General features: G+C 36.2%; 3 protein-coding genes and 1 pseudogene across 3 annotated transcripts; 1 reads left to right on the plus strand and 3 right to left on the minus strand.

Moving 5' to 3' along the window:
- Nucleotides 1-6,772: 6,772 nt before the first annotated feature.
- LOC115231699 lies at nt 6,773-8,038 on the minus strand (annotated as a pseudogene).
- A 4,391-nt stretch (nt 8,039-12,429) lies between these two features.
- LOC115231700 (major centromere autoantigen B-like) lies at nt 12,430-12,903 on the minus strand. The gene has a single exon (XM_029801664.1). The coding sequence runs from the start codon at nt 12,901-12,903 to the stop codon at nt 12,430-12,432; it is 474 nt and encodes a 157-aa protein (XP_029657524.1).
- Nucleotides 12,904-19,407: 6,504 nt separating this feature from the next.
- Nucleotides 19,408-20,679, minus strand: LOC115231701. The gene has a single exon (XM_029801666.1). The coding sequence runs from the start codon at nt 20,677-20,679 to the stop codon at nt 19,408-19,410; it is 1,272 nt and encodes a 423-aa protein (XP_029657526.1).
- An 8,183-nt stretch (nt 20,680-28,862) lies between these two features.
- Nucleotides 28,863-45,499, plus strand: LOC118761948 (chromodomain-helicase-DNA-binding protein 4-like). The gene is made up of 2 exons (XM_036500143.1): nt 28,863-29,216; nt 45,132-45,499. The coding sequence occupies exons 1-2, from the start codon at nt 29,023-29,025 to the stop codon at nt 45,376-45,378; spliced, it is 441 nt and encodes a 146-aa protein (XP_036356036.1). The 5' UTR covers nt 28,863-29,022; the 3' UTR covers nt 45,379-45,499.
- The last annotated feature ends 26,590 nt before the right edge of the window (nt 45,500-72,089 follow it).

A 72,089-nucleotide genomic window follows, 5' to 3' on the forward strand; every position in this document is an offset into this window, starting at 1 on the left:
TGACTCATCCGCGACCTGCTCTCCTCCGCACAGGTCGTCCTAGACAACCACTGCGTCTGTGTTGGCTCCAAATCACTGTGGTCTCAGCATCAGAACAGCCTCAAAAGAACTGCCAGATTTATCGAAAGGGTTTTACTTGCGCTTAACTGCAGAAAGCTGTTAAAGATTCAAAAAGTTTGTGCAGTTGCCCAAGGAAGATTGGGGTAGATTCTTGTTCTTAGTTTAGGACATTATTTTGAGGACACGTGTTATTTGTATATATGTCGGGAGATGTTGTGTGATGGAAAAGGAGAGTTTTCTTATTGGGCTTATTTCTGGCAAGTGAGTTGTGGACCTGTGGGAGTATGGCTGCAGTTATCCCTCAGTTTGAAGAACAAACTCGAAAACACCCTCAATGACTCATTGGAAGTTTTCAAACTTAAACAGGCAATGATTTGGGTTTATTTCAAGCAAAAGAAGGAAATTCCTCGCTTTGTTTATTCATTCGACTCCTGCGAGTGAGGTTGTCCTCAGAATGTTCCAACTGCGATGCACGGCAGGACCGATAGGTTTGCGGTGTGTCGAAGTAAGTCTACCAGTCTATGTAAGGTCGATGTGAATGTGGCTCATCTCAACCCACGACTGTGTTTACTGTTGAGTATTCCCTTCAAGTCTGAGAGAGACATGAAGGAATTGTCTACTTATGAATTGGGGGTCAGTCTGTCGAGGAGGAAGCGGACATTGCTCATCTGAGAAATATCATGCAGTCCGAGGATTTGCTGTCTCCGTTATTGACGAGGGGTCTGAACCAGACGACTATTTCTGGAATATGTGGAGAATACGTTTGCGTATGACAGATTTGACATTTATTTAAGGATACGTACTTTTGGGAGGGTTGAGACTATTTCGTGGCTTTAATAAGAACAAGTGTTTCACAGTGGTAGAGAAATGTACTGATTTCAGTCAGGTTTGCAATGATGATTTGTCGGATAAACATTGAATGATTGTGGATGACAGGATGAACGAATTTGGCTTCCCAATAATGTGAACAATAAGAACGCACGTCTGTTACTCAACTCTGCATTAGTATTCTATTTGGGTCATTTTAGGTGTACATAAAACACTTGGCACGTGTGGAGGCGACCATGCCTCGAAAATTGACGATTCAGATACATCAAAGGAGCCAGGTCTTTTTAAGCGTTGTTTCCATGGGTGGAGGGGATAGTGAGAATGCATAATAAAGAATGACTATATTTATACTAATATGGTTATTGTGCATGAAGAGGGAGTTATGTTTTGTTAGTAATTCCCCAAATCTAACACCCTGCAGCGATATTGGATTGTTTTTGCTGTCGGACAAATGTCGAACAGCGGTTATCGTGGTCTTCACATACTACCGATGTCAAAGACTTGTGTACTGTTGCAGGTGTTGCACGTTCTTTGACAAATCATAATCCCTGCAATCCTATTTGTTGCACAAAGTCCATATTTTGCATTTGGTCGCATTTATTCGACAATATCTTTGTTTTGCCAATTCAACACTCTTCATATGAGTCACAGAAGTTTACGAGGAATGTGAAAGTCTTGGCATTCCAGAAGGAGAATAAATTGTCGAAAATGAACAAATAATTGGGCCTCTCCCCTCCCACCACTTTGTGTTGTCCGCAAAAGACAAACTCACTGGACCTGCAGGGGGGGAGGGGGAGCAGCTGGAGAGGACTGCCCCCTTCCTCCACTGGGGAGAAGGACAACCCGAAGTGAATGTCGTGTCTCACCGTCGCGAAACTCCACGTAACCACCCCTGCATTCTCCGGCACAAAAAACCGAATCTGCCATCATTCAGTATTTTACCGTCACACAATTTCCGGCCATTATTGTCACCTCCTTCCTTCCCTCCGACTTGATAAAGTCCTTCACGTCCTCCGCGACCTGCTCTCCTGCTCTCTTTTGTTAACTCAATCAGAGAAATCAATGGAACCCAAAAGCTTTTCATTAATTTTGTAACGAGAATTCTTTGGCTTAGAATTTAATTCTTTTAATTTTTTTTTTTTTTTTTTTTGATTTTTTTTTTTTAATGAAAACCAACCAATAACTACAAGTTAAGCCGACGCCGACGACGCCGACGCGAATATAAAAAACAACCCATATCCAAACAATCAAACTGGCTTAAATGATGATCAGCCAAATTTGAAATGCACTTGACCATTTTACTGAGGAATGGGTATCGAGATTGATGCAAAAATGTATTGGAATTCATAATAAGGATCATAAGTCGACGTGCCCGAGTCAGTGCGACGTTGACCTTCTAAAAACCGATAGAAAACCAACTGAATCTAAGCACGATTATTTTTTTACATAAACTGGGATCATTAGATCTGACAAATAAAACAATGATGACTTTTTTCTCCCTTGCTTGAAAAGAATCGACGCTGTTAATCTCAATATTTTTGAAATCCGAAAGCTTCTTTTAATTTCTTTAACTTGAGCATTGTAGAAAGAAATGACTCCGATATCTTTTTGGTTAACGCCTGCATCGATCAGTTTGTGAGCCCACTTTGCTGCGAGCTTCGCATCCTCTTTATAAAATATATTGAATTAAAAAAACCCAAATTTAAATTTGACTTTTGATTAATATTCTTTTCATGGACTGAAGTACCTGTGTCCACAAGGATGAGAGCAGATGAGGTCAATATAGTACGTCTGATCTCACTGAGATGGCTAGTGAAGTCTATGTATTTTTTGGGTACCAGAGGAGATGTGACTCGTGAGGAATTAGTTTCCCTTTATAGAATTCATCAGAAGAGAATGACATTATCTTTAAGTTCATTCTGTACTGAATGGTTAACATTTTAACACACTCGGGATATAGTTCAGCCACTCTTTCCATTATAGATATTCCAAAGCCCACCTGTTCTGCTCTACAAAAATGTACTTAACATTACTGTTGGGAGAGGACTGTTGGTGGCAATTGATTGAAATCACCAGCCATTATACACTTTCTGGCCAGAGGGAGTCCCACCCAGCAGATAGCTTCCAATACCTAATTATTGGTTAAAATAAAAAGACTTGACTACACTCGTCGATTATGAACAAGTCAAATTTATATAAATGTTCGTCGTTATCGTCTATAATTTTTTTTACTTTTCCCACGCCTGCCAAAGTAGTGAAAACGACGTGAGAAGACATGATTCTTCGTTTACTTTCTTCTTTAATGATAGCCTCCAACTCCTTCAACTCATCCTCAATATCGGAAGATCGCTTTTTTATTTTTTATCAGAAAATTACATTATTAAAAATAAAATCTTCTAAATATTCAATTTGAAAATAACGGTCACTATCCATCAGTCGACGAGAGAGCGAATTTGAAAGACCGACTTCTAACATTTTTTCTTCTTTGCCAATTCGAACAAACTCTCTATCCGGAATTTGGAGTGCACTGAATCGTCCAACAAGGTTGTCGACAGCAACATTCGAAGGTGCAGTCACGATAATCTAAAAATATTAAAAAATTCAAACGCGATTATTTTCGTCGATTAATGATTGCTGAATTATTTCAAGTATTACCGCAGACTTCCCAGTCCCCGGAGGGCCCTGGATTATTCCAAGTCTTGGCTAAGAGAGGACAAAGTTTACGACTTTTTTTAACAGAATTCAAATTTTTATTGAAATTTGTAAAATCTAAATTAATTATTTCTCTCAAAAGTTGATTAATAAATTATTCAACAATGTTGATTAACTAACAAAATTTAATTTTTTCTCAGCAAAACAAACTTTTTATGTAATACATTTCCTTTTTTGAAATAGAAAAAAACATTTTCGATAGAATACATGAATTATATAATAAGTCTTCTAAAGCTCGAATATATAACTTTGTTGATGAATAACCTTTTCATTAACTCATAAACTGCAAAATTTGGTATTTCAGTCAAATTATATGATATTTTGGGATTGATATATGTAATTGGCTCGGAACTGGTAAGGAAAATTGAATTAGGATTTCTGATTTCCCACAAAACAGTTTTCCCTTTAAACGTATTTTCTGAATGTGAATCAACTTTGATCGAGTCGCCTACATCATGTTTTAAAAAACCTTTTTTAACTTGATCTCTGAGAGTCTTGGTCAAGAATTTTGAGCTGAGGACACATCGTCGTCGACAGAATTGACGGAATCGTTGACAAGACCATATTTTGTGAAGTGTTTGACTTCACAATTACACTCACTCGATAAAGCGTCATATGAAATAAACTTGGCGTCCAAATTTGAGATTTTTTGTCTTAAATAGTCTTCATAACTGGTTTGGTCGTCGTCTTGAGGAAATAGGCATTTTAGAACTATGGTGGCTGGCCGGTTAAGTCCGCTGCCGAGAGAAGGAGTGTCTTCTTCGTTGAAATATATTTGTACATAGTTTTTGCCAATTTCAGCTAAGACTTTGATATAAAAAGATACAATTATTGAATATTTCACTTAAAGTTGTATTTGTTATTCCTGGAAAGTATATTGAGCCAAATTCATTGTAAAGTTTTAAGTTTGAAAAAAGTGGCATTTAACAAATGTACTTTGTTCAACAAACAGTGAAATCACAATAATGAAAAACGCGTCTTTTATATTCAAATTTTTAAATAAAATAATTACTTTTTATATAATACTTAATATTTAAATAATAATGTAGATATTTCAACAGGAAAAATGCAGCAACTTATTACTACACTTTCAGTACATATCAAACCTGCAAATAAAGAGAGGATGTATCTAAATCCAAAGAGAAACTTATTTGGTACTTTTCTATTTCATGAATCACGAAAATAGGCACTAAATTAATTAATGAAAATTTAACGGTGTAATAAGAGAGTACTTTATTTTTAGGTACGTGGCTCGAAGGCACGACAGTGTCCTTAGAATCTTGTATTCGTTTTATTTATATGTGGAGCTTCGACAGACACATCATTTTATGGTGTCGGCGTCAACTGGAATGGAGTGGCCAAACGATATGTAATTGGTCTCACTCGCCGCAAGAGGTATGTGCTGCATATTTAGCAAATCGTCCGAACAAACTGATTGGTATTATATTACATTATTAGATTGCATAGGTGGAATTGAAAATGTCGTAGAAGTTGACGAAAGAATGTTTTCGAAAAGAAAAAATAATGCGGGACTGAAAGATTTGACCTTGCTTAAACATTTAAATAACGATTATTTATTAACATTGAATGAATGAATAAATTTTTTATTAAAACGGAAAAGCCGAAAAAAGAGAGAGAAAATTAATGAGACAACGTATGCTTCTTCTCCGTTTTTTCCCTTTTTTGTTATTTAATTCGAGATTCGAGAGGAAAAGGCTCTCTCAATAACACTTCCAACCATTTATTAACATTAAAATAGAAATATCCTACAAATTTGTCTTTTTAGTTGAACTGGATTTTTTATAGATAAAGCAATACATTTGAATAATTAAATGAGCAATTTTTTAATTTTTTTGATAGATATTCTTTAATGACTCATTTTATTCGGCATATTTTTTTAAGAATTAAATAAGTCAATTTTTAGTACAAAAATATAAGTTCGTTCAAATTTTAAAGTGAGTTATGCTTAATTTGTAATTTTATCTGGTCCTCAGTAGATAATAAGAATATTTTTAATATTCATTATAATAAAAAATTAACATTATGATAATTTACAATTAAAGACTTTAATCCTGAAATAGATTAAACTTTTGTCTTGTCAGTTCTATTAAATTATCAAATAAAATAGTAACTAGTGATTGGTTCTCTGGGTCACTCAAAGGTATAGGTTATATTTTATTTCATTCCGCGCAATTCTTATATCACGTCGACCTGATCGGCGGGGTTATCATACTTAATAGAAACGACGTTATTTTTCATTTCAATTGGAATTATACTAATGAATTATTATCCTCAGGATAATTCTTTTTTACATTTTTTTGAAAACCAAAATGTAACAAGATTTCCAGATAACATGACATTTCAACCTATGTACCAGATTCCCCACAATGATTTGTTTTTAAACCACTACCAGATGAATTCATACGATTTCATAATGCAGAATTATCGATTGACCGAGAACGCTTATTCAGATTACAATCAGCCTCCCATCCAATATGAAATTGCTCCTCGGCAAATTCCTGTGACTTTGTACAAGCCTGATGTCAGCGACTTGGGTCTTGCCATTTCCAATGATTACTGGGAAGACAACGTGCCTCATCTAATTACTGAACAGGCAACGGTAAATGGCAACACGCTTCAACGAAAGTCTTGGGTAGAATTAGGAAACTATTTCAAGACTAAAAGAATGAACTTTGGTTACTCCCAGTCCGATATGGCCATTATAATGGAGAGAGGCGGGTTCCCCGTGAGTCAAACGACTATATCCAGATTTGAGTTGGGTAAACTCTCAATTACTTTAATGGAAAATCTGAAAGATTCTTTTTTGATTGTTCTAGAATCTCTGAAAAAAAACCCAATTTCCAAGTCCCACTTGAAGTCGCTCCCGAAACCCAGAAAGAAACGAATATTTTTTGATAAAAAAATCAAAGAATACCTCGAAAATATTTTTTCAGTCACCGTTTATCCAAACAAAGAAGAAATCGGGAAGATTGTAGCGAAGACTGACTTGCCAGAATCTGTAGTCCGAGTCTGGTTTGTAAACAGAAGACGGAAAAAACGTCAAACTATTTCTTCCGATGATCTATGAAATTTTCAATAAATACGAGCTTTTTTATCCTGCTATTTTAATGTCCTGACATGTTACGAATATGAAGTTGATTGTCATTGATTGTTAATGTAAGATATTTGGGGAGTTGGACTTGGATTGATCTATTGTATCGATTTTAAATATAATTTGTCGGGCAACATAATTATCATAAACATTGCCCATTATCATAAGAGAATTCTGACATCATATAATGAAGTAATCAGAACTAGGATTGTTCGCAACTGGCACAATTGAATTATGAATAAAAACTTAACAAAAAAATGCTATAAGAGATAGTCAATTTCTGCTATTTTTCTTTTTAATGGATTTGACTAATTTTGTAGAATCGACTAGTTTAGTATCCAAATGAGGCAAAGGAACGACATCGTCCTTTGGCGACTCGAACATTTGAGCTCTTCTCTTTTCTTTCTCCACTTTGTTAAAAGTCTGTCTCTCTCTAACAATTTCCTGCTTCTTCTTTCGTCGAGCGGATTCGCTCATAAAATACTCCCCGCTAATAAGTTGCTCGTCAATCTACAAATAGGGAATATAAAACAGACCTTCGATAGTGGCTGTGGGGGAGGAAAAGGAGTGTAGGGTTTCTTTTCCTTCCTCGCCTTCTTTTTCCTTTTCTTCCCACCAGAACATGTCTTGAAATTTGGAAGAAATCGTTCCCAAGACTCATTGGCCAATTTCTCGTCCTTTTCCAGTTCCTTCCTAATCATAAGACTTTGCCATCTTTTTTGGCCAGGAACTACCCTGATGTTATAGATTGGATGAATGTTGTTCATACAATCCACCACAATCTTCTCAGCCTCCACAACTCCCTTCTCGGAACCGACCAGAGCCACAGTATTGCCTTGAACAGCCACATAACAGCCTGTCAGCAACTCAATCGCCAGAAAATATATTTTTGAACAAACTTTCAACGTCGATCCTTCAGAACCCATCAGTCGTTTTCTCCGCTTTTTAAATCGATCTTTGTTACGAACTAGGGAACCTATTTTGACCACACAGCTCACGACGTCGTCAGACAGTGTCCGCAAGGCCTACAAATCAAGACAGGGAAGAACATGTTGGAGTTGCACACTCCTGGCAATGTTTTTGATCACGTCCCTAGCCTTGCTGATCACGTAGGGGTCCCACGTGTTGTCGGTCGTTTTGACTTTCATACTTTCCTCCATTAAATCCAATTCGCAGCCTATTCCCTTGTCATATAATTAGTGCGAATACATATTAGCCGAGTTTGGACTCTAGTGATGGCCAACATTCTCTTATGTATTTTTCACGATATCGAGGAAATAAAATTGCAAACGAACTCTCATATAAAAATTTATTTGGATTGTCTTTTTTTTAAAATTTACACTGTTAAAATTTGGTTTCTCCACTGTCCCGTACATAACCAACGATATGTAATCAACGTGGGATGAATCCCCACACGTGTTTGACACAGTTACCAGCCAGTCTCCCGCTGGTTTTTCTTTTCAGAATGTAACCGACAAAAATGCCCATTCGTCAAATTTAGTTCCAACGTCAGCTTTCCGCGGAAACAGAATTATGGACTCCGTTTGTGATGGGGATTTGACCACCACTTGGAGACATCCACGTCGTCTACTCTCCATTGTCATCACAAATTGCACATTCTCCAAATAAACAACGTGGTTTTTACTCCCCACACACCCGTCTGTGTGTATTGTGAGTGTTAGCGTATCATTCAAACTAAAATAACTTTAAAAGGCAACTCAGAATTCAATTGAAGATGCTCTCTGCATTCATGCATGTCCCCAATTCGTGGCCATTTGAGTGCCAGTTGGACAAATCGGGAAGTACTGAGTTCCCCATACCCATATTTGTGACTGTCTACTCAAATGACTGCAAAAATGACATTTTCGACAAACAGCATTGACAACCCACTCTCCGTCGAAAATAAAGTCAGTAAGTGTTGACCGAATTGCAATGTGTTGCACGTCCCTCCAACTCAAATCAGGCCTCACTTGAAGCCCCAGAGCCAGAATCCCCGCAGTCATGGGGGCGGATGCAGACGTGCCAGAAAACCTGTCAGTACATTTATTCCCCAAATCAGTAGTAGACTAACGGAATAAACACTCTCATTACAATTCCCTCATTCATGTCCCCGGGAAAGGTAGAAACCAAAATAGCTGAGCACATTTCGAGTTAGTACGATTTTTTACCGTGGATGTTAACACTTCCCACAGCAAGGGTGAATATCTGGTTGACATAGCACTCACATGAACAGGAATCCCCAGCAGGACCCCCATTTCCTGATGCCCATACAAATTATGGAGCCTTTCCCGTCTCGTCCATTCTTAATGGCAGAATGGAATGCTTTCATTGTGAGGTGACCAGGCCCGTCCAACGTCTGTCCGTCATCCGTGGGTCCCCAACTGCTGGAATATATCGAAATATAATTATTTGCGAAGGATATTCCACCTGCCTCCACTGAATCCTTCACAATAGAAGACAAAACTCAAATTCCTGAAAAATACACAGAAAATAACCTCCAATTTTACTACCAAATGCAATTCCTACTCCACAATGTTTTCTAGTCCCCACCACAACACCAGCACAGCGTGTCCCAGGACTAAATAACAACAAAAATGCCCGACTTGTTATAAGTTATCATTGGAAATGGCTCAGGATCCGAATCGTCATCCACGAAGTCGTAGCTTGCCTTTGAATCCTAATAAAATAACTTTAAATACACAAAAACGTAGTTTGGGAATAAATCGTTCGTTCTTTTCGTTTAAGAAGTCGTTGCCTGTGAGTTAACTTGTCTTTTTTGAGCCGATTTACACTTTCTAGACTCAAACAAGGCATAATTCTCAGCATCCCCACATTCTTTATTCAACACTCCCGGATTAAACACCCCACCACAACACAAAACGAAATATTCCCTAAAATAACCATTAGTGGAAGGCGTTGTCAAAATCTGCGTTGGCGCAGTTGGGAATGTGCTTAGACTCCGTTGTGTTAATGTGCACGAATTTCTAATGTAAGTGAGTTTCCAAAGAATTCAACAACCACGAAATTTGACGTATTTCTGGACAATATAAGTGGATGAGACTCGAGATTCCAAATTTACACCAAAATTATTCAACATTAATCATTAACAACTCAGTCCTTAGTATGAGGAGATTTCAATTTCTTATCGGGATTCAATTCGGCTTCTAAAGCTAGTAGAGCACCTTGTTGTATTTCTAATGCGTATTTTCATCTCCACCTTGGTACACACTTTAGTCGGATTTTAAGTTTCAGAAATTTTCTTGGAATAAATGGAATATTCTTATTGGGAAGCGAACGCTCAATTTTAAACAACGGAAATGTTATGGGCCGCTTCGGAGTGAATAGTTGTTTGACGTACAGATGTTTGGCTGAAAAGATAGAGTTTAATTTATCGAAAAAAACGATAAAGAACTGTACATTTGTTAAAAAACTCGTCCAGATTCCTGTTGTCTTGAATTCCCCTAATTTTCCATTTATTCCTTTTCTGGCATTTTATAAGGAATTTGATGAAATTTAAGTTTCCTAAACCAGCGGTTCTTAACTGAGAATGTTTGTTCTATAAAGGCTCATCTAGTTATATGTGATTCAATTGCAGTTGGTTTTGAGAGTGGGAAGATTCTGATAATTTCAAATTTGGGAGAAAACTTGAAATATTCTCGTTCTGAATTGTTCTGGCATTTTCGAGGCAAAGTTTCGATTGATTTTTTCGCCGAATGGTTAGAAATTTTTTTAAAATTAGCTGGTTTTACATAAATACTTAAATATTGCAAATTTTGTTTGAAAATTATGATTTAAAGGGTTTTTTATGATATCGAGTGGAGGTGAATGTGTGATGGTAAAGTGGAGAGTCGATGAATGTACAAATGATTTTGTCCCTCGGTTGTCCTCTCCAATTAGACAAATATCAATTGCACCTGATTCGCACAACATATGCCTTCTCCATTCCGACAATAGTTTATTTTAATTAATATTATAGCGATCACTATTCTTGACAGCAATAAAATTGTCAAACATTCCATAAATCAGTTTTTTTGTCAGTGGTATACAGGCGGGAAGGAAGACTACAAAAATTGGGATTATCCTGCCGGATTAGTGCGAGGATTTAATGGAAATTCTTTCATGACAAATGGGCGTATTGGACATGTTCAATTTCTGTCTTTGGATGATTGTAAGCCATTATTTCAGGTTAAATATTGTCTGTTATTAATTAGGTTGATGTTGTGAGACAGAATTATGTGCCCGCTACTGATGATGAACTCGTTTCTGATTTTCCAGACATCACTGCGGCCGTTCTTGTAGAGATAAATGAAGATGACCAGTGACTGATCACTTCTGAGTTATCACACATAGCTAAGGAGTGTCGACTGAAATTCTGGAAATGCAAAAAATCCAGAACAGAGTTATATTTTTATTAGTAAAAATAGGTTTGATTTGGACTTTTTTGTTGACGAATCTACACCAATTGCACAATTATTGAACATAAATGAGAGAAGAATTTGTGCTCGTTTATTAACCTGTGTTAAAATATGGCAACTCGATTCTGGTATTTACACTTTTTAATTCTGGTATTTATACTTTAAAATAATTGGTTTTGTTACAAAGAACTTGAAATTGAGTTTCCCATTCTAAATATCGCGGTGTCTGCAGACTTTTCTATATTTCTAACTCTGTTTGTCAAACCTATATTGCAACAGAATTTTGTTGTGGGATACTTAAAATTTTTCTATTCTTCCTCATATTAACTGTCTTTTAAAATATAATAGAATAAAGTATACAGTCTTCCCTTTATTGCTCGCCATTTTTGGGACCAAGCCAAAATTGGCGACTAAGAGAATTTGGCGAGTAAGAGAAATAATCAATATCCTATTTTCTATCAACAAAAAATTTCTATAATTTTTAACTATCTAAACATTTAAATAAATAGCCGAAACATTTATTTAAAAAACCAAAATTTTAAGTAAAGTAATCATTTATAGTTTTTTTGTATGATCTTTTCTCTATATTTTTTTGCATTTTTAATAAACTTTCTAGCATATTCACATCAAAATTATCGTCATGTGAAAAATATTTTTTGAGGTCCGAAATACATTTTATCGCATCTCGATGTGTAATACAGTTGTTTCTTTCACAATCTTCAGTAATTGAACTGTCTAAAATTGCATTTTCATCGTTATTTTCATAGTTATTGTTTTGAACAAATTCATGAAGTTCGTCATTTTCAGAGTACGTAAAGTCTATAAACTCCTCCTCTTTTATGGGATCTGTGATCATTAATTTTTCTATAATTTGTTCGAAATTTTTTATTTTATGGTCTCCCATAATAGGTTCTTCAATTCTGTTTTCCCATTTGGCGTGCTGAAAACATTTTGATATTGTATCCACTGACACATCTTTCCAGGCTAGATAAGAAAATAAGACTGCATCTTTCAGGGTTAATTTTTTATAGCATTCAATAGTTGCGTCACCGTAGTTTATTTGTTCAATTATATGTTTAAATTTAAATTTGTTGAAATGAGATTTGAATGATCTAATGATTCCTTGATCCATCGGTTGAAGCACAGTAGTCGTGTTTTTTGGTAAATATAAAACTTCTATCATACTTAATTCGATTGTTATTCTATGCGAAGGACAATGGTCTACAACCAAAAGTATTTTTTTTTGTTTTTGTTTGAGAGTCTTGTTCCAATTATACAACCATTCGTTAAATATTTCCATGTTCATCCAAAGTCTTCGATTTGGTCTTTGAACTCATCCGCAGTATATCCCAATTCACCATGAAAAATTCTTAGTTTTACATTGTGCCTTTTTTTGAACTTTTCAAGCCATCCTTTACTGGCTTTAAATTCGAAGAGACCGTTTAACGCAGCAATTTCAGTTGCTTTCGACAAAATTATCTCATCATTGAGGCAAACTCCAATAGATTCCATGTAATCTATCCAGGCAATGATTTCAGAATCAATTGCTGAATATCTAAGTTTCGAAAAACGAGAACTTCTCCCATAAATTGGATTAATTCCAAGAATCTTCTGTTTGTTCAATTTAAGATCGTTAATTGCACGTCTCGAAATTGATTTTTTGAAACGCGACGAAAAAATTTCTGAAACACGCCTTAGACTTAGAGAAGAATTATCAGTAAGATAATTTATAATTTCTCTTTTTTGATCATAAGATAATCTTGAGCACTTCCTCATGTTACAAAAAAAAACACGCGGTATAAATATTTGAAAAAATTATTTTTTTAATAATAAATTTTAATTTTTTAATACTAAAACGTGGCGAGTAAGAGAATTTGGCGAGCAATGGAATTTCCTTAGTAAAAATGGCATTTTTTCCAAAAAAGTGGCGAGTTATAGAAATGGCGAGCAATAGAATTGGCGAGCAATAGAGGGTAAACTGTATTTATGTTATTATTGTTTAGTAGACAAGTTGAATTTTGCGGTGAGAGATGTCGAAGATTACTTGTTTGTGTTACTGAGGATTTGTCATATATCACAGTTTTTTACTCTATTTTTGAAAACAATGTCAAGTGTGTGGCTACAAACAGCAAATTGGACCACTGCCATGTTTCTTTCAAACGGAAATGGTTGTGACTAATGCTTTATTGTTAGTTGAATTGTTTGATGGGCTTACAAAGACAAGGTTGATTGTAGCTGGGAATATAAATATTCATGTTGCTGCTTTGTTTATAACAGAAAAATATGATTGGTTGTTATCGACAAGAAACAAAAATTGAAAGTTATTCATAAAAGAAATTCTTCTGTGAATTCCGCTTCAGCTGGGAGTCATGGATTGTTCCTAGAGAACAGTGTTTTGGGTCCTCTTTCTAGTTATCTCAAAAGCGAACAAGATTATAAACCTGTAATCAAGAAAAAGATTGTGTCTTTACATGATCAGACTCATTTTTCGGAATATGTATGGATTTTACTATTAGTTTAGATGATGACCTTTGCTTCTCACATGTTGCCTCCTGTCGATGTTATTTGTGACCATTATTTGACTTCTTTGTTAAAATCGACCGGCAATTAGTCTATAAATAATTAATTTTTGTATTTGATTTTAAACTACAAATTACTTTACAATAATACAAAGATCTACGTAATTTTAGTGTTGCTTATTTTTTGAAATTGAGTATGTTAAGAAAACATTTTATAATTATTATTATAGTCCCACCTGTGCAACACCCAAAACAATGTTAGTAACGAGTCTCCTTCATTTTCCTCGTTTAAGCGCTGTGAGTCGCAGCCTGTCCAAGTCACTACCAGTCTTGAGACAGGATTTGTTCAGAACGACAGGTAACGTAGTTCGTAGGCGTCCCCGGAACTGTGGTTTGTCGCATTAGAAGTAATCATCCATCACCGTATTTACTGGTGCGGAGTGGCTCATTCGCTGCAAGAATCAGCAATGTCAATGGAAAGTGGCCTTTAGAACACTTTCTGTATAACGACTCCTGGGATATTCTATAGGGTCACTGCATTTTGAACAGTTTTCTCAATTGTCCTCTGTAGAAACTGTTAAGACGTGTCAGTTCCGTATCTGTGCAACCCCGAGTGGAGGAGTTATACATTAACACGGGTCTCACAAAGGCATTGTAAAGCCTTGTCCGGATTTGAACATTCGCTGATCCATATGATAGCTATTCCTTTCAGAGTTTGTGCATTGCTGCAGATGCCAGCATTTTTCTCTTTGCAATATCCTTTATGTTTAAAAGATTTATTCCAATAAATTAAATCCGTTAAATAAAGTGAAAAAGTTGTAGAAATCCGTGATAATTATTTTTTAAGTTCCCCAACCATTTTGTGGTCAACAATCTTGTTCCAGTTTATCAACGACTTTGTAATGGGCAACTGCCTTCGAATATCACGAAATGTTGTCTCGTAAATTAAAATTATCATTTATTTCATCCTGAAACTTTAGCCATTTTAATATTGCTGACAATTAAGGCCACCAACGAACAAATATCGACCATTTCTTGAGGGAATAAACGAATGGATTACGTCATATTGGATTCTTTAAAAAAGTGGCTTTCGATATATAATTTCAAATTGATATTCCCTTCCGAACTACCCTCAACTAAAAAAATTGTCCCGTGGGTAAAAATCGTCGACATACTCGTAATTCCTCCAACTCATTAGTTATTTGCCCAACTAGACCCTTTTTAGAACCAGCGATATTCTTTGCCCCGTCAATCGTAACATATTTCTTCCATTCAACGTTATAGTCACTTATAGTTTGTTCCAATTTATCAAAAATATTTTTTCCAGTAGTTGTTCCATGAATAGAACAAACAGATGCCAGTTCTTCAGTTATGAAAATACTCTCATCAACTCAACGAATAAAAATAAAAAGTTTCGATGTTCCCGAAATGTCAACTGACTCATCCAATGCAACAGACAACACAACTTGTAAAGTGGGCTTCAGTGATTCAACTTTATTCTCACGTAGCTTTCCAGTGTACTTGGAATATATCGGAAAATGATTCGTCTCATAATGACGTCGAATGTTATACTTCTTCATAACAGAGAGATGTTCGTGGCATATTGAACAATAAGCTTTCTGCTTTAATTCATCTTTCACAAAAAAATATTTCATTTTTCATAATTTATTGAATACACGACATTCGTGGTCAACCTTTCTTTTCATATTAGGCATAGAAACAAACAAAAATTTAATGTTAATGCTAAGTTTTTTTCGAATTAAATCTTGAAAAATAGTTTAATTTTGTAATTAAAGTTTTTATTTGAGTTAATTATTGTCGTAAGTTATAGCGTCCGGGCCAGTTCTAAGTGTCCGGAGTGATAAATCGGATTTATCACTCCAAATCATTATGATTTTGGGAATAAATTTTATTTGTGTCGCCTAATTTTGGTTAAATAACGTCCTATACGGGGATACGGATGAAATTATTGGTAAAATGTACCCGCATGTTTTTCTGGTAGGCAAAAAAATTGAAATTTTATTTTTGTTGAATTAGATAGAAAATGGGTCGAATTGGGGATAAAATGTCTATATTTTAAAGTTCGCGTTAGAGAATAAAACATCACAAAGCATCTATAATGCAATTGAGAGTTTATTCCAGACTGTCGGTCCTCCAATTTATTTTCATTCGGACAATGGAAAGGAATTCCGCAACAAAGAAGTTTCAAAACTTTTTGATGATTGGAAAATAACTCCGATATATGGAAGACCAAGGCACCCACAATCTCAAGGACAAATAGAAAGATATAACCAAACTCTCAAACGTTGGTGGGGGAAGACTTTGTTCGCAACAGAATATATAAGGTGGAGAGAAATTCTACAGAAGGTGGTGTATAAATACAACATAACTTGTCATCGCGGAACTGGAAAGTCACCATTTTGGTTAGTCTCTTTTTATTTACCCAGTCTATTTTACGGAATAACGGGTTTTAATATTTTGCCATGTGGAGGCGAAGAAGAAGAGATTAACTCAGAATCGGAAGAAACGGAATTATCCTTAGAAGTAAAAACTCATAATTAAAAGTATAAAAGAAAAGTTACAGAAGACGCAAATAAAAATTTTCGAAAAAAAGATATCACAATTGGAGATAATGTTACAATTAAAATTGATTTCGATAAAAATATAAAAACAAGAAAATATCCACTCACTAGTTTTTTTAGCAAGGAACAATTTCTAGTAGTGGAAGAAGTTTCTCTGCATTCCGTTCTCGTTGAGAATTGCACATCTGGTGAAAGGAAGACAATTCCAAAGTCAATGATTAAAAAAATTAACTTTTAAAAAATTACATTTTCATTTTATATTCAATCAATTTGTAATGTTTTTTAAAAAATGTTTCATAATATAAGTGAACTTTTGCTTTGTTTTATTCGACATAGGAGACGTTGCTTCTATACTGGAAGAAGGTCATCTCGTCTAAACCCTTTTCGTCACATAAATAAGGACCGGAAGAGTTTGCACAGAATCATATGTAGCGGTTAAATACAGACTCTGTTGAAAATTGAATTTATATTATACGAGACTGTTTGGGACAATGTTTGTAAATTTTATTATCTATTTTTATGTTTAGTTTCGGTTTTCGATTTAGTCAATATCTATATTTTATAGTCTTTTTAGCAATCAACAAATAGTTATAAAACTAAAGGATTTGAATTGAATTAATTGAGGTTAATTGTGAAAAAAAATTCGCATAGAGTAATCTTACATTTTTATGTTCGTTACTATGACGCTCAATCACCTGATTGATGAAAATTTCTTTGTTTAATTTCCGCGTTCTTGTTAACTGAGTTACTTTTTTCAAATTTTAATAATTTATTTGCCCAACTAGACCCTTTTTAGAACCAGCGATATTCTTTGCCCCGTCAATCGTAACATATTTCTTCCATTCAACGTTATAGTCACTTATAGTTTGTTCCAATTTATCAAAAATATTTTTTCCAGTAGTTGTTCCATGAATAGAACAAACAGATGCCAGTTCTTCAGTTATGAAAATACTCTCATCAACTCAACGAATAAAAATAAAAAGTTTCGATGTTCCCGAAATGTCAACTGACTCATCCAATGCAACAGACAACACAACTTGTAAAGTGGGCTTCAGTGATTCAACTTTATTCTCACGTAGCTTTCCAGTGTACTTGGAATATATCGGAAAATGATTCGTCTCATAGTGACGTCGAATGTTATACTCCTTCATAACAGAGAGATGTTCGTGGCATATTGAACAATAAGCTTTCTGCTTTAATTCATCTTTCACAAAAAATATTTCATTTTTCATAATTTATTGAATACACGACATTCGCGGTCAACCTTTCTTTTCATATTAGGCATAGAAACAAACAAAAATTTAATGTTAATGCTAAGTTTTTTTCGAATTAAATCTTGAAAAATAGTTTAATTTTGTAATTAAAGTTTTTATTTGAGTTAATTATTGTCGTAAGTTATAGCGTCCGGGCCAGTTCTAAGTGTCCGGAGTGATAAATCGGATTTATCACTCCAAATCATTATGATTTTGGGAATAAATTTTATTTGTGTCGCCTAATTTTGGTTAAATAACGTCCTATACGGGGATACGGATGAAATTATTGGTAAAATGTACCCGCATGTTTTTCTGGTAGGCAAAAAAATTGAAATTTTATTTTTGTTGAATTAGATAGAAAATGGGTCGAATTGGGGATAAAATGTCTATATTTTAAAGTTCGCGTTAGAGAATAAAACATCACAAAGCATCTATAATGCAATTGAGAGTTTATTCCAGACTGTCGGTCCTCCAATTTATTTTCATTCGGACAATGGAAAGGAATTCCGCAACAAAGAAGTTTCAAAACTTTTTGATGATTGGAAAATAACTCCGATATATGGAAGACCAAGGCACCCACAATCTCAAGGACAAATAGAAAGATATAACCAAACTCTCAAACGTTGGTGGGGGAAGACTTTGTTCGCAACAGAATATATAAGGTGGAGAGAAATTCTACAGAAGGTGGTGTATAAATACAACATAACTTGTCATCGCGGAACTGGAAAGTCACCATTTTGGTTAGTCTCTTTTTATTTACCCAGTCTATTTTACGGAATAACGGGTTTTAATATTTTGCCATGTGGAGGCGAAGAAGAAGAGATTAACTCAGAATCGGAAGAAACGGAATTATCCTTAGAAGTAAAAACTCATAATTAAAAGTATAAAAGAAAAGTTACAGAAGACGCAAATAAAAATTTTCGAAAAAAAGATATCACAATTGGAGATAATGTTACAATTAAAATTGATTTCGATAAAAATATAAAAACAAGAAAATATCCACTCACTAGTTTTTTTAGCAAGGAACAATTTCTAGTAGTGGAAGAAGTTTCTCTGCATTCCGTTCTCGTTGAGAATTGCACATCTGGTGAAAGGAAGACAATTCCAAAGTCAATGATTAAAAAAATTAACTTTTAAAAAATTACATTTTCATTTTATATTCAATCAATTTGTAATGTTTTTTAAAAAATGTTTCATAATATAAGTGAACTTTTGCTTTGTTTTATTCGACATAGGAGACGTTGCTTCTATACTGGAAGAAGGTCATCTCGTCTAAACCCTTTTCGTCACATAAATAAGGACCGGAAGAGTTTGCACAGAATCATATGTAGCGGTTAAATACAGACTCTGTTGAAAATTGAATTTATATTATACGAGACTGTTTGGGACAATGTTTGTAAATTTTATTATCTATTTTTATGTTTAGTTTCGGTTTTCGATTTAGTCAATATCTATATTTTATAGTCTTTTTAGCAATCAACAAATAGTTATAAAACTAAAGGATTTGAATTGAATTAATTGAGGTTAATTGTGAAAAAAAATTCGCATAGAGTAATCTTACATTTTTATGTTCGTTACTATGACGCTCAATCACCTGATTGATGAAAATTTCTTTGTTTAATTTCCGCGTTCTTGTTAACTGAGTTACTTTTTTCAAATTTTAATAATTTAAAAAATTATTGAATTAACAAAAGTAATCATTAAGAATTTCAGATCTTAAACAAAGAATTTAGATGATTTGGAGTGATAAATCCGATTTCAATTTAAACGGATATTTGTTTTCTAGTATGATTTTTATGATATTTTTCAGACGACTCAATTATACGGTGTTGATCTGCCAGAGTCCTCACAGCAGCACGGATTCCACCTTCCAAAAGTTTTCGACGGATCGCACTTCGTAGTCTTTGAGTGTCAGAGATAGGCTTCTCATTTTGGGATTTGTAGGTAGGCTTTTCTGAGTCTGCGAATAGGTTCCTTGAGAAGAATGTGCGGATGTTCTCCTTTACTAATGACGTAAGTGATTTCTCTTCTTTCAACACGACTATTTTCCACGACCGACTGGACTGAGTGTGCTTTCAATTTCTTGCATTTCTTTATTCCGTACTGACGACAGACGTGTAGATGTATGCATCTGACAATTTCATTGTGTCTTCGCATGTATGACCCGTGAAGCATTCTGCTACATCGAGTAGCTAGGTGATCCACGGTTTTTCTTGCCGAGCCGCAATGGTTACAATTAGGCTTTGCCTCTCCGAAAAACAAATTGCGATCCTGGGCCAAGCAATATAGTGCCTCGGCCTTTGGGCCATTGTTCCCATTGGCTAGCCATACATTGGACTCCACGATATCAGCACTCGGTTCCTGAATGCATTTAAACAGCGTTGAATGTATCATCTTAGATTTAATGGTGTCCATTAGTCTTTTCTTCTGGCACTCCTTAATAAGGTTTACATCCAATTTTGATTGGTCTTCCAGATTGTACTTGAGAGCGAGAAATCTTGCAATCGTGGTCATATGTGTTTTCTTTTCTCTCAAGACCCGCAAGATTCCTGCTCTTCTGAGGCACAACGAGGCTTTTCTTTCAAGGTCGGAGAGAAATTGGAGCAGGATGCATTCGCACTTATTGGAAATTGAGATTAAGCCTCTTCCAAAACCATTTCTGCCGAGATATAATCTTTCTTTATTAGCGGGCTTCAGATGGATTCGTAAAGTAGTTAGAATGCGACGAATTACCAGATCAATGGCATCAAACTCACTCGGTTCAATGTCGATCAATCCGATATAGTAGTTGTAGAGAGAGAGTGCATATTCGTTTATCGCTTTAAAGAGGTTTACTGCACTTAACTTTGTTTTTGCAAGACTCTCGATTCTCTCTTTCACGTTTCGAGCAATTGTTTTCATTACCTCGATTTTCTTGACATCACTTCCTCTATCCTCCAAGACTCCCAGGTATCGATACCCAGCACACCCATCCAGACATTTTGTATCTTTCACATAGTCCAGGTTAGTCGCAGACTTTTCCGAGTTCCTCTTGAGGCCAACGGCATCAAAATATTCATCGACATCTTCCATCATTTTTAGAACGGTGTCTTCTTTCTCAGCAATTATTTTCAGGTCGTCAATAAACAACAAATGGTTTGTTGAATATGAAACCGTGAACGGGTCATTTTGACCTATACGCACCTTCGGGAACTTCATATTCAAGCTCCTACTTAACGGATCCATTACCAGAGTGAAGAGTTGTGGAGAGAGTGAGTTGATGAATATGTGAATAATGTTCTTCATAGATATGTCTTTGATGAATATGTGAAATTAATTTACTTGATGAATATGTGAATAATGTTCTTCATAGATATGTCTATTGCTAATGGCTTGCAAAAAACATATGCCCTTCAAAAAGATTGTTTTTGGTTTCAAAATCAATAATTAACAAATTATTCAAGAATGATTATATTTAAATATCAGTTCTAGCATCCGAATATTTATATCGATTTCCGTCTCGATTTTCTTTACAGGCTGGGCCATATTTGTGATCAGGAAGAAACAAAGAACATATTCGCTGAAACTTAGTTTATAAAAATACTTTTTTTCAATAAAAAAATCTTGGATGATCCTATATGCGGCATATATTGGAATACATATCACTGGGGATAGCAACACTCCCCACCCTAAAAAGCGCGCAAACGTTGGAGGAACGACTCCATTAATCGTAAAATCTTCAAATGTATATATTGAAAAAACAAAAATCGTCTTAAAGTGACAATACATTCATACGATTAATCCAATAGGACACGTAAAAGACCAACTAAATACCCAATAGTAATTCGGCTTGAATCCCATCATCATTTGATAGTCTTTATTAAAGTTTTTAATTCCATAAATCCAAAAAACTGATACCACCTCAAAAATAGCGATTACTATGAGCGATAGGCCGCAACTGGTGTCAATCAGCAGGATTACCCAATAAATTTCCCCCAAAATAATAACTAGAAAAATAAAACTTGTGTTGTCTGTGGAATACTAAGTACAAAACCAATAATGGAACAAGTCAAAGTTGTAATTGTTATCCATTTTTTCAAAAAAGAAAAACAATCAAAAAGGATTGAAATAGCCGTGTCAAACATGCCAAACTACAATGCATCACAAAGCAAATACCTGACTGTCTAGTCCCACCATTATGATCATAAGAAACGTCAAGGATGACCAGAATTGGGCTCCAGGCAATAATGACAGCACTTCAGGGTATACAATAAATATCAGACCAGCACCTGAGGTAGTGAGTGGATTAATAAAACCGTCGAGAATGACTTTGTCGACGCTGATTCCAGTCTGATAACTCAGGTGTCCGACAACGGCGAAAACTGCAAAGCCAGCATAAAAACTCGTGCAGCAATTAACTAGAGCGCATATTATGGCATCTTTGTTAAAGTTGTAGTGGAAATTATTGTATGAAGAATAAAACATCAACGAACCAAATCCAATACCCAAAGAAGCAAATATCTGAAATGCCGCTCCAATCCAAACCTATATATACAGAAATGAGACAATACGGATCCTTTCTTGAGTTCATTCCAAGTCGGACTTATATAATATATAATCCCCTTATATGCATTTTTTAGCATAGCTCCTCGAACTAAAAGAATAGTTAACAACAAATAAGGGAGAGTAGCCGTGAGATAGACCGCCTTTTTATTAATGAATAATACCTTTCCGCTACTTTTTATTCCTCTAATAAAACAGACAAAAACCAAAGCCCACTCGACAAAATTAGCTCCTAGGAGGCTATAAACGACATGGCCAGTGTTTCCAATGCTGTCACTTTTGTCTAATATTTTATACCTTCGTTAAAAAATCAAAATCATACATCCAAAATTCTTCAGCAGCGGAGACCGGCCTAAATGTACTGCAATTAAAATGAGTCCAAAGATTGTTTAAAATTTGCTCAGAAAATGCGTTATTGTCCAGTAGGAATTGCTTGGTGGATTCATTGTCGCATATTAAGTTTTTATTTATTGATTCTAGAATATTCATAAAAAGATACTTAGGGTCAACAGTCCAGGAATGTCCACAGTTGAGTTTGTAAGTCTATTCACGCAATTTTCTGTATTCCAAGGATTGTTACATTCCTTCCAAGGCAAATTGGTTTTCAAAGAATAATAAAAGTATAGAATCGCATATGAAATGACTGTATTGGAGTACGATGAAACATTAAATGAAATCACACACATCCCATATCCGATTCCTCTCATTATTGAGACCATCGCAAATGAATTTACTGGACGACTTGAACTGAATTGTCCAATAGCAAATTCCATGTTCAATAACGGAATCCCAATTATAAATAGAAATATAAAATACGGTACAAGAAAGCCACCTAATTATTAAGCAAAATAGAGACAACCTCCTCCGTTAGAGTAGGCCTTGTAAGGAAACCGCCAAATGTTCCCAAGGCCGACTGCATATCCAATGACGGACAAAACAAATTCAATTTGATTTGACCATTTCTCGTTCATGAATAAGAATTGGATGAATATTTATAAAATCAAAATTCTATGTAATTTAGGTTAGCAATAATTTATTGTTACTAATCAAACTAAAATAAAAAACTAATAATATTAATAAAATACATCAATCAGGAAGGAAAAATATGGCAATATTGTTTTAAAAAAATAAACTGCTTCACTCTATTTTAAATTTCGAAGAGTCCCGGGAATCAAGACTGAAATTAGTAGAATAAAACAAAAAATTTGACTTTTATAACAAATAAGAGTCAATGAGTATTATCATTGATAATTGACCAAAAATAAAAAAACAAGTGATAAAACAGCTTTTATCTAAATATTATTAACTGGAAAAAATAGTTTTGTTGTCACCGACAAATTAAAGCAGCTTTTTACCTGTAAACTAAAAAATATTTCATGTATTTAAGTGATGATTTACAAAAATATGATTTAACTGAAGTTTCTTTTCACTGTAGCCTTAGTTTAACTGCTTTTTTTCTCTATTTTTTCTTCAAAAACGGAGACTGTCAATATATTATGTTGTGGATTGAGTAAACATCACTAAACTAAGTAAAACTAAATATGCGTTCTGTTTAAAGGTTTTGTTGATCAAGAAAACAAATAAAATAAATTTATTCGTTAAAATATATATAACTGTTCATGTTTATATTTCTCATGAAGACATTTTTCGTTTAAACGAATCCAAAGCAGATATCATCAGGACAATTAATTGAATTTTGTTCCATTTTTTCTCCACAAAATGAACAATTTGTTTCCTGATAGTTCGTTTCGATTTCTTCAATATTTTTTTCTAAAAATTTCGACAAATCGAGAAAAACATTGTCTTCTAATTTCTTTTTTCTAATCTGAAATATTTTTTCGTAGCGAGTGTGCAGCCATTCACGGTAACTCGAAATTGACTCCCACAAATAATCAATTCTTTTACTTTCACGTTCTGGGAAAAAATAACTAAATTAATTTTCCATTATAAATTTTACCTGCAAATAATTCTACGAAAACGTAAAAAATATGATTCGGCAATGCAGGAAAGAATAATCACAAAAAACACAAGTAAATTTGTTTAATGATGATTATTGGTGTTTGCACAGGATTGGAAATGCACTCAGTGTTCTCAAAAGAGAAAGATTCACTTTCAAGAATTTTGACAAGCTATAAATGTTTATAACATAAAAATACGCCAAGTAAATTTCCGATGTACTTTTTTACACCCTCGTGGTTAATTTTGACATCCTCAGATTTCAGGTTGGATGCCGTAGTTGTTTTTATTCCTCCAACAAAAATCTCTCTAAATTCCATAATGATGTAGTAGAGTAAATAGTCGGCCAGAATCATCACATTGACTGGAATGATCCACAAGAATGTTATTTTTATGATATTTGTGAACAATGTGGTTTTTTCGAATGAAGTCATTTTTGCTGCCTTCACGTCAATGTATTTTTCTTTTTCAGCACTTTTCAGCGGCAATATTTGTCTTCCTTTTTTCTAATAGATAAACCCAATAAATATACATTTTTAAACACGATAGCATCTTTTTTCCTGAATTTCTGAGTAATATAATTGTTGTCAAATTGTATATCAGTCAAGGAACCAACGTAGTACTCGAGGGCTTCTTTATACATTGTCACAAAAATGAAGGACATAAACACTTAAACAAATCAAAGGAAGGCAATAGAAGAGCTTTTGAATATCCCAAACATTCTCCGAATTTTAGTGCCAAGTTTATTCCACGTGAACCTTGCTAGTGGTTCTTGTGTTCGAATGATAGTGATCTGTACATTTGTAAAAATAAAATGTACTTTGACGGTTGTGCGATCTCTAAGTTCTTTTCCGATTGTTTCTTCTATGTAGTCGTTAGGAAAATGACTTTCGTCAAACAGTTTGTTGTCGAAAGATTGCTCACGCTCACACAACCTTCCGGAATTGCTCATGCAAAGGTCCAAGTCAAATGCTCCGATTCCTCCAAAAAAATGCAAATATCGAGCACCATAAATGCTCGACATTTTTTTGACACAATGCTCCTCCGCTTTCCTGATATAATTAAGGATAATTACAGTTGGATGTCTCGACACAATTTTTCTGCTTTTGACATAAGATTTGAGAGCATGACTGGTTTTGAAAAGTCTGTTTTCTTTTTTGTCTTTTTTTCAGCTTCCATTTCACTCTAAAAAATATTTCAGAAACAATCCAACTTTTGTTTTAATGTACATCACGTCTTTAAATCCAAACAAGTCAAGGGCTCCTTCTTTTTCTTCTCTGTGCATGCTCACTGTCGATCTGTGGAATCGAGAAAACATATCCATCATCGATTGCACTTTCTTCCCACTCGAAGCCTTTATTGCATCAACCTAAAATTAAAAAATAGAGAAAACAAGGCAGGTAGTAGCCGAGGTCACTTCCTGTGCGTTGTTGTATATATATCCATTGAATTTGCAAGAAAAAGTGTAATAATGAAACTAAATAATAAAAGTCGTCCCTGATGGCCGCTGATCTTGATCAGTGAGAGCATAAAAATACATCTGGCACGGACACTGAAAGCAAATCTCATCATCGATATGGACGCAATCACGATTTTGATAATAAAATTAAAAAACTTGGATTTAAATTAAATGGACATACTTGTTGTCCTTTGACATTAGAAATTACAAATTTGTGGACACATAATGTGTAGACGAATCCTCCAATCACCCCCAGGAGACATTTTAGTCCCCAGAGATTGGATGACGTGAACATCATTATTTTTATAATTTGAAAAATTGTCGAAAAAAGTTGAAACGAGCAATCTTTGAGTTTATTTACGCGTTCCATTGTGTTGGTATTATTTTGATGCTTTTATGTCAGGGTCCGAAGGTGTGCCTGTGCCTTAAATGTGTCATCTTAATAATAAAATGGTATGGTGTGTGTCTGTCTGTCTGTCTGTCTGTGTGTCTGTCTGTGTGTCTGTCTGTCTGTCTGTCTGTGTGTGCACACCAACTTCAAATTGGCAATACGATGTCCTCGACTTACATGATGAGGTCCTTAAAACCTTCCCCCCAAAAAAATAAAAAAAAAATTTTCTGCATTTTGGTTAAAATGAACAACTACAATGTCCTCGACTTACATGATGAAGTCCTTAAAACCTTCCCCCCCAAAAAAATTAAAAAAAAATTTTCTGCATTTTGGTTAAAATGAACAACTACAATGTCCTCGACTTACATGATGAAGTCCTTAAAACCTTCCCCCCCAAAAAAAATTAAAAAAAAATTTTCTGCATTTTGGTTAAAATGAACAACTACAATGTCCTCGACTTACATGATGAAGTCCTTGAAACCTTCCCTCCCAAAAAAAATTAAAAAAAAAATTTCTGCATTTTGGTTAAAATGAACAACTACAATGTCCTCGACTTACATGATGAAGTCCTTAAAACCTTCCCCCCCAAAAAAAATTAAAAAAAAATTTTCTGCATTTTGGTTAAAATGAACAACTACAATGTCCTCGACTTACATGATGAAGTCCTTAAAACCTTCCCCCCCAAAAAAATTAAAAAAAAATTTTCTGCATTTTGGTTAAAATGAACAACTACAATGTCCTCGACTTACATGATGAAGTCCTTAAAACCTTCCCCCCCAAAAAAATTAAAAAAAAATTTTCTGCATTTTGGTTAAAATGAACAACTACAATGTCCTCGACTTACATGATGAAGTCCTTAAAACCTTCCCTCCCAAAAAAAATTAAAAAAAAATTTTCTGCATTTTGGTTAAAATGAACAACTACAATGTCCTCGACTTACATGATGAAGTCCTTAAAACCTTCCCCCCAAAAAATCAAAAAATTATTTTCTGCATTTTGATTAAAATGAACAACGCGAATGTCCTCGACATTCATGATGAGGTCCATTAAAACCTTCAAGGCAAAAATCTCACGTATTAAGAATATCCTTGATGAAAACGACAGCGAGAATATTAACAATGATGAACTCCCAATTATTCGCGATAAAGAAATTCAATTCATCCTATGTTTTTCTCTTTAAAATTAAATGCATATATCATTATCGACCATGAATCAAAATTAAAGCTATTATCATATTTGACTTTGACAGAATGTGCAATCACAGATTGCACGACTTTGAATAGAGTGTGCAATTAACAGATTTTGAAAAACCACTTTGATAGTTGAAACCACATTAGCACAACCATTAACACAATTTACCACCAATTGACGCACGACCTTGAATAGAGTGTGCAATTAACAGATTTTGAAAAACACTTTGATAGTTGAAACCACATTAGCACAACCATTAACACAATTTACCACCAATTGACAGCGCAATCAGAAGAATTTGCGTAAAAATATTAACTGGGTTATTTTTAGAGAGTGAGTGCTTTTCACATGGACAGCTGTATGTGGGATGCTCGAGGGTAGGCAGAAGAGAAAATTTATTCATATATGCCAAGGAAGGACGGACGACAAACATCGTTTATCAACAGGCGATAGAATAGGGTTACATTAAACCAGGTAGTTTTATACATCTACATAAACTTATAGTTGTTTGATGAAACAGGCCCTCCGCAGGAGCTAGGTCGCGGTGAGCGAAGCGAGCTGCCGAGCTAGTTCAGTTGATAAAAATTGTACTAATTTTGGACAGATGAGAAAATAGTCGTTTTCCATAGGTTATTTAGAAGAATCATTATTAGATAATGTATTCAATATTTATTTAAATAAAAAATGTTTTTTATAAAAATATTGAAATTGACTATTATTAAAATTACATAAATAAAATTTGAAGAGACTGTTGTTAGCTGGTGACAAATGTCGACCTATGAGGTACTTAGTTGATATCCGAGTATTAGTCATTTGCCGCCGATTTTTGTTCAGAAAACGATTTAACCTTCCACAATATAGATTTCTCGACATTTGAATCTAATTTAACTCATAAAGATTTTGCATAGAAACTAAAACCAATTCTTCGCTCAAAGTATCGCAATTTAGGAAGAAAAATGGGAAAATCTGTGACATTTGTATGTAAGGTGGGGAAATTATGCTGTGTGACTCCTGTCCTCGCTCTTATCACCTGATTTGCATTCTTCCTGACATGAACAATCCTCCAGAAGGGGTTTGGAATTGTCCGACATGTGTATATCCACTTCCCGACCACGTATAGGTAGAGAGAGGTCTCCAAGTAAGGACAGAGGCCAAGAAAGACCCCTCCGTTAAGAAATTGAACGAGCCGGTCTGTCGGAAGTGTCGTTCCTCTGCAAACGTGCTTGTCACGTGCAAATCCTGTGGATATATTTTCCACCCAGGCTGTGTCGGGATACCCCCTGAAGAGATAGACGAGGCGGTGGGTCATTGGGTTTGCAAAAAGTGCAGAGTTTGGCTGTGTTGTAGAAATGTGGTAGGTTGAGCCTCTGCCAGGGAAAGTCGAGAAAATTATGAATTGGCGGTCTGAGGGAGACCAGGCGGATTCCCCACGGTCATATTTCGTCAAATGGCTGGACTGTTCGTACTGGAATTGTTCGTGGGTGAGTTGTACGCAGATGGAGGTCTGCCACCCTTCCTTGCTTCGGTCGTATTTGAAGAGAGCCGACATGTCGGTTTTCCCTGCGAATTATCGATATTCGTCAAAGAAGGAATGTTCTCGGTGGGAAGAACTCACAACGAATGGAGTCCGACCAGAGTGGCTGACAATTCAGCGTTTGATATCTCAGTTCTGATTATTTTCTAATCTGTAGTCACAATTCGTTGTATTTGGTCAAATGGCGAGACCTTCAGTATGATCAATGCACGTGGGAAAAGTCTGATTCCGAAATAACGGACATGGAAGAACACATTGAGAAATATCACAAGCACATGTAATGTCCATTGAGGTTATTTTAGTGAGTCAATGTTCGACAATTCGCAGGATAATAGCAATATTCACGTTATTGTTGAGTCTAATGTTTAGAAAGAGAATTCGACGAGATTGCATCCATATCAGACTGAGGGAGTCAACTGGCTGACCCATTCGTGGAAGAATAACATAAATACAATTTTGGCTGACGAAATGGGGTTGGGCAAGACCATTCAGAGCATAATGTTTCTCTCCAAACTGTTCACCGAAGAGAAAGTGACTGGTCCATTCCTGCTGACAGTACCTTTGAGTACACTCATCAACTGGGAAAGGGAGTTTGAGATATGGGCACCACAACTATACGTGGTCACCTACATCGGGGATAAAAAGAGTCGGGCAATCATCAGGTAGTCTCCTCTCCCGATTGTAGTGAATATGAATTCGAGTGTGTGGACAGTGACAAAGTGAGGTCAAGAAAGAAGCCCCACCACCGACAGAGGCAAAGACGTGTCACCAAATTCCACGTGTTATTGACCTCATATGAGCTGATATGTATTGACAAGAAGATTCTGTCGACATATGCCTGGAAAGTGCTTATTGTGGACGAGGCACACAGACTTAAGAATAGTTCTTCCAAGGTTCCCATTCTTCTTATTCTTAGTTCTTCCGAATATTAACTCACTACTTGTTCGGTTACAGGCTAAAGTTCACGGACAAGTGGAGATCTACGGACTGAACTACCGTCAACGGAAGGCGTTTTACAACAACGTGATGAGATACGGGTTGCCGAATACAAGACAGTTGGCAGTCTGGAAGTATTCCTTTATATAGCAGAACACACCGTGACTTGAGTTGTAAATCTCTGAAGAAGTTGGAGAAGTACTCGGAACTGTTTTGCAAGCACGTGGGTGACACTGAGGCGGACAGTCCGATTGAGGGAGTCAATAACAAGCAAGTGTTGATGAAGATTGCCATAATGAGTATTATCCGGAACAAGGTGATGGAGTACGGACATGTCAACGGGTTCTCCATTGACGAGTACAATCCGAATGAGCAGACTGAGGGGGTCGACGACTGAGACTTTAATATATGTGACAGAGGATTCACTGATTTGCACTCCATGTGGAATTCGGAGGAGAAACTTGTCTCGAAGGGTAAGAGAGACTCGATTTGGAATAGAAAACACGACTTTTGGCAGGCATTTCTTAGTATTTCTATTGCTGACTGTCAAGTTATGTGTACGGGCGGACATAAACAACGACAAACACTTCCAGATAATCAACAGTCCATTCAGTGACTATGTAAACAAACCTAATTATCTCGAAATCAAGAACGTCCTGGTTGGTGGAGTGAAGGAGTGGGTGTCTATGTGTGGCATATCCTCCCAACCTCCCTCCTTTTATTATTAGACGAGACCCGTCCCCCAAACTTGCCAAGATGGGTCGGCAGTATTTGAATTGGCGGGCAACATCAGCAAAGGATAGGAGGCAGTCAAGTTCAGCGAGGAGTGCCACCAGTCGAATGAGGGAGAGAGCATTGAGTTGAGAGAGAGGAGAATGTCGTACTCACTGTCACATATCGTCCAGCACTCCAATGACAACCACCCTTAGGGGACTTGTAGTGTGCCCCCTTCTCTGTCGCAAATTTCAGTTCGAACCCATCCAAATGTATTTCCTCGTTCTCGTCCGTGAAGGGGAGGTTGAGTAGGAATCCCACCTGCCGTGAGGAGGACTGACTCACGTGGGGGAGATACACCACTTTCCACTCGCCAATGCAGGAAGGAAGCTCCGACAACTCTTTCATGGCCACATGACGAAAGACAGTTGTGAATGGTCATTCTTCACTGCCATTAAGCAGAGGAGTACATTCGTCCAGTGCACTCGAATAGTTCGGACGGATGAGGAACTGGTTATTCGATTCTGCCTGATCAATGTCCAGCACACGTTCAAAGATTTCCCACAGTTTATTCAGGCCTGTTCTCTCTTCAGCACTCCACAATGTCATCACACACTGACAGTTTAGAAGGCAGTTGCTGACAAATATTTTTTATTGTTGCTGAAGCTTTTAAGGTCTACGTGATCCTACGAATGACTTCAGACATGATGATCTATATCAGAACATTTTTATTTAAACGCCAAGACCACGATAAGAGTCAAACAAAAGTCACGTGATCCCGATGCAGTCGACGAGGGACCTCATCTTCGCTGGGTGATCTTTCCACGAGCCCACACAAGATCCCACCGGGCGGCAGGCCGTTTTTGACGGAGCCGGATTAAAGTGTTTGAAATTGAATCGGGTTCTTAAAACTGTAAACTGAAATCGATCAATAAGAGAAATGTGGAAAATCATTCGGCACGCGGCAAAGAGCAATTAAACTGCATCTGCAGAATATATTCAAAATAATTGAATAATCTGATAAAGTTCTATGCGAAAATATCACATAAGGAGGAGAGGAAATCTGACACAGCACCCTAAAACACAAGAAACGGTCAGCACCTTTTTTTCGATGAGAGGTGTAGGATACTTTGATAAACCCAAATGTGATACCGTCATTATGGACACAGCCATTTATAAAGAAACGACTCTGCATTTTTCATACCGGTTTATGGTTTTTGGAAGAATAAAAGAATTTTTACCGTAAAGGTCTTTTCAATATAGGTTTAAAGAGAAGTCCGCGTCTACATGCTTAAAAACATTCACGGATTTCATTCTTACTGAATTTGCAAGCAAACCGAAACACTTAAAAAGTTTTCTTTATTCTGTCGGCGTAAACAAAGCCTTTAACTTTGTCTCAAGGAGAATTCTATCAAAGAAGATATTTCCAGAGAGACTCAAATTATGGATCTCACATCTTAAGTGGAAAAATGAAAGGGTGTGACTTGGAGGGATAAAGTCTACGTATCATCTCCTGCCCAACAGAGTACCTCAGGGATCCTCTTTATCCTTGGCCCTTTTCAACTTCTTCCTGGAAGATCTTCCGCCCCCTACCGACAATAATGATTTCATCCTATCTTATGCGGATGACATCGTATTGGCCTCACGGGATCTCCACAAGTGAAGAGTACTTCCGCACCTTTTTGCATTAAGAAATTGTGGCGATTGATCCAGGGGCGGTTTACAGTAAAGAAAACACAGTAATACAGTCCTGTTTTTTCCCATCTCCCCAATCGATCCCAGTAGGTTCAACTATGAAGGAGATTCCGAGGACTTCTAAAAGCTCTCCTGATAGACAAACTATTTTTGACCAAGGCAAAAGATGGCGATTAACTGAATTTAACGAGTAACTGAATAATCAATAAAAATTTTATGCACAAAATTTAAAAATAATTAAACTAAATAAGTAAGGGGGCTAAACCAATAAAGATGAAGAACATGGTTTTATGCTTTATAACATAATGATGGAACTGAAAAATTTATAAAATCTGATTAAAAAGTTGTTTTAATCCAATAGTACAAAACTGAATTATTGTATTTAGAACTATAGTGATCTAAAAACAGATGTTTAGCATAAATTCCAGTCTTTTTGACGAATTAAATTTAAAAAATCCACCTAACTCCATTTGCGAGAATAAATTTTTCTTTGATCTTATTTCTTAAAACCATACTACAATTTCATACTCTACCGTCTTTGATGTTGTAGTTATAATTCTACGTCGCGATTAAAGTGATATTTATGAATATACCAACGTGTTAAATTGATAAAAATGTTTCGAATAGTAGCTTTGAATTTTCTAATTTCGTCTTAGAATCATATAAGTATGACAACTGTGATGACCATGCCATATCTTGGAGGGGTTGTTCTTGCCGCAGATAGCAGAGTAACCCAAGATGCGAATACTCCCAACGAAAGCTATAATAAATTGTTGGGCGTGCACCACGCCATGCAGCACTTAACGACGTTATTCAGAGGGGGCTCACGGCCGCTGGAATTCCATCAATCCTTGAACCCGTTGGGCTTGCGAGGGAAGACGGAAAAAGACCCGACGGTCTATCGACTTTCCCGTTTGAGTTCGGCAAGTCTCTGATATGGGATGCGACGTGTTCAGACACTTTCTCGGAGCTTAATCTTCATTCTTCAGCTGTCGAGGCTGGCTCAGTCTCTCGCAAAACCGAGAAGATGAAGATCGGAAAGTACAAGAAGCTCTCTGAACGATATCTGTTCACTCCTATCGCCGTCGAGACTTTCGGCGTCATCGGCGAAAAGTCTCTCTCCTTTTTAAAAAAGCTTGGCCGCATGATCTCCCATAAACGGGGAGACCCAGGCGACTCGGAATTTCAGTGGATATTCGCACAATATTTTTGTATAATTATTGGCAGTTTTTTCAAACAATTCTGCAGGATTTTCGGGAGATGTGAAGCTAATACACGAATTAATGTATTATCAATATAAAATACACCCAGTGTTATTGACATCTGGAGTACATTAAAAATATGAGAGACAAATCAATCAAGGTTGTGTGCTTCCTCGACAACAAGCATTTTTAGTGATTTTCGTGGATCACGATATAGCCAGAAAGTAGAGACGCCAAAAAAAGACAAATCAAAGACTTAATTTTTCTGGATGTCTGCTATTGATTGATTTTAGTTTTATTTGATTCTTTTTTGATTCCTCGTTATTTTTAATAGATTTCTTGTTAATAGATAAATCAGAATAAAGATGGAGTAAAAAAATCAAGAAGTTTGACATTTTTTTAGTGAGGACAGAAGGAATGTGAATATTCTTCATGTCGATCAAGTTATTGTTTACTGAAATGTGCGACGAGACACCTGATTTGGCATTGGAAATTGATTTGATGTCCCCTTGGTAAATTCATTTGGGTCTTTCGTTGTTTCTGCGTTGAATCATTTATTGGATTGAGAAAAACTAAAAATCAATGTTTTAAAAAGAGAGAAGAAATATTTTTTTAACTGGTGGTTATGGAGGTTTGTTTTCAGCTTGTTATTAGTTTAAGTGTGGAACAACAATACTTTACTTTCAGGAATGCGCTATCTCTGGCACACAATTGTCTGGAGTTCGCCTCTTGGAAGAGCACAAGTACTGGAAGGAATTCAAATAGTAAGAAAGTATTTTTTAACTATTTAGTCTTGTCTATAACGAAAAAGGGCTGTGTCTTTAAGGGTTAGAATTGAGAGAGTTGACAGAATTAAGAGATTATTCAAAATTGAGTTGAAAATTGAGTCTTGAAAACAAAAAACTCTAGAAACCGAAACCTTTGATGAAAGGGTGTCAAACGAATTTTGTGCTTCTTTTTAAATAAATATTTTTCCTTTCTTTCGTTACAGTTGAAAGTTAGCGGCAAGATGAAACATATTTGCGGTGAATGGTGATCAAAAAACACTCATTTCTTTTTCAAGTTCACTGAAAATTTCAAAAAGTGTCTCAAATTGTCAAATCAGCATTGTCTTAATATCAGCATTCGATGTGGGGGAAATTACACTTTTTAAGCACGAAAAATATTTAATGTTTCGGACTGTCAATCTTGTTTGCCGTAGTGGATTGAATATTTCATTTGGTGTAATTGTGTGTATTATAGGTAACAAATCAAGCAATGCCTTGGGGAAGCTTTTCTAACGAGCCTGCCACAATGAAGGCATCTGCCACGGTCTTCACCTCTGAATACAGATTTTGGAAAAGTCTGGTCTACCTTGTCAATTGTATTCTATATTTAGCATTTTCAAAGAAATTTGATCCACATAGGAAAGAAACTTTCGAATTTTTGTATTAAAAGGCATCCTTGAGTTTTCATCGAATTATCTTAATGGGTAAGTTCCCACTACACTAATTATGTGTGATAAAAATTTAGCAGCTAATAAGAGTCATTAAAGACTCAGATTAATCTTTTCATGTATACATTCCATTTGATGTTTGCTCAACTCTTCACATTAAACTAGAAAAATGATGACAATTAAATAGTAAATAAATATCCTGCTTTTAAGATGAACAACAAAGCCGTTTAATTCAAAAAATCATATTACAGAAGCTTAAACCACTACGTGCTATGACTACATCAATGTGAAGGTTTTATATATAATTATCGGAATAAATGGTTTCGGGCAAATGTAAGTTTATCACCTTCCCAGGAATATTTGCCAAATTCTGATGATTCAAGAATCTGGCAGCATGCACAATTGAATACTCCACTCATCTGTCCAGTAAATATTCATCCAGTAAGGTGACTCACTGGGGCCTCTTCTTGTTGCTTTTGCCGTTGATAATGTTGCCAGGAATGTATCATCCGAATTCAACGTTTAGTACTAGATGACTCCACCATAGGCGGTATATCTGAATCCGTCCTTAAGAACTTGAAAATCTTAATCCCTTCATTGGACGCCATTATCTCGAAATCAATTCTTATAAATCTTAAATCATAAACATCAATTACGATTCACACCACTTTTCCGATATTCTTCGTTCCTTCAACACACTTTAAGCCCATTTTTTTGTCTCAGACCGTGCGAACTGGCACATTTTTGTTGGCATCAAACAGTAATCAACTTAGTTTTAATTGTTATGATGCACTCGACGCGGCAGCCCCCTTTGGAGGATTCAAATAGTCGAAAGGGAGTTGGGTTCTTATGGTCTTCCAAACTACACTGAAGTAAAGACGGTTATCAGTCCGTGTCATTCCTAGGTTGTCATTAGGACACCCAATCAAGCCAATTAACTTATTCAACACGTTAATCATTCACTAATCGGTCATTTTACTATTCTTTAAAGTTTGCGATTTATTTATTGTAAAAATATGCTGTTTTTAAAGATGTGAACAGATTTCAAAAAGCGGGCAGCAATTTGAATGGCTCCTTTTCTATGGAGGATAGATCATTCTATGTTCTGATATAGATCATCATATCTGAAGTCATTCGGGAGTGGCTAACCCTGTATATGTTTGTCCAATCTGCGCGGGAACAATGACCTGATTTCATTCGTTCGAGAACATTCTAGAATAAATGGAATGATAATACAATTGGTGATGAAATACATCTCAATTGTGCTCTTATTTGGGAGAAGGCTGGTTGATGGGAGGCAAAGACAATATCATATCGTTGAGAGAGAAGTTGGCAGTCACTGGAAGGCTGTCTCATCAGAAATTGGAGTTTACTTCGAGGCAAGATAAGTTGCTTTCCGTCATCATTTACCACCACTAAAACATTACTCATATTTCCCGCATAAATTCAAATTTTGTTTGCATTTTTAGGCAACAATTCAGTTAAACTTAATAAGATGATATCTCAATTTAATAACAAAATACAGTAAAACCTCTGGTGCTCGCCATTTTCGGGACCGAAGAAAAAATGGCGAGCAATAGAATTTGGCGAGCAATGGAAATAATCAATAAATTTTTCGACTTTGAAATTTTGAAAACATCTCGGTTTTCGATACTTTCCTTTCATAAGTGAGCCTTCCAAGTCATATTTGAGCAAGAAACAAAGAGAATCGAAAGAAATTAAAAGGAAAAAATTAACTAAAAAAATCTTTAATAGTTTTTTTGAATTCTGCCATATTTCTAATAACGGTTTTGATTAATTTTAACGAATTTATATCAAAATTTTTATTTTGATAAAAGAATGACTATTCTTTTCAACATTTTCAAAGCCTCTTCCGAATTAACATGAGATTCATCATTATGAGTATCTTCATCATCATATTTTTGTGGGAAAGAATCTCCAACAATATTAAGGTAATCTTTAATTTCATCTATTTCAGTAAATTCATGATTAATAAAATCATCTTTATCCACCGGGCCCAATATTTTCAAAATATTTACCATTTGATCATAATTTTGAAGGGATAGATTTGTAAAAAAATCCCAGTCTCATTAGCGTTATAAATGTTTTCAGCATTATATTGTTGAATCTTTGCAGAGATCAAAGAAGTAAATGCATCAATTTCTTGTTTCTGATCAACTGCAGTAGATCCTGATTCTCCATGTAAAGTCCTCAATTTTAAGTTGTTCCGTATCTTGAACTTGCTTAGCCATCCATTGCTGGCTTTAAACTCTTTAATTCTATAAATATTAGCAATGTTCTTTGCTTTCAACAAAATTGAATTATCGTCCCCCTTCTAAGCTCAATGTATTCCATCCAAGTTAACAGTTCGGTGTCAATAACAGAATAAGTTAATTTAGATAATCTCTTCTTATTGGAGAAAATAGGATCAGTAGACATTATTTTCTCTTTTCAAAGTCTAAAATCGTTTACAGCCCTTCGAGATATTTTTTTATTCAAAACAGAAAAAAAAATGTAAGCTATACGGTCCATCGTGAGACTTTTGTTCTCCTCCATGTACGGAATAATGCGACGTTTTTCATTAAAAGACAATCTTTTGCTCTTACGCATGTTGAATTTAGCATGGTTGAAATATTTTATATTAAAAATAGTTTAACCAAAAAAAATGTTTTTAAAAATTAATGGCGAGATTTAGAAAATGGCGAGCAATAGAATATTTATCAAAATTTACTAGAAATCTTTAATTTTTTTGAAAATATGTGGCGAGCAATAGAGGTGGCGAGTAACAGAGGTGGCGAGCACCAGAGGTTTTACTGTAATAGAATATTAACTGGTTTTTTTAAATGACGGCTTTTCGTGGAACAGTATCTTGGTGTCAGTTTCTCTCTGCTGGAAGGTCAGTAAATGCTTACGCTGTTGACTGCCTGTACAATACATTTCAAAACGGTCTCATTTACGAGAACATATTTTTTTCACTACGGCAACAAAAATAATCAAATGACTCGTTCGATTAATATAATAAAACTGTTAATTCCCAACTCTTTTAACAGCAACTGTACAGACTACTTTTCGAAAGCTGTACCGATTACCTTAAAATAAATACAGGCCGTTCACCAACTTTTTAAGGGACTACACCCACAGACCTTCATTCTGTGAGTAGTCTAAAATTGGGCGTCTAACACGTCTATCACAAGATACCTACTTTGGGCATTCAATAGGAATAGGAAGTTTTATTGGAAACAGAGAAGGGTTAAAGGTTAGGGGGGAGTTTGTATAATGAAACAATAGGACTACCCTATCGACTTCTTCCCAGAAAAAAAAAGAGACCCCCTCAAGTAAATTTTTTTTTTTTTTTTTTTTTTTTTTTTTCTTTTCTACCTCTGCAGGTACGTCCCAGTGACAATTGAGTTGGATTTATAACCACTTATAGCTTTTTCGACAGTTTCACCGACCATGGAGGATTTACTTTCAAGCCACAGGGGGATTGGATCTTCAACTTTTTGGTGGTAAGCAAGCTTCAAAGCGAGCCTGCGAGACTTTTCAAATTTAGTTAAGATGGTGTCCTTCTTTTTAGAGAAGTACCATCCCTCTTTTCCGTATAGTAGTCCCGGTAGGATCACCGTATTGAAACGTAGAGGAAAGTATCAGGCTCCAAATTTAACTTCCTCAGGCAGAACAGAGCATTAGTTGCTTTCCTTTTACTTAATTTTGCGTTTTCGAGATAGTTTCCCTTTTCATCGATGAACAAGCCAAGATATTTAATTGAGTTTTGTCGAGGTATGTTCTTGATCAGGCACGGTAAATTTATTAAATTTCTGCTTTCTGTGATTCTCAGTAATGCGGACATTCAATGGGGCTAATTGGCAAGTTCAAAGTAGAGCCATGCATTGACGACCAAATGAGTTATTTCAATTCACTGACAATATCGGGTGTGTCAGAGTATGCAAAATAGTCTCAATTATAGAACAGTGCGGTGTTGTTGTCCAAAGTTACTAGCCAACGGGAAATTCTTCACTCTTTCCCTCAGACAGTCTGCTCTGGTCAAGACAGGAGTTGTCTGCATTTCTTCCCCCATGGTATTTGAGGAGTGGCTGCCCTCGACCAGATGGTGGTGACCATGGATGACCTGCGGGGTGCCTTCCTCCATCTCCAACTCGCCTTTGGGTCGGCCGAGTCATTATCGACTCATTCATTGGAATCCCCAAGTCGACGAGATTATTAAGAGTGGGGTGATGGCTGCCAGTGCGTGTGTGGCACAGGATGCCTGGGGATATACTCATTGGCTTATTCTGGCTGGCATTCCGGGGACGGGGACAACGGCATCCCAAATAGCACTTTCGGCGGGTTTTAAATTCACGCGTGTAATCACATCGTCTCGAATGGCTGGGAATAGTGAGGAAGTGCAATTACATAAACAAGACGTTCGAGGATGCCTGTGCCCTCAGCTGCATAATCATCGACCAAGTGGAGAGTATCATCGAATACATTTCCAATGGTCTCCGCTTTTCCAAACTCATTCTCCAAATGTCCAAGGCCACCGAAATCCCCGAGAAGGTGAGCGTGGTTGGGGAGTTGTAGAATAACCGATTACTCCTGTTGATGACCACCAGCTGTATTAAGGCACTTCACTCTCTCCATTTTGGCCACCAAGGACAGTCTCCTCATTGAGGATGTCCACTCTCTTGTTGCCGTGGTCGGGACCCTGGGGGTGTTCACGGAAAACCAGTTGAGGGAGATTGCGAGTAATTTGGGCGGACATTCGCTGTATGTGGGGATAAAGCATGCAATTGAGGTGGCACTGTACTGGAAGCAGGCCGAGGAAGGCGAGATGGTGAGCATCTTCGCCTGCATATTACGCAACCCAATCCGCGTGATTGTCTTCCTCTGCAGGCAACGTCCCCTGTGTGATTGTCTAGTACACTTTTCTGGATATTTGCAGTGAATTGTCTGCCATCATTTGGTTTATTAGAAGAAATGGAAAGTATCACTTACATTTGAGTGCACTTTGTTCCCTCCTTCTCCAGGAAGCCGCACCTCTCGTCTTTATCAAGCTAATGCTGTCTCTATTCTGGTTATTTCGTAGGAAAATGTTGAGAAGGCTGGAAATTGACATCTTTGACCGGGGTCTCAACGAGCCTGGGATCTAATAGGATGCAAGCAAACTTTCAATCTGATTGGAATCTCCCTGCGCCTCGAACTAAGGCAATGTATTCCGCACGCGGGTCGTTGTGCCTGCTCTGTTGACTCTTTCGGTTTGCATCCTTTATCGTGCAGGAGGAGTGTTGGGCGATTTCCAGGGCACCTTCGGTACGCGGAAACGCACAAGCTATCCGCGAGATCTAACCGTTTTCTGGCAATGGTCGCAGATCGGGCTTGTTTTTTGGACTTTTTCTCTTTTTTAATTAAAAAAACAAAATTAGTTTAATATTGTGCGGAAAAAAATACCCACTAAAAACCACTGGACTATCGTCTCCCGGAATCTGCATTCGGTTGGATTTACCACTCAATTAAAAAACGAAATCTGAGATGCTCTAAAATATCCTTAGCTCTTCATATGGCAAAATTCACGTCATTTTGTCAGGGTCAGCCTGTAACTTACTCGACGAAATTATCATAATATCGAATTGTGAATGATTATGACAATTTTAATTGAATAAATTAAGTAAATTCGACCATTCAAGCAGACAACTGTTTTTAATTACAGAAATAAAAAAGGCATATTTGAATAAAAAGGCATAAAAACAAATGATTTAGTTAGTATTTGTTTCTGTAAATGTGCAATTCTTATCAAACAATTCTTTAACGTAAACTTCAAATTGTTCAAATGTCGCAGAACGAATATATTCATAATCAAGCTCCACATTGTCTGGATTCACTATAAGAAATTCGAGGAATTTTTTGAAATACAAATCTTTTAGCTTCTCATTTATAGAATTAATCTTTTCGTGAAGCGTCTATAAATATAGTAAATATAATCTGATGCATTTTCAAGATGTTGTATTTTCATACGAATATTGGCTCGATATCTCTGGGCTGCAATTTTATTTTTCTCCTTATTTTTGACTTCCTTCGACATTCAATTACGAAACTGCGACAGTAACACTGTTTTATATTTGTCGCAAACGAAGGAAAACTGCGTAAAATGACTAAATACCTATGCAATTTACATAATTTAAACGTTTTTTTTCATTAGTCATTTTTATTTGCATAAAATATTTAGCAGTTTAAAACTTCAAAAAAGATGTTAAATTGTTAAATCCAAATAAAAATTTAATGAATTGACTAATGAACTTTTCAACTGGCTTTAAGGTCCACGCATAGTTACTGGGTGCTTTTAACTATTGTGTTTATTTAATATGCAAAAATATTAATGGTTGAGGGAATTCAAGATATAGCCAGAAAACACGAGGTCAACTCGTACAATTAAATATCAGTCATCCATGCAGTATGGTAACAAAGTCAGAATAAATTATGAACTCAAACATAATTCAATCAATATAATTCATGTTAATAAATTTTGCAATTTCTGATGTAGCTCTCCACCATATTTTCTTTGTTCTTACTCAGCCTGGACTAATTAAACTTCTTATTTAGATTCTCCCTTCCCGCAACAGTCCTTCGTATATACATTTCCAGCTCTGGAAACTGTCTTGACGTAAAGATGAATTCGTTTTAACACCTATCTGGATTTTTAAAAATTATAAATTTTTTTTAAAAGTCGAATTAAATTCAAGTCCTCCCAGTAAAAGCATATAGACAAACATATAATTATAGTTTTTAGTGGAATCACACAAAAATAAGCAAAAAATGAAAAGAAATAGAAAACCAAGCAAAATGTAAAAACTCAGGAAACTACAGTTAAAACAATTTATCTGAGACTGTGGAATGAGTAGTGGGGGCTTTGGTGCCAGACAAAGACATTCCTGCAAGTAGGCTAGCTTATGAGCATAACCACAGACAGATGGAATGTTAATAGACCCCTGAAAAAAAAAATATATAGAGCATACAGTGAAATTATAATAGACCCACGACAAGCGAAATGTTATTTGTTGAATATCATTAGGATTAATCCCATAATCATCGAATATCACATTGTACTGAACGAGATTCACAGTACCCCCTCTCGGAGAATGCAATATAATGTAAAAGTCATACCTAAAAATATATTCAAAAAAACCAATTAGGTTTGGTCACTTTCGTATCAATAATAGTACCCGGGGGAGGATTATCATATCCATCACGAGTTTTCATGTAAAATCGAGCAGAAATTCAATAAAAGTGATGGTGGTTCTATTATGAACAGACTGAAATTACCTGATATTCTCTGTGATTTTGAGAAAGTTCAGTGCATCAGCTATTCCGCATCTAATTTGTTGGATTTCGTCGTCGTGCACTGCCTGTAATTGACCATCTCAAACCCCCTTCACGGTAAACGAAAAGATGAGTCGGAAAAACATTATGATTGGCGTAGTACCACTTAGCACATGCCTCTCCCAATACATGCAATGAACATACCAAATACATTTGGCCTCATTTTTATATGCAATTCAAATAATCTTAATTGATAACTTATCCTACTGTAGACAGATTCCATTCAAACTAGCCACAAATGCAGTCGCAGACTGATCTCGCCTCTTAGCATCGTGATAAGTATCTATGCCTATAAACATACTACTCTTCCGCAACTATAGAATATTAAAAAACCAATATACCGAATTAGGGAACTTAGTACCCCATGGCTGACCTCCCATTTTTGCGACCATTTGCGGCAGGACTTTAACAACCAAAGTTGTGATGTCATCTTTCGAGAAATTGTGCCGCAAAAAGACTTGGGTAGGAAATAAAAAACGAAAATAACCAGGAGTTTGAATACAAGACTGTATCTTAATAGAATTATATCGAGCGGGGGCTTCGTTTGGAAGAATGCAAAAAATCAAACTAGAAGTATTTGCATACCTCGCAATCTCATCACAATAATCCTGTGATGAATCTCCCGAAAGAGGTATACTAAACAAATGTGGTCTAAACACAAACATCGATCCGATTTCAAAGCTGATTCTCATTTTGTTTCCATTAGTACGGAAGGTAGACCACACATTATAAACTATTCTCTCCGTGGACGAGGGGCACAGGAGGCGAACACACTTTTCGGTGTCTGGTGAAACCAGCAATTGCTTTTTGAAGAGAAGATCCCCAAAAGCATTTCTATCCATCCGTTCCTAAAACATGACCAACCCCAACAACTTCATCTTTCCAATCGTTGAAATACAAAGCCTGATGTCGATTTTAATTAATTCCAAAGCATTCGGGTATTTAATAGTTTCAAGTTAAAATGATTATGACGCTCAATCACCTGATTGATGAAAATTTCTTTGTTTAATTTCCGCGTTTTTGTTAACTGAGTTACTTTTTTCAAATTTTAATAATTTAAAAAATTATTGAATTAACAAAAGTAATCATTAAGAATTTCAGGTCTTAAACAAAGAATTTAGATGATTTGGAGTGATAAATCCGATTTATCACTCCGGACACTTAGAACGGGCCTAGACATTATAACTTACGACAATAAATAAACTAACATTTTGTAATTAAATAAATTAAATAAGTGCCCCAAACCGGGGTCATCAAAAATAAATAATAGAATGAAAAATTTACTGTTTTTAAAAACTGCCCCTAAAAGCGGGGGTGCCCCAAAACCCGAGGGTGCCCCACCCATGGGGTCTGCCCCAAACCGGGGTCGTACTGTAATGAAACTAAATAATAAAAGTCGTCCCTGATGGCCCCTGATCTTGACCAGTGAGAGCATAAAAATGCATTTGGCACAGACACTGAAAGCAAATCCCATCATCGATAAAGACGCAATCACGATTGTGATAATGAAATTAAAAAAACTTGGATTTAAATTAAATGGACATACTTGTAGTCCTTTGACATTAGAAATTACAAATTTGTGGACACATAGTGTGTAGACGAATCCTCCAATCACCCCCAGGAGACATTTTAGTCCCCAGAGATTGGATGACGTGAACATCATTATTTTTATAATTTGAAAAGTTGTCGAAAAAAGTCGAAACGAGCAATTTTTAAGTTTATTTACGCGTTCCATTGTGTTGGTATTATTTTGATGCTTTTATGTCAGGGTCCGAAAGTGTGCCTGTGCCTTAAATGTGTCATTCAGTTGATAAAAATTGTACTAATTTTGGATAGATGAGAAAATAGTCGTCTTTCCATAGGTTATTTAGAAAGACCATTTTTAGATAACGTATTCAATATTCATTTAAATAAAAAATGTTTTTTATAAAAATATTAAACTTGACTTTTATTAAAACTACATAAATAAAATTTGAAGAGACTGTTGTTAGCTGGTGACAAATGTCGACCTATGAGGTACTTAGTTGATATCCGAGTATTAGTCATTTGCCGCCGATTTTTGTTCAGAAAACGATTTAACCTTCCACAATATAGATTTCTCGACATTTGAATCTAATTTAACTCATAAAGATTTTGCACAGAAACTAAAACCAATTCTTCGCTCAAAGTATCGCAATTTAGGAAGAAAAATGGGAAAATCTGTGAAATTTGTATGCAAGGTGGGGAATTATGCTGTGTGACTCCTGTCTCGCTCTATCACCTGATTTGCATTCTTCCTGACATGAACAATCCTCCAGAAGGGGTTTGGAATTGTCCGACATGTGTATATCCACTTCCCGACCACGTATAGGTCGAGAGAGGTCTCCAAGTAAGGACAGAGGCCAAGAAAGACCCCTCCGTTAAGAAATTGAACGAGCCGGTCTGTCGCAAGTGTCGTTCCTCTGCAAAACGTGCTTGTCACGTGCAAATCCTGTGGACATATTTTCCACCCAGGCTGTGTCGGGATACCCCCTGAAGAGATAGACGAGGCGGTGGGTCATTGGGTTTGCAAAAAGTGCAGAGTTTGGCTGTGTTGTAGAAATGTGGTAGGTTGAGTCTCTGCCAGGGAAAGTCGAGAAAATTATGAATTGGCGGTCTGAGGGAGACCAGGCGGATTCCCCACGGTCATATTTCGTCAAATGGCTGGACTGATCGTACTGGAATTGTTCGTGGGTGATTTGTACGCAGATGGAGGTCTGCCACCCTTCCTTGCTTCGGTCGTATTTGAAGAGAGGCCGACATGTCGTTTTCCCTGCGAATTACGGATATTCGTCAAAGAAGGAATGTTTCGGGGGAAGAACTCACAACGAATGGAGTCCGACCAGAGTGGCTGACAATTCAGCGTTTGATATCTCAGTTCTGATTATTTTCTAATCTGTAGTCACAATTCGTTGTATTTGGTCAAATGGCGAGACCTTCAGTATGATCAATGCACGTGGGAAAGTCTGATTCCGAAATAACGGACATGGAAGAACACATTGAGAAATATCACAAGCACATGTAATGTCGCATGAGGTTATTTAGTGAGTCAATGTTCGACAATTCGCAGATAATTCAATATTCACGTTATTGGTGAGTTCCTAATGTTTAGAAAGAAAGGGAAATTTCGACGAGATTGCATCCATATCAGATGAGGGATAAAAAGAGTCGGGCAATCATCAGGTAGTCTCCTCTCCTGATTGTAGTGAATATGAATTCGAGTGTGTGGACAGTGACAAAGTGAGGTCAAGAAAGAAGCCCCACCACCGACAGAGGCAAAGACGTGTCACCAAATTCCACGTGTTATTGACCTCATATGAGCTGATATGTATTGACAAGAAGATTCTGTCGACATATGCCTGGAAAGTGCTTATTGTGGACGAGGCACACAGACTTAAGAATAGTTCTTCCAAGGTTCCCATTCTTCTTATTCTTAGTTCTTCCGAATATTAACTCACTACTTGTTCGGTTACAGGCTAAAGTTCACGGACAAGTGGAGATCTACGGACTGAACTACCGTCAACAGAAGGCGTTTTACAACAACGTGATGAGATACGGGTTGCCGAATACAAGACAGTTGGCAGTCTGGAAGTATTCCTTTATATAGCAGAACACACCGTGACTTGAGTTGTAAATCTCTGAAGAAGTTGGAGAAGTACTCGGAACTGTTTTGCAAGCACGTGGGTGACCCTGAGGCGGACAGTCCGATTGAGGGAGTCAATAACAAGCAAGTGTTGATGAAGATTGCCATAATGAGTATTATCCGGAACAAGGTGATGGAGTACGGACATGTTCTCCATCGACGAGTACAATCCGAATGAGCAGACTGAGGGGGTCGACGACTGGGACTTTATGTGACAGAGGATTCACTGATTTGCACTCCATGTGGAATTCGGAGGGGAAACTTGTCTCGAAGGGTAAGAGAGACTCGATTTGGAATACAAAACACGACTTTTGGCAGGCATTTCTCAGTATTTCTATTGCTGACTGTCAAGTTATGTGTACGGGCGGTGGCAGGACATAAACAAACACTTCTAGATAATCAACAGTCCATTCAGTGACTATGTAAACAAACCTAATTATCTGGAAATCAAGTGGTGGAGTGAAGGAGTGGGTGTCTATGTGTGGCATATCCTCCCAACCTCCTTCCTTTTATTATTAGACGAGACCCTTCCCCCAAACTTGCCAAGATGGGTCGGCGGTATTTGAATTGGCGGGCAACATCAGCAAAGGATAGGAGGCAGTCAAGTTCAGCGAGGAGTGCCACCAGTCGAATGAGGGAGTGAGCATTGAGTTGAGAGAGAGGAGAATGTCGTACTCACTGTCACATATGGTGAAGTAAATATCCCCGTAGACATCGTCCAGCACTCCAATGACAACCACCCTTAGGGGACTTGTAGTGTGCCCCCTTCTCTGTCGCAAACTTCAGTTCGAACCCATCCAAATGTGACAGTATTTCCTCGTTCTCGTCCGTGAAGGAAAGGTTGAGTAGGAATCCCACCTGTCGTGAGGAGAACTGACTCACGTGGGGGAGATACACCACTTTGCACTCGCCAATGCAGGAAGGAAGCTCCGACAACTCTTTCATGGCCACATGACGAAGGACAGTTGTGAATGGTCATTCTTCACTTCCATTAAGCAGAGGAGTACATTCGTCCAGTCCACTCGAATAGTTCGGTTGAACTGGTTGTTCGATTCTGCCTGATCAATGTCCAGCACACGTTCAAAGATTTCCCACAGTTTATTCAGGCCTGTTCTCTCTCCAGCACTCCACAATGTCATCACACACTGACAGTTTAGAAGGCAGTTGCTGACAAATATTTTTTATTGTTGCTGAAGCTTTTAAGGTCTACGTGATCGTACGAATGACTTCAGACATGATGATCTATATCAGAACATTTTTATTTATTTAAACGCCAAGACCACGATAAGAGTCAAACAAAAGTAACGTGATCCCGATGCAGTCGACGAGGGACCTCATCTTCGCTGGGTGATCTTTCCACGAGCCCACACAAGATCCCACCGGGCGGCAGGCCGTTTTTGACGGAGCCGGATTAAAGTGTTTGAAATTGAATCGGGTTCTTAAAACTGTAAACTGAAATCGATCAATAAGAGAAATGTGGAAAATCATTCGGCACGCGGCAAAGAGCAATTAAACTGCATCTGCAGAATATATTCAAAAGGGTTGAATAATCTGATAAAGTTCTATGCGAAAATATCACATAAGGAGGAGAGGAAATCTGACACAGCACCCTAAAACATAAGAAACGGTCAGCACCTTTTCTTTTTTCGGTGAGAGGTGTAGGATACTTTGATAAATCCAAATGTGATACCGTCATTATGGACACAGCCATTTATAAAGAAACGACAAGAATAAAAAATTTTTACCGTAAAGGTCTTTTCAATATAGGTTTAAAGAGAAGTCAGCGTCTACATGCTTAAGAACATTCACGGATTTCATTCTTACTGGATTTGAAAGCAAACCGAAACACTTAAAAAGTTTTCTTTATTCTGTCGGCATCTTAGTAAAAAAATGAAAGGGTGTGACTTGGAGGGATAAAATCTACGTATCATCTCCTGCCCAACAGAGTACCTCAGGGATCCTCTTTATCCTCGGCCCTTTTCAACTTCTTCCTGGAAGATCTTCCGCCCCCTACCGACAATAATGATTTCATCCTATATTATGCGGATGACATCGTATTGGCCTCACGGGATCTCCACAAGTGAAGAGTACTTCCGCACCTTTTTGCATTAAGAAATTGTGGAGATTGATCCAGGGGCGGTTTACAGTAAAGAAAACACAGTAATACAGTCCTGTTTTTTCCCATCTCCCCAATCGATCCCAGTAGGTTCAACTATGAAGGAGATTCCGAGGACTTCTAAAAGCTCTCCTGATAAGGTTAATGGCTTATTTGATAATAAAAATTTCTAAGCTTTTGCCTAGATAGACAAACTAATCACTTTATGTTTGTCATTTTTAATTTAATTTCATTAAAGTTTTATTTTTGTGGCATTATTTTGAGTAAGGAATAATCTATTTTTCATACATTTGCGAAGAGTTTAAAATTTTAGAATATAAATAAAGTCAAACTCCGTTTACTTGCCAAATTTTTGACCAAGGCAAAAGATGGCGATTAACTGAATTTAACGAGTAACTGAATAATCAATAAAAATTTTATATGCACAAAATTTAAAAATAATTAAACTAAATAAGTAAGGGGGCTAAACCAATAAAGATGAAGAACATGGTTTTATGCTTTATAACATAATGATGGAACTGAAAAATTTATAAAATCTGATTAAAAAGTTGTTTTAATCCAATAGTACGAAACTGAATTAATGTATTTAGAACTATAGTGATCTAAAAACAGATGTTTAGCATAAATTCCAGTCTTTTTGACGAATTAAATTTAAAAAATCCACCTAACTCCATTTGCGAGAATAAATTTTTCTTTGATCTTATTTCTTAAAACCATACTACAATTTCATACTCTACCGTCTTTGATGTTGTAGTTATAATTCTACGTCGCGATTAAAGTGATATTTATGAATATACCAACGTGTTAAATTGATAAAAATGTTTCGAATAGTAGCTTTGAATTTTCTAATTTCGTCTTAGAATGAGATAAGTAGGACAACTGTGGTGGCCCTATCATATTTTGGAAAGGTTGTTCTTGCTGCAGATAGCAGAACAACCCAAAATCCGAATACTCCGAACGAAAGCTGTAATAAATTGTTAGAGACGGAAAAAGACCCGACGGTCTATCGACTTTCCCGTTTGAGATAAGTAGGACAACTGTGGTGGCCCTATCATATTTTGGAGGGGTTGTTCTTGCTGCAGATAGCAGAACAACCCAAAATCCGAATACTCCGAACGAAAGCTGTAATAAATTGTTAGAGACGGAAAAAGACCCGACGGTCTATCGACTTTCCCGTTTGAGATAAGTAGGACAACTGTGGTGGCCCTATCATATTTTGGAGAGGTTGTTCTTGCTGCAGATAGCAGAACAACCCAAAATCCGAATACTCCGAACGAAAGCTGTAATAAATTGTTAGAGACGGAAAAAGACCCGACGGTCTATCGACTTTCCCGTTTGAGATAAGTAGGACAACTGTGGTGGCCCTATCATATTTTGGAGGGGTTGTTCTTGCTGCAGATAGCAGAACAACCCAAAATCCGAATACTCCGAACGAAAGCTGTAATAAATTGTTAGAGACGGAAAAAGACCCGACGGTCTATCGACTTTCCCGTTTGAGATAAGTAGGACAACTGTGGTGGCCCTATCATATTTTGGAGGGGTTGTTCTTGCTGCAGATAGCAGAACAACCCAAAATCCGAATACTCCGAACGAAAGCTGTAATAAATTGTTAGAGACGGAAAAAGACCCGACGGTCTATCGACTTTCCCGTTTGAGATAAGTAGGACAACTGTGGTGGCCCTATCATATTTTGGAGAGGTTGTTCTTGCTGCAGATAGCAGAACAACCCAAAATCCGAATACTCCGAACGAAAGCTGTAATAAATTGTTAGAGACGGAAAAAGACCCGACGGTCTATCGACTTTCCCGTTTGAGTTCGGCAAGTCTCTGATATGGGATGCGACGTGTTCAGACACTTTCTCGGAGCTTAATCTTCATTCTTCAGCTGTCGAGGCTGGCTCAGTCTATCGCAAAACCGAGAAGATGAAGATCGGAAAGTACAAGAAGCTCTCTTAACGATATCTGTTCACTCCTATCGCCGTCGAGACTTTCGGCGTCATCGGCGAAAAGTCTCTCTCCTTTTTAAAAAAGCTTGGCCGCATGATCTCCCATAAACGGGGAGACCCAGGCGACTCGGAATTTCAGTGGATATTCGCACAATATTTTTGTATAATTATTGGCAGTTTTTTCAAACAATTCTGCAGGATTTTCGGGAGATGTGAAGCTAATACACGAATTAATGTATTATCAATATAAAATACACCCAGTGTTATTGACATCTGGAGTACATTAAAAAATATGAGAGACAAATCAATCAAGGTTGTGTGCTTCCTCGACAACAAGCATTTTAGTGATTTTCGTGGATCACGATATAGCCAGAAAGTAGAGACGCCAAAAAAAGACAAATCAAAGACTTAATTTTTCTGGATGTCTGCTATTGATTGATTTTAGTTTTATTTGATTCTTTTTTGATTCCTCGTTATTTTTAATAGATGTCTTGTTAATAGATAAATCAGAATAAAGATGGAGTAAAAAAATTCAAAAAGATATAAAAAAATCATTATAAAATGTCAAAATAATAAGAGATTGACTTTTAAGGAATAAAATCAAAAAAATGATGAAAATGATAAAATTTCAAATTCTGTAATCAGGAAATGAAAGTTCATAAAGATTTATTCCTTACAAATCAAATTAAATAAGAATGTAAAAAAGTACACATAAAATACCAACAAACTAAGTCAACTACATGTATCAACGTGTTAAATTTTATTAGGCTTACCTTTAAAAATAGGTTAACCATTTGTATAATGATTTTAATTTTAATAAATATGAATTTTATTTATATTTTCGAGAAGCTTCTCCTACCAATGTCAGTGAGAAATTGAATCACGGCCTAGCCGACGATTCCTGAGGTCTCTATAAACTTAAAACTCTCTCTCTGGATTGTCAATTTTGTGCAGAACTATGCCTTTACTGACGACCTGAGTATCAGATAAGTTTGACATTTTTTTAGTGAAGACAGAAGGAATGTGAATATTCTTCATGTCGATCAAGTTACTGTTTACTGAAATGTGCGATGAGACACCTGATTTGGCATTGGAAATTGACTTGATGTCCCCTTGTAAATTCATTGGGTCTTTCGTTGTTTCTGCGTTGAATCATTTATTGGATTGAGAAAAACTAAAAATCAATGTTTTAAAAGAGAGAAGAAATATTTTTTAACTGTGGGTTATGGAGGTTTGTTTTCAGCTTGTTATTAGTTTAAGTGTGGAACAACAATACTTTACTTTCAGGAATGCGCTATCTTTGGCACACAATGTCTGGAGTTCGTTTCTTGGAAGAGCAAGTACTGGAAGGAATTCAAAGTAAGAGAAGTATTTTTTAACTATTTAGTCTTGTCTATAACGAAAAAGGGCTGTGTCTTTAAGGGTTAGAATAGAGAGAGTTGACAGAATTAAGAGATTATTCAAAATTGAGTTGAAAATTGAGTCTTGAAAACAAAAAACTCTAGAAACCGAAACCTTTGATGCAAGGGTGTCAAACGAATTTTGTGCCTCTTTTTAAATAAATATTTTTCCTTTCTTTCGTTACAGTTGAAAGTTAGCGGCAAGATGAAACATACTTGCGGTGAATGGTGATCAAAAAACACTCATTTCTTTTTCAAGTTCACTGAAAATTTCAAAAAGTGTCTCAAATTGTCAAATCAGCATTGTCTCAATATCACTTGGGGAAGCTTTTCTAACGAGCCTGCCACAATGAAGGCATCTGCCACGGTTTTCACCTCTGAATACAGATTTTGGAAAAGTCTGGTCTACCTTGTCAATTGTATTCCATATTTAGCATTTTCAAAAAAATTTGATCCACATAGGAAAGAAACTTTCGAATTTTTGTATTAAAAGGCATCCTTGAGTTTTCATCGAATTATCTTAATGGGTAAGTTCCCACTACACTAATTATGTGTGCTAAAATTTAGCAGCTAATAAGAGTCATTAAAGACTCAGATTAATATTTTCATGTATACATTCCATTTGATGTTTGCTCAACTCTTCACATTAAACTAGAAAAATGATGACAATTAAATAGTAAATAAATATCCTGCTTTTAAGATGAACAACAAAGCCGTTTAATTCAAAAAATCATATTACAGAAGCTTAAACCATTACGTGCTATGACTACATCAATGTGAAGGTTATATATATAATTATCGGAATAAATGGTTTCGGGCAAATGTAAGTTTATCACCTTCCCAGGAATATTTGCCAAATTCTGATGATTCAAGAATCTGGCAGCATGCACAATTGAATACTCCACTCATTTGTCCAGTAAATATTCTCCAGTAAGGTGACTGGGGCCTCTTCTTGTTGCTTTTGCCGTTGATAATGTTGCCAGGAATGTATCATCCGAATTCAACGTTTAGTACTGGATGACTCCACCATAGGCCGTATATCTGAATCCGTCCTTAAGGACTTGAAAATCTTAATCCCTTCATTGGACGCCATTATCTCGAAATCAATTCTTATAAATCTTAGATCATAAACATCAATTACGATTCACACCACTTTTCCGATATTCTTCGTTCCTTCAACACACTTTTATTCAGCATCAATCGTGTTCACTCAGGATATCGACAAGCCCATTTTTTGTCTCAGACCGTGCGAACTGGCACATTTTTGTTGGCATCAAACAGTAATCAACTTAGTTTTAATTGTTATGATGCACTCGACGCGGCAGCCCCCTTCATTCCTAGGTTGTCATTAGGACACCCAATCAAGCCAATTAACTTATTCAACACGTTAATCATTCACTAATCGATCATTTTACTATTCTTTAAAGTTTGCGATTTATTTATTGTAAAAATATGCTGTTTTTAAAGATGTGAACAGATTTCAAAAAGCGGGCAGCAATTTGAATGGCTCCTTTTCTATAGAGGATAGATCATTCTATGTTCTGATATAGATCATCGAAGTCATTCGTAGGATCGGGAGTGGCTAACCCTGTATATGTTTGTCCAATCTGCGCGGGAACAATGACCTGATTTCATTCGTTCGAGAACATTCTGGAATAAATGGAATGATAATACAATTGGTGATGAAATACATCTCAATTGTGCTCTTATTTGGGAGAAGACTGGTTGATGGGAGGCAAAGACAATATCATATCGTTGAGAGAGAAGTTGGCAGTCACTGGAAGGCTGTCTCATCAGCCTCCAATTTTGTGTTGATCGTAGCATATTGATAGCACAATCTATTCTCTCATTAATTTATTACTCCGAGGCAAGATAAGTTGCTTTCCGTCATCATTTACCACCACTAAAATATTACTAATATTTCCCGCATAAATTCAAATTTTGTTTGCATTTTTAGGCAACAATTCAGTTAAACTTAATAAGATGATATCTCAATTTATAACAAAATAATAGAATATTGACTGGTTTTTTTAAATGACGGCTTTTCGTGGAACAGTATCTTGGTGTCAGTTTCTCTCTGCTGGAAGGTCAGTAAATGCTTACGCTGTCGACTGTTCAATGAAATATACAAAATTTAAAAGCTTGCCTGTACAATACATTTCAAAACCGTCTCATTTACGAGAACATATTTTTTTAACTACGGCAACAAAAATAATCAAATGACTCGTTCGATTAATATAATAAAACTGTTAATTCCCAACTCTTTTAACAGCAACTGTACAGACTACTTTTCGAAAGCTGTACCGATTACCTTAAAATATATACAGGCCGTTCACCAACTTTTTAAGGGACTACACCCACAGACCTTCATTCTGTGAGTAGTCTAAAATTGGGAGTCTAACACGTCTATCACAAGATACCTACAAGTTTAGTAGAGGGATTAGAGAATGATCAATCTTTTCACGTTTGTTGGATTCCTCAAGTGGGAATAATTTCCTGAATAAAGAATCACTCAGGCAGGGTCACCGACCTCGATATTATCAACAATGAACTGCATGATTCTATTTGAACATATCCGGGTTGGAGTTTTGGCTGTATGTGGGGATAAAGCATTCGCTGTATGTGGGGATAAAGCATGCAATTGAGGTGGCACTGTACTGGAAGCAGGCCGAGGAAGGCGAGATGGTGAGCATGTACTGCCACGATATTCTCGCACGGTCAATTACGCTCATATCAGAGTTATTGACACTTTTAATAATATTTGTGATTAATTGATGGCCTTGGTTGAGTTTGTGGGATGTATTTTGATATCCTTCGGTATTCCAGTCGTCGTGTTCTTCGCCTGCATATTACGCAACCCAATCCGCGTGATTGTTTTCCTCTGCAGGCAACGTCCCCTGTGTGATTGTCTAGTGCACTTTTCTGAATATTTGCAGTGAATTGTCTGCCATCATTTGGTTTATTGGAAGAAATGGAAAGTATCACTTACATTTGAGTGCACTTTGTTCCCTCCTTCTCCAAGAAGCCGCACGTCTCGTCTTTATCAAGCTAATGCTGTCGCTATTCTGGTTATTTCGTAGGAAAATGTTGAGAAGGCTGGAAATTGACATCTTTGACCGGGGTCTCAACAAGCCTGGGATCTAATAGGATGCAAGCAAACTTTCAATCTGATTAAAATCTCCCTGCGCCTCGTACTAAGGCAATGTATTCCGCACGCGGGTCGTTGTGCCTGCTCTGTTGACTCTTTCGGTTTGCATCCTTTATCGTGCAGGAGGAGTGTTGGGCGATTTCCAGGGCACCTTCGGTACGCGGCAACGCACAAGCTATCCGCGAGATCTAACCGTTTTCTGGCAATGGTCGCAGATCGGGCTTGTTTTTTGGACTTTTTCTCTTTTTTAATTAAAAAAACAAAATTAGTTTAATATTGTGCGGAAAAAAATACCCACTAAAAACCACTGGACTATCGTCTCCCGGAATCTGCATTCGGTTGGATTTACCACTCAATTAACAAACGAAATCTGAGATGGTCGAAAATATCCTTAGCTCTTCATATGGCCAAATTCACGTCATTTTGTCAGGGTCAGCCTGTAACTTACTCGACGAATTATCCTAAAATCGAATTGTGGATGATTATGACAATTTTAATTGAATAAATTAAGTAAATTCGACCATTCAAGCAGACAACTGTTTTTAATTACAGAAATAAAAAGGCATATTTGAATAAAAAGGCATAAAAACAAATGATTTAGTTAGTATTTGTTTCAGCAAATGTGCAATTCTTATCAAACAATTCTTTGATATAAACTTCAAATTGTTCAAATGTCGCAGAACGAATATATTCATAATCAAGCTCCACTATGTCTGGATTCACTATAAGAAATTCGAGGAATTTTTTGAAATACAAATCTTTTAGCTTCTCATTTATAGAATTAATCTTTTCGTGAAGCGTCTATAAATATAGTAAATATAATCTGATGCATTTTCAAGATATTGTATTTTCATACGAATATTGGCTCGATATCTCTGGGCTGCAATTTTATTTTTCTCCTTATTTTTGACTTCCTTCGACATTCAATTACGAAACTGCGACAGTAACACTGTTTTATATTTGTCGCAAACGAAGGAAAACTGCGTAAAATGACTAAATACCTATGCAATTTACATAATTTAAACGTTTTTTTTCATTAGTCATTTTTATTTGCATAAAATATTTAGCAGTTTAAAACTTCAAAAAAAAGATATTAAATTGTTAAATCCAAATAAAAATTGAATGAATTGACTAATGAACTTTTCAACTGGCTTTAAGGTCCACGCATAGTTACTGGGTGCTTTTAACTATTGTGTTTATTTAGTATGCAAAAATATTAATGGTTGAGGGAATTCAAGATATAGCCAGAAAACACGAGGTCAACTCGTACAATTAAATATCAGTCATCCATGCAGTATGGTAACAAAGTCAGAATAAATTATGAACTTAAACATAATTCAATCAACATACTTTCTTTGTTCTTATTCAATCAACATACTTTCTTTGTTCTTACTGTATATTCATGTTAATATTCCGGGTGCCTGAAATCAACACCCATCGACCATCTGCACTGTGAAACCAACCTCCTCCCGATAGAGGAACATCTAAACATGAGAGGAGCACAATTCCTATTCGCTTCGCGAAAACTCTACCACCCTTGCACTGCCCTAAACACGCTAAATGACAACGGCCGTGCATTGAAGAACACGCCTGGCAAACTATACTCCCGGGTACTTGCCAAAATCAATGGCCTAAACCAATGTTCACAGCCAATGAAAAAAATCCACGACTTCATTTCAACGTCGTCCATTCTAAGGCTGAAGCCTAACTCTGTCCTCAACAAACTTCCTCCGGAAGTTCACCCCTCCGAAATGCTTCTGGAGCGTTCCGCTCAGATCAACCTTGCTCGTTTCCGCTCGGGCCATCACAACTCACTAAACTCCTACGCTCACTCATTGAACGTCGTGATCTCCCGGTATGCAACCTCTGCTGTGCTGAAGATCACTCAACTGATCACCTTCCGTCCGCCCTGTTCTCCCTGTCCGCGGGAAATTTGCTGTCCACTCCCCCGAGGTCCTTTGGGAGCAACCCGCGAAGGCGCTGTTGTTTCTGCTAGCCGCCGGTCTCATACCCTAATGCAGAGGTTTCCAAATGGGGAGGCGCGCCTCCCTAGGGAGGCGTTGACTCGTGTCAAGGGAGGCGCGAAAAGTATTTCAGAAACATTTTTTAGAAAATTATATCTATGTAAAAAACGTGACTATATTCCGATAATAAGAGTTATTAATTTAAAAATTATATTTTTTCAAAAATTTATTTAATTTATTAGACAATTAAATAATTTTAACACATGGATAAATTCTTGAGTGGTTGCAAAAGAAAATTCACGAATAATAAAGATTTTGACGATGGTTCAAAAAATCAAAATGATTGGAATATAATCAATACCACTCCAAAGACAAGAAAATACTTTCCATCTTAAACGGAATATGAAATTTTGTCGAATAAAGCAATGAAAGTTTTGTTGCCATTTGCTACTTCATATTTATGCGAAACTGGATTTTCTGCACTAGCTGCAATTAAATCTAAATATCGAACTCGTTTAGTAGTGACTAATGAGCTAAGAGTAGCACTCTCTGCGATGACACCAAGATTTGAAAAACTTTGCGCCAAGATGGAAAAAAAATTATCTCATTAACTTTTTGTTTTAAAAAATTGTTTTGATAAAATAATAATTGTATTATATTATGGAATATAAAGGGAGGCGCAAGATTGTACTTTTTCTCTAAGGGAGGCGCGTAAAAAAAAGCTTGGAAACCTCTGCCCTAATGTGAGACCGGGGTTATGCAACAACAACAACATTCATGTTAATAAATTTTGCAATTTCTGATGTAGCTCTCCACCATATTTTCTTTGTTCTTACTCAGCCTGGACTAATTAAACTTCTTATTCAGATTCTCCCTTCCCGCAACAGTCCTTCGTATATACATTTCCAGCTCTGGAAACTGTCTTGACGTAAAGATGAATTCGTTTTAACACCTATGTGGATGTTTAAAAATTATAAATTTTTTTTAAAAGACGAATTAAATTCAAGTCCTCCCAGTAAAAGCATATAGACAAACATATAATTATAGTTTTTAGTGGAATCACACAAAAATAAGCAAAAAATGAAAAGAAATAGAAAACCAAACAACATGTAAAAACTCAGGAAACTACAGATAAAACAATTTATCTGAGACTGTGGAATGAGTAGTGGGGGCTTTAGGTGCCAGACAAAGGCATTCCAGCCAAGTAGGCTAACTTATTAGCATAACCACAGACAGATGGAATGCTAATAGACCCCTGAAAAAAAATATATATAGAGCATACAGTGAAATTATAATAGACCCACGACAAGCGAAATGTCATTTGTTGAATATCATTAGGATTAATCCCATAATCATCGAATATCACATTGTACTGGACGGGATTCACAGTACCCTCTCTCGGAGAATGCGATATAATGTAAAAGTCGTACCTAAAAATATATTCAAAAAAAACCAATTAGGTCTGGTAACTTTCGTATCAATAATAGTACCCGGGGGAGGATTATCATATCCATCACGAGTTTTCATGTAAAATCGAACAGAAATTCATAAAAGTGATGGTGGTTCTATTATGAACAGACTGAAATTACCTGATATCCTCTGTGATTTTGAGAAAGTTCAGTGCATCAGCTATTCCGCATCTAATTTGTTGGATTTCGTCGTCGTGCACTGCCTGTAATTGACCATCTCCAACCCCCTTCGCGGTAAACAAAAAGATGAGTCGGAAAAACATTATGATTGGCGTAGTACCATTTTTATATGCAATTCAAATGATCTCAATTGATAACTTACCCCACTGTAGACAGATTCCATTCAAACTAGCCACAAATGCAGCCGCAGACTAATCTCGCCTCTTAGCATCGTGATAAGTATCTATGCCTATAAACATACTACTCTTCCGCAACTAGAATATTAAAAAACCAATGTATCGAATTAGGGAACTTAGTACCCCATGGCTGACTTCACATTTTTGCGACCATTTGCGGCAGGACTTTAACAACCAAAGTTGTGATGTCATCTTTCGAGAAATTGTGCCGCAAAAGGACTTGGGTAGGAAATAAAAAATAAAAAACGAAAATAACCAGGAGTTTGAATACAAGACTGTATCTTGATAGAATTATATCGAGCGGGGGCTTCGTTTGGAAGAATGCAAACAATCAAACTAGAAGTCTTTGCATACCTCGCAATCTCATCACAATAATCCTGTAATGAATCTCCCGAAAGAAGTATACTAAACAAATGTGGTCTAAACACAAACATCGATCCGTTTTCAAAGCTGATTCCCATTTTGTTTCCAGTAGTACGGAAGATAGACCACACATTATGAGCTATTCTCTCCGTGGACGAGAGGCACAGGAGGCGAACACACTTTTCGGTGTCTGGTGAAACCAACAATTGCTTTTTGAAGAGAAGATCCCCAAAAGCATTTCTATCCATCCGTTCCTAAAACATGACCAACCCCACAACTTCATCTTTCCAATCGTTGAAATATAAAGCCTGATGTCGAGATTAATCAATTCCAAAGCATTCGGGTATTTAATAGTTTTAAGTTAAAAATGATTTTCAAACTGTGTTATAAACAAAATCAAATGAAAGGCAAATTGACTGAGGTCATCCAGACTGAACTAAAAAGATTAAACTCAACAGTAGGTAAATGCTTTTAAAGATTTAGAAGAGAATAAGTAAAGCTTTTTCCGCCATAAGGTTAAAATAGGAATTACAAAAAGTGAAAAACCTCGAAAACGGACACAAAATTAAAAACGGGTAATTAGACAATTGCTTTTCTGGTCCTTTGGTCAATAAAAAGTTTAAAATTCAAGTACAGTAGTATGTCTTGACTTAACATGCATGAGCCATTTAGGATCTAAAAAAGTCTGTAATTACCTTTTGCGGAAAAAGTACAGTCCTTTTTGTTTTTTTTGATTCCCCAAACTTTATATGTGTCGGAGGTTTTCATAGGATCACATAGTCTACAGCAGGGGTTCTCAAGTGCGGCCCTCGGGGAATCTTTTTTGCGGCCCCGACTTCCAAATTAAAATAATTTTGGGATATAAAATTAATTGTAAATTAATATTATTAAAGATAATATTTTAACTACACGTGTTGTAAATATATATTCAGGTTGAGTATTTTTTCATGCCATCCAAAGAAATATCGAAACATTATCTCAAGAATAAGAAAAATTGAAGAAGAATTCAAATTGGATGGACGAAAAGTTTATTTCGGCCCTCGGGGAATCTTTTTTGCGGCCCCGACTTCCAAACTTTAAAATAAATTTTGGATATAAAATTAATTGTAAATTAATATTATTAAAGATAATATTTTAACTACACGTGTTTGTAAATATATTTCAGGTTGAGTATTTTTTCATGCCATCAAAGAAATATCGAACATTATCTCAAGAAAATAGAGAATTTCAAATTGAATGGGAAATTGAATGGGAAGAAAAGTTTTTTTTTCGTTGAACTGAATGGTAAAGCTGTTTGTTTGATATGCAAACTGTGTCATTAATTCATTGAAAAATTATACTATTGAACGTCATTATAAGAAGCACTCCGAAATATACAATTTATATCTCGGAGAGTCAAGGAAAAAAAACTCAATATATAAAGACGTCATTTAAAATCAGTCCTCAATATTTAAACCAGTGGAAAATAAGCATCAGTTATTAACGTCTTATAAAATTAGCCACTTCTTGCTGTAAATATGAAACCTTATTCTGACGGAGAAATTATTAAAACTGCTATTTCCATTTTTGTGATGAATGTTGTCCGTCAAATATACAAAATATTGCAAAACGATTACCATTAAGTAATGATACTATTACAAGAAGAATAGAATGTATTTTTGAGGACCTTGCCCGTCAGCTAATCAAGTTCTTTACTATTAAAATAATTTTTATAGAACATCGAAAGATTTTTTATATCATTCTTTTGCTGTCGACACGAGTAAAGATATCTCTGATACCGAACAAATGGTCGTATGCATTAGAGGTGTCACTTCGGATTTTAAAATTTCTGAAGAATTTTTTCTCTTCGTTCATTAAAAGGCACTACAAAAGGAATGGATGTACTTAACGAATTCCTTGAAAGTATTAAAGAATTTGACATTGATCCTTCCAAAATAATTTCCATATGTACTGATGGGGGGGCGAATATGATTGGTCGTAATAAAGGGTTTCATGGACTTTATTCAGAATGGAGACTTGAAAAAAATCTTGATCCTATATTTTGGCAACATTGTATCATTCATCAGGAGAATATAATCGCAAAGTCACTTAAAATGCAAAATGTAATAAGTACGGTGTTGTCCATTGTGAATTGGATACGCGGTAAATCTCTCAATCACAGGAGATTTAAAAAAATGTTAGTGGAAATTGACACAGTGCATAATGATGTGCTTTACCATACCACTGTTCGATGGTTGAGTCGTGCCGCGTGCCTCAAAAGGTATATTTGCTTGAATAGAAGTTAGATTTTATGAACTACTCCCTCAAATAAGAGAATTTGTTAAAGACCACAAATACCATGATTTGTTGAGCAGTAAAGAGTGGATTGCCGATTTAGCTTTTTGGGTAGATCTAACCTCTCATTTATCGTCGTTAAATTGTGAATTACAGGGGAAATATAAATTTTGCCATCAACTCTATGGATCTATTGCTTCTTTTATATCAAAATTAAAACTTTGGAGGGATCAAATAATGCTCAAAGATACAATTCATTTTACTTGTTTGAGTGAAAATAAAGCTAACGGTTCATTTGAAAAATATACTACCATTATCAGTCACCTTATTGTTGAATTTGAAAAACGTTCTAAGGTTTATTAAAATTTAGTTTATTTTAAGAATTTTGATGAAATTTTGCCATCAATGAAAATTTTGCAGCACCATTCAATATAGATCCTAAGAATGCTCCGCCATCACTCCAATTAGAATTGATAGACCTTCAATCAGATGTGCAATTTACCTCAGTGCAAAAGATTGAAAATTTAATGGAATTTTATAGTTCACTTCCCAAAGAAAAATATCCGAATATACTCATAAATGCTTATAAATATGCTTCAATGTTCGGATCCACTTATTTATGTGAGTCAATTTTCAGTAAAATGATTCACATAAAAAATAAATATCGAAATAAATTGACTGATAATCACTTATGCCAGCTTTTGCGATCTACATGTGCCTCCTATATTCCGTGTTATGACAAATTAGTTAACAATTAGTTAAAATAGCTAACAATTTTTCGTTTTAGTTAACAATTTTTCGTTTTAGTCATTTTCCTTTAATTAATTAAGACTAACTATCTCGGTTTCTGAATAAAAAATGAATCTAAAAAAAAATTAGTTAAAAGTTAATGAAAGTTTTAATTTAATTTATTCTGCGGCCCCGAAGACAATGGTTAATTATCGATTTGGCCCCGACGTTAAAAAACTTGAGAAACCCTGGTCTACAGCTAAGAAATTACGTCTTTTAAGTCAAGTCTTGGTCAGCTTTCTATTTTACTTAATTCTATAATTTTAATCACCACAATTTCAGTTACAAAAGTGTTCATTAAAATGAACCACTTTTTAAGTTGGCTTAAAGCCAATTTAATAAGTTTTTTGAGTGCTTTTGCGATGAAATTCAAAGATGCCAATTATATCGGACTATATCAGCAATTTGACTTGCGTTTTGACTTTGAGCCAAATAATTTTTTCCAGCTTTTGGTAGAAATTTTGTACCAATTATGGGGGTTTGTAACATTTAGGGTATTGAAATTTAATGTTACAAAAGAAGTTTATTGAGGAATAAACATCCGATGGAAGTTTATTGAAAAAAGAGTTAGATGTCAACCTTTGAATTGTCGAAACAGAAAATAAAAACGTGAATTCTTTTCATTTACTAAATATTAGTTCAAGTCATTGATTTTAGGAAAGACCCGAAAGTATTGTTTTGCAGGAGTATTCTTCAGTGAACGACTATTGTCATTTTGCACATATAGAGCGATCCCGGGGTGGTAGGATTTACCGAAAAGAGTTTATTTCAGGCATCTGAATATCCATAAACTTGTTTCATCTGCAAAAATCAATTTGCCAATTAGAAACTTCAAGTTTGAACTTACGAAAGTCAATTTTGCATATAAGAAATTTTTCGTCAGAATACATCGAAAATTGTCTCTTTTTATAATTTTTAATATTTTCTTTATATCTTCTTATTGAAGTAATGAATTCCGCATCATTGTCATTTTCAATGTTCTCTAGAAGGCTATTTTCAATCTCTGTTAATTTGTAAAGCATTTCAGCCTTTCTTAATGATTTATGCACTTCTACACAACCCGATTCTTCTTGTTCCTCAATAGAAATTAATTTCTCTTCATCATCAATTGCTTCCTTTTCACTGTAATCAATTGAAATAAATTCTTCTATTTCAATTGAATCATAAATATCTGTTTTGCTTACAATGTCAGCTGGTATATTTATGTCAATAATTTGTGTCTTGTAAAATCTACTTTGAACGTTTTTATAATGTCCAGATCCATTGGCTGAATAACCCCTGTACTGTATTTTGGAATAAACATTATTTTAATATTTCCCAAATAAAGAGAGGGACAATGGGATGGGCAATTATCCATTAATAACAAAATTGATCTATTTTCAATAAATTGTCAAAATTCGTAATCCAATTCGCAAAAATTGATGCTGTCATCCAAGCCCTTTTGGAATTGTAATAAAAAAAGGAATTATAATCATAATTCTTGAAACATCTGGGCAATTTTGGTTTCCGATCAATAGTCGTTTTAACTTATGTGTTCCTGACATATTGGCGCACAACATGACTAAGACTATCTTTGAAATTTTTATATCCGTAAAAACATGATTTACAAATACTCCAAGATGGAATCAATTTATAGAATATTCCTATCTCATCCAAATTGTAAATATTTTCCGACGAGTTACTCTGTGAAACTTCTTCAAAATTTTTTAAAAATTAATCAATATCCACATGTTTTTCAGTGCGCATTTCTCCATGTAATTTACGCATTCGAAATCCATGTCTTTTTAAATTTATCCAAAAACCCTATGAATTTTTAAAATTAGTTAACGAAAGTTTTTTAGCGAAAAATTCTGCCCTATGTAATATTAGAGAATCGTTCAATAAAGCAGCCTATATGTCAGAGTAGAAAGTGTACCTTTTGATTCCATTGAATCCATCCATTTGACTAATTTTTGATCGAGGTCGGGATATTTTAATTTTTTAAAGTTTTTTTGTTCAGGAATTTGATTCTTGAAATGATTGAACAAATTATATAATGAATACAAAGTAATGTTCAATATATATTAAAATAGATTTCCGAATTCAACTTTCAACATTGACGGGATACAAAAATTTTACTTTAGTTCATTTCCTTCAGACTTACGATAATCTTATATGCGATGTAATTTTGACTTTAAAATTGGGTAGAAAGCTAAAAATCTTACACTTCCGGGTTGGTGTTCTGGGTGTATGATGAACAAGATGGAAAATCTTACGAATAGGATTTACAGACTTCTTTATGGTAATAGATCAATGATCAGGCTGAAAGGAGGTCAGAATTTTAAATATTCATTTCAAGGAGAACTTTGGAGGAAAATAATCGAGTCAATGGAAAGAATTATTCGCAACAATGAGACTAAGCCACAGAAGGCAATGATGTATTCTGGTGTATGTTATTCGACTAATTCACATTAGCATGATTCCACCTTACGGGCTCTTTTGGGATCGATTAATGTCTTGGAGATTGTTCAACCCAATTTTGCATCTTGTCTCCTTGTCGAGTTACATTCTATGAAGGGACAGTGGTACGTGAAGGTTATTTTCGACAGAACGAGTCCGACATAAAGATAATTAAATTGCCTGGTTGTTTGAGTTTTTCATATTTTACAAATTTTAAAGGTTGTGAAGAAATGTGCAGATTGAACCAATTTAAAAATTTTCTTAGTGACGTTATCCCGTCCAATATCGGCGAAGAATGCAGAGATGTATCTACGCATTAATTATTGATATAACATTACTTACACTTTGAGATTTCGATATTCTTTGTTGCTTGTCTTTACGAGTTTGGTTGTGAACGAATTTTAGTTTGTTATATAAAACTGTTTAGGGGAAATTACAGTCAATTAAAAAAACAGGGATATACGTGGTTGGAACCGTGTTTCACAATTTCATAAATTACCAATGATGAAACAAATAAAATTATAAGGACTATTAAAATATTCTAACCCGTAAGAAGATCGTACATAGACATTTTTTCCATTCCTACTGATCTCAAATGATCAATGCATGTGAGCCCGGAATAAATTCTTTGCATTTAAACAAGTTTTACATCACATTGCTGCTTGTTTCTGCTCTCCTTCTGTTATTTGTATCTTGGTTAAAAGCGTCTTATCTGAGGACCGAGATTTTGCTAAACGAGTTTTTAGGGTGATGTCATGCCTATTCGGCAATATATATTTTCTTTTTGGGTAAAACTACTAATTTTCTAAAAATAAAACACACACAGATTTGCGCGTCTATTTATACTTTTATTCTGATGGTTATCAGCTACGAAACAAAATTAAGGATTGCTAAATTGACATTAAAGAAGAGATTATTTGAAAGACAGATAATCAAAAAATACAAGACTAGTAATGGCATGATTTCGCGAATATAAAAACGATTGTATCTTTTCTTGAACAATGACCTATAAACATGAATGAAAATTCAATGTTTTATTGGGAGAAATTTAAACTTGGAACTAAGAAAGGATACGTCCGAATATCCAGTCCTTCATAAAGAAAATCGCTTTTGTAGGAAGATAATAAGATGACCGAGGACTTGGAAGACAAAGCCACGTAGCTGTTGGTGACTCACATCGACAAACAAAATACAACATTTCAAAACGAAAGTGTCACAAAAAAGGATGACACAAGCCCTTCTTTTCATAAAAATGGAAATAATGATCTGTTAAAAACAGCTGAAAAATTACTCTGTTTATTTATAATTTTCTAAATGAGAATTTTTTCAAATAAGAAAATAATTTTAAGCATTATATATGTCTGGTTTGTTGGGTCCCTATAAATATCGTTTGGATGGACGACTTGGTGAGGATATTAGGACTATTAATTACCAATTCAATGTCTGTCGACAAGCCAACGAGTCTGTTTGTTCGGAACAAGGAAATAAATCCATACTAGCATCTGTCTATGATCCACACGAAGTCGACGATTATCATCGTCCTGACCCAGAACGGGCTATAATAAATTGCAGTTTCAGTCAGTCTTCATTTACTGCCTGTCATCCCCACTCTTCATGACATGTTGGACAGGGCAATGTGGGGAGTGACTGCAAAGACAAGTCCCTCATCCTACGGTCGGGGGAGGACACTACGTTGATGGAGTGGACGTCCAATGAGAGTATCCTCACTGTGCTGTCCTCCAACCCCACCGCCGAGAACTGACTCCTCTGCTGGCCAGTGGACACCTTCCCGATTGCCAAACACGTGATCTCACTTATCATTTCCTTCCTCTTAGTGAACTCGTTCAGTTGGCCATTCTGTTCAAAGTACACAATCTGTCCCCCGGAAAATGCAATCGCCACCTGGGCAGAGTTGAGTGCACATTTTATTATTTGACGCTTGCTGGGTGTCTTCCACTCGTTCACTCTCCGGTCAAATTTTTTACTCTCACACCCCACGAAGAAGTGTGTTTCTCCTGTCCACATATCATGTCATTAAAGCGTTCAACAAAGTTATTAAATTCGACACGCAATTGAGAAGTGAGATCACAAACCTGGAATAAACAATCACAGTTGGACCACCTTTTGATGAATAAGTGAGGTGACACTCTCAATCTCCTTTAAGTATGATCGGTGCTGAACTTCCCATTCATTCTCTTGTGCTGATATACTTGCCCACGAACTATACATATATACTCGACACAACCCTTCCAAAGTGGACTTGTACAGTCCCAAATGATCAGTCTCACCAATATACGCCTTAATCTCCTTATTTTCCACAGGCTCGTTATCCAACGAGGCCAACAACCGCTAAGATGTGATGACAGAAACTACTTCTTTGAACGACTTGAATGAAAAGGTAAGAGAATTCAACTCACATCTAATTCTTGTACTACAGTCATCCACCCTTCTCCACACACGATTTGAATTGTCCAAATAAGTGTCCGTAAGTTGTTGACTCTTTCCAACTCCCTACTCACGACATTCACATTTTTTACAATTTCAGGACTCACATTCAAAAATTTAGAGAAAAATGGACATTTTCTGTAAGAAATCCGAATTTTGCGTATAAATATTTGGGATAAATAGTCAGATTGGTGAATGTGGTCTACATCGAAGTGAATTCGTTCGCAAACACTGCAATGTTTGGACAAAAATATTGACTTTAGTGGGACTTGCTGTACAAATAAAAATCATTTTAAAACCGAAAACTTAATTTTTATTGGTTCTTTGCAGTTCTGAACAATATACAGTCAACCCTCTCTATAGTGAACCCTCTCTATTGTGAACAGGCCATATTAATGCAATCTACAATAACAAATATTAGTAATTCTCATTAATATATTTATTATAAAATGAATACCACGTTTAAAAATGTATAATATCATTCATTTAAATATTTTTGTGTTCACTATTAAAGAATAGTGAACGTCAAATTTTTGTGAACATAAAAATATTAAATTTAATATTTTTACATATATATTTAAAATTCTTTAAAATGAATAAACTACACGTTCTACAGTTGTTAGCATGGTGGAAAATCGAAAACGCCTGTCATTTTTTCAAAAGAAGGAAATAATCGAATTTTATCATAAAAATAGACATTACACACAGCGCGATTTATCCCTTTATTTCAATGTTTCTCTGGGCTGCATAAACAAAATTTTGAAAAATTCTGAAGGAATACTTAATGTTCAAGATGACCAAAAAAAGAAGAAAATTTACTTCCCCAAGTCTCAACCATTCGACAGAGATTTATTTGAATGGTTCGTTAAAAAACGATCATTTGGATTTACAATCAATGAATATCTTTTGAAGTCCATGTCTCTAAAAATGGCGAAAGTTTGTAATATTCAAGGATTTCAAGCATCAAATGGATGGCTTGAGAAATTTAAAAATCGATATTGCATTGCTTCCCGTGCTTTATGTGGGGAAAATCAATTTGTTGAAACCTCTGTGATTGAAAATTTTACAGAAAGCCTCAATAGAAAATTATAACAATATTGTTTAAAAAATATTTTTAATTTGGAAGAAACTGGATTGTTTTTTAAACTTTTGTCGAACAGAACATTAGCTGTTGACTCGGACAAAAATCTGTCTAATAAACCGATAAAAGAAAGAGTAACTGTTATGTTTTGCGTTAGTATGATGGGAGAAAAACTTGACCCATTTGTTATTGAAAAAGCCAAAAATCTACCCTGCTTTAAAGGAAGAAGAAATTTAATTAATAATTTACAAGTGGAATACAAATCAAATAAAAAAGCATGGATGACATATGGCTAGTGAATATGAAGCTAGTGAATATGCGAAGGCGCTTGAATTATGGTTTCTTGAGAATGATTATGAACAAAGAGGAAAAGTATACGAAATACAAAAAATTTTAAGAAATTATCAAACTAATCATTCTCAAAAAATCACCGATTACATGATTAAAATCTCTAAATAATCTTTGTAATTATACTTTAATATTGTTTATTGTTATTTTGATTCCTTTTGTTCACTATAGACAATAGTGAACATGATGTTTTGACGTGGACATTTTATTCATTATAGAGAGGGTTGACTGTACCGTTTTTCTCGCTCAGAAATAAATTTGTTATCCTCCGGGAAATTGTCCATCCACACATGCAAAACAAGTCCCCAAAACCAAGCCAAAACAGCCTGAATATTACAATATCAAACCAAAAATGTAAAATGAATATGACCACGAATTCGGCAGTTGAGCAATAGCGGAGGTCAGAAGGAATCCAAACACAACCCCCAGTTGAGCTCCTGGTGGTCTACTCAACGTCAAATACCGGAAAATATAAGTCCTATCACCGTGGACTGTCGTCGGTGGTCCGTATTTTTCTATTACCATTCCCCCTGTGAACTGCATCAAAAAATATTCCAGAAAAAACGAGGATTGGACCATTCCCCGCTCGAGAGAATTCCATTTCACAATAAACTTGAAATTAGTCATTAAAACAAGCACGTTTCCAGAAATGTTTTTATCGTCAGTTTGTACTACCTGGACAATCACTAGACTTAGATTGACACGATGAGAGTTGGGACAAATAAACGTGAAGCCCCCCAAAATAATGAACATGTAGTACCCTTTTCCAAGAACTGGGAATAATAACAAAAATAACCTTCTTGATTCATTTTGAAAATATTACCAAATAAATGGAATGCTCAGATTGCTATTTAATCGTCGACTAATTGCCCTCAGACCACAAATATTGCAAATTTCCCCAGAATTGACCGCTTTCAACTTTATTTTATTCTGTCTACTTTTAAAAGTCTTTGTAAAACTAATTTGAATAAAAAAAATAATAAAAAATTAAAAATCGACGTGATCATTTGGCAGATAAGCAAGACATGTGACTGATTCAGTGTGGATACTACACGTATGAATAACACGAAAAGTAGTACAATCCCACATTTTAATAAGGGAATTACTAGCAGTAACCAATCTACATTCATCATTCACAGGCACACAATCATATATATACTTGGCCGACTCATCCTCAAACATATAACAAAACGCATATGTCCTCGAATCCAACACAACCACCCTCCCCACAGACGAGGAAGCAAACACAAACCGATCCCCCACTCGACAGGACAACACACACCCCCTCCCCATCGAATACAGACCCACATACTCATCACACTTCCTCACATCAAACGAATATATATAGCCCCCACTATTCCCTACTACCACTTGGTCACCCCTCATCGAAATGGCACACACATTATTAGGCACAGAGTGGAGGATAATCTTGGTGGGGGACCTCCAGTCATACATAATCAGCCGGCCTAACAAGTCCCCAGTTAGGCACGTGTCCTGGGAGTGGGGAGGTGGGGGCCAACCATGGTGGGGCTGTATTCCAGACAGGACAGGATGGCGTTCGAATCGAATGACGTGATGGGTTCTAAATGGCGGGAAATATCGCACAAATTGAGTGCTTTGTGGAATTGGTCTGAGGCAGTGTACATGGTGAGGTTGTCACGACGGAATTTGATGGAAATGACGTTGGAAGAGCCCAGTTTGGCGCCGAAGAGTTCTCGGAGGGTGGGGTAGTGGTAGAGGAAGACCACCTCATGTCCAGACACGGCAAGGATGTCGTGTTTTGGACTGAATTCCAGGTCGTTTACGTGTGACCAGAAATTGAGTGATCTGATTGAGTTTGGGAAGTTATTAAATAATCTTATTCTGTTATCCAAACCACCACTGACTATAATTCGGTCTTTAATTTGTAATAAAAAGGATAATACCACACATATTCTCATTTTCTGATTGTTCTACATCATCCATATCAGTCACATGACACACGACATGACAATAATTTTATTATTATTATTTAACCCAAGAATCACCAACAGTTAATTAGGGTAATTAATTAGGTGAATAATTTTATTATAAAAATATATTTAATTAAAAAAGAATTTAAATATAATAATAAATGTTAAAAAGTATTATTATTAAAACAAATCAGGCAAGCCGATATAACAGAGTAGTAAAAAACTTTTTCCGATAGCGATTAAAGGCACTCATCACAAGGACTCCTTTTTGGCAGATTACACCACCAAAACTACTTTTATGGACAAAACAAACATGTGTTGTAACACAGCATGGCTTGGCTCGGGCAGGAGGTTGGATTCTACCTTGCCATGGCTAATATAATTTACATTTATAGGCAGATTTTCGTTTAAACACAAGGTATGAGGTGGATAGGCAGGGTTTGAGGCTTTTTCTTCTCGAATGTGTACCGTAAAGATATCTCCTGAGAGAATCCTTCATCATCCTCATAATATTCAGCTAATTAATTAAATAATTAATTATATATAATAGTTAATAAGGTACTTTTGTCGAAGTTTCCGTCCAAAACTCTTGTTTATAGTTTGCCAGGCGTGTTCTTCAATGCACGGCCGTTGTCATTTAGCGTGTTTAGGGCAGTGCAAGGGTGGTAGAGTTTTCGCGAAGCGAATAGGAATTGTGCTCCTCTCATGTTTAGATATTCCTCTATCGGGAGGAGGTTGGTTTCACAGTGCAGATGGTCGATGGGTGTTGATTTCAGGCACCCGGATATGATGCGCATGGCTTTGTTTTGAATTGATTGGAGAGCCACAGAGGAGCTCATAGATAGACAGGGAGCCCAACTCGGACTCGCGTAGCTTAGGACAGGGCGAATGTATTGTTTATACACACGTTTGAGAAGTGGTTTCTGCACACCAGTGATGCGACCACTTATTGCTTTCAGGATATTTGTACGCCTGTTAGCCTTGTCAGAGATCTTCGAGACATGTTTATTGAAGGACATCGTTGGGTCGAAGGTTAGTCCGAGAACAGTGGGGTGTTTTGATAGTGGGAGAACAGAGCCAAAGAGAGATAGGTTGGGATGTATGTTTGATTGTCTTCTGTCGGAAGATAGTAGGGTGACCGAGGACTTGGAGGACGAGGCCTCGAGCCTGTTTTCTCTGAGCCAATTCTCAACGGAGTGGAGTTGTTGCTGAAGGTTGAAGGAGGCAGCTTTGTAGTCTTCGTGTTTTGAGGCAATAATAATGTCGTCAGCGTAAGATAGTGTCAAGTTGTTAGGGTCGTTTGCCGGGAAGTCGTGCAAGTAAAGATTGAACAGGGATGGAGACAGCACGGAACCCTGCGGTACCCCGTTTGGAAGATAGCGTTGTATGGAACAATGGTCCATGAGGGAGACGTAGCCCATGCGGCCAGATAAGAAGTTAGCAAGCCAGGATTTGTAGTTTGAGTCTAGGCCGGTCGTGAGAATTTTCTTGGTGAGACCGCAACGGGGGACGCTGTCAAAAGCTTTAGATATGTCGATGGAAGCTAGAACTGTTCGTTTAGGGGGCCTCTTCTCATTGAAGCCGTCCAGGACGAACTGGGAAAGCGTTGTTAAGTGAGTGGTTGTTGAGTGCAGTGGTTTGAAGCCATGTTGGGTGTGGGATGTTGGTAAGTGTTTCGAGACTCGTGAAAGGATTAGTCTTTCGAGGATTTTAGATAGCGTGCACAAAAGAGAGATTGGGCGGTAGGAGCTTGGAATGCCAGCCGGTTTTTTCGGTTTGATTAACGGGATGATACGTGATTTTTTCCAAAGAGATGGAATTTCGTTTTTTACAACGGAATTGTTGAAAATAGACACTATAGCGTTGATGGCGTTAGGGCCAAGTCTCCCGGGTACTTGCCAAAATCAATGGCCTAAACCAATGTTCACAGCCAATGAAAAAAATCCACGACTTCATTTCAACGTCGTCCATTCTAAGGCTGAAGCCTAACTCTGTCCTCAACAAACTTCCTCCGGAAGTTCACCCCTCCGAAATGCTTCTGGAGCGTTCCGCTCAGATCAACCATGCTCGTTTCCGCTCGGGCCATCACCACTCACTAAACTCCTACGCTCACTCATTGAACGTCGTGATCTCCCCGCTATGCAACCTCTGCTGTGCCGAAGATCACTCAACTGATCACCTTTTCCGCTGCCCTGTTCTCCTCCCTGTCCGCAGGAAATTTGCTGTCCACTCCCCCGAGGTCCTTTGGGAGCAACCCGCGAAGGCGCTGTTGTTTCTGCTAGCCGCCGGTCTCATACCCTAATGTGAGACCGGGGTTATGCAACAACAACAACAACAACTCTTGTTTAAGTACTTCATGCACATCAAAGTCCCCCTGGATATTGAAATCACATTATTAAGAGTATTTAAAGGACTTTGAATAGTTTTCTACC

This window comes from Octopus sinensis, unplaced genomic scaffold (assembly GCF_006345805.1).
Source record: "Octopus sinensis unplaced genomic scaffold, ASM634580v1 Contig18750, whole genome shotgun sequence".
Taxonomy (NCBI): domain Eukaryota; kingdom Metazoa; phylum Mollusca; class Cephalopoda; order Octopoda; family Octopodidae; genus Octopus; species Octopus sinensis.

Coding starts and splice junctions, on each gene's coding strand:
- LOC115231700 (XM_029801664.1), bottom strand. CDS start 12,903: ATGAGGAAGTGCTCAAGATTATCTTATGATCAAAAAAGAGAAATTATA.
- LOC115231701 (XM_029801666.1), bottom strand. CDS start 20,679: ATGAAGTTCCCGAAGGTGCGTATAGGTCAAAATGACCCGTTCACGGTT.
- LOC118761948 (XM_036500143.1), top strand. CDS start 29,023: ATGGGGTTGGGCAAGACCATTCAGAGCATAATGTTTCTCTCCAAACTG. Junction 29,217..45,131: donor AAGAGTCGGGCAATCATCAG/GTAGTCTCCTCT, acceptor TCCTGATTGTAG/TGAATATGAATTCGAGTGTG.